Consider the following 72,089-nt stretch of genomic DNA (forward strand, 5'->3'; position numbering starts at 1 on the left):
GGGCCACATGGTACATTTCTGTTCACTGAGTTTGCAATTGATCCTCAGCATTCAGCTCAGATTCAAAAGCAACAGATATGACCCATGTGGCTCACCCTCAAGCCTCTGATTGGTCACTGCCTGGTAACCAGGGTAACCAGTCAGTGTAAACCAAGAGAGCTGAAAAGCAGGAAGTAGTGATCTGACTGACATGTTATACTTCAAATCACTCCAGCCTTTATACATTACATTTTTTGCTAACTTACTATATTACAAACATTTTTTATTTTGCACAGTCTATCTATTTACCCAGTTTTTATTTTTACACTGAACAATTCCTTTAAGTTGTTGAAGTAAAGTATAAACCTTTTGTGAGGGAAATAAGAAACCCTCACAATTTACAAACAGGATTCCAAATAAAAACAGTACTCATGTATACAGTACATATATCTAGCACCAAGTATATATTTCTCATTGTATTTCCTGAAACAATCAGTATTAGGATGTTTAAACCAAATATTTGTTTCATTAGTGACATAAATACAGAGATTCTGCTTGCTAGTGAGACACAGAAGGTTTCTTCTTACTTTACAAGCACAGAGAAGGGTACATTAATGTTACATAGAATTCATCTTGCTCCACATTACATGGTTAATAATGTAACAGGACAATAGTACAATGTCATTTTCTTTACTTGCGCTAAAGAGTAATCATTATTATTTATGCAGCACAAAGATGTTGCTTGTTCTCTGTGTACTTGGCAAGCATTATGGGCATATTTATAAAGTTGTGTAAAAATTGGCCTTAGAGTGCACCTAATAAAAGAAATTTAATGGCATGGCATGTCATGCAAAATCATGTGCAGTTATAAAGCTGGGCAATAGAGTTTGGCATATGTATAAAATTCTAGTTGGTTTAAGTTCATGTAAAAATGGCATTGGGTTCTGCTGCTTGTTTTCACAGGTTTCACCCAATTTCTATGCAAGAATTTTTTTGCTTGTCCCACTATTTGGATTGGGTCGGATCGGAGGCCATGTAAAATATTGTGGTAATTGTCAATATTTGCTTTTAAAGTGGAAGTTCACCTATTAATGAACTCTTTAGTATGTTATAGAGGGACGTATTCTATGCGACTGTTCAACTAGTCTTTTTTCAAAATGTCTTAATGTTATTAAACCATAAACCTCCCATTACTGCATCTTTTCAGACAGCAAGTGTAAATTCTTTCTGCTTCTTGATTCTCAGCAATCAAAAAAACGTTCAGTATTTAAGCTAATTCTTTCACTAAGGCCATTTCTTATGCATCTTCCATTATACATTGCAAAATGATACCTGGCTTCTAAAGTAGTTAAGATATAGCAACCAGACAGCAGTTGAAATTCTGAGTCTGTTAGATGCATCTGAATAACTACAAAAATAAACAATAAAAGGCTAATTGCAAATTGTCTTGTAATACTACTGTATAGGCTAAACTAAAAGCCACTACTGAGGTAAACTACTTCTTTAAAAACAATACACATCTTTATAAATAGCATGGTATGTTTTGTGATTGTGCTTTTCATACTTTTGATAAATCAATAATCCCAGAGATTAATTAAACACTTTTGCTCATTTGTTGTCCATAAAAAATTAAGATTTAATAATTTTGTAAGTGTTATGCTGATACTTCAGGAATACGGGGATATATGCATTTGCATATCTAAAAGGAAACTTCATGACCCACAGAGGTTTGGTGTAGGGCTTATGCATTATGCATTTTACAATAGAAGTCTAAAAGCTGTTAAAATCAACAGTGATACTTACTGCCACTTCTTTCTGTAGACTACTCATGTAGAATGTATGATACAAAGTTTATTGCATTGTGCTTGGCAAGGCAGCCATAGAGGTTACCTTAAATGCTACATCAATGCTGTTCGTACATACTGTAACAATGACTTGTTGACAGCACCAACAAGTGACTCCTGTTGTGCATATGTTTGATTCTACAGGTGATACCAATATCTTTGTAAGTAACCTGGAGGATACACAATGCAGCCTATGCCTAAATGCCCCTTTTAAATGAGCATCCTAATATGTTGGGCTCATGTTACATAATATACAGTATATAATAATGTTGCTAGAAACAATACACAGTACAAGATTTTTTATAACAAAAAGAAATATAATACCACAATTCCCTCTAACCTTTGGTAAAGCTCGGCTTGCACCCCATTTTGACAACTTTCAGTTGAATCTACTGATAATAATCATATTGTTGAGCATATTGATCATAGTAGCGGTTTCTGTAATTGTACTCATCCTCATACCGTGCATAATTATCTCCTCTTATTCTTCTATAATCAACTTCATTTTCATGATCATATGTATGCTCATAGCCATGCTCATACTCTACACTTATGCTTTCCGTTTCATATGCTGCAGTACTGCTAATGCCACCATTGCTTCCTTCTTCATTGCCTCCATTTTCATCATAGCTAACTCTAGGGGGTCCAGTTACCCCACCACCAGGTGATTCAGTTACCCCATCACCATTGATTTCATGGTCTCTAGTGAAAGGTGGAGTAATGCTTGCTTGTGTAGTCTCCAGTGAGGTACTGTTTGTGGTTGTATCTAATTCGTCATTCTCTGTCTCTGTTTCATTCTGGTTGGCTGAATTTTCTTCCACCTATTAAAGACAGAAAAAACGTTATTAATATAATCATATAAAAATAAGACTCTGGGTCTTTTTCAAGTGAAAAAATCAAATGGTGTTTATTCTAATGTTTAGGCTCCTAAGGACTCCTTGAGTATATAAAGATTATGCCCCTTTAACCTATCAAAAGCTTTCATACATTAGTAATTAGAAAGCTAAGGCTGTCTGTTTCAGTGATGTAACTACAATTATATGGGCCTCCCAGCAGAGACACTTTCAGGGTCCCTTAACTGTCCTTGCTGCACTAGTTGAGTAGAAAGACTCCTACCTAATGAGCTTGGATCCCTTCCACTTCTGAACAACAGTGTGGTGGGATATGGTCCCTTGAAGACCAGGGGAGGCAGGGGCCCCTAAGACCGGTCCCCATGCACCACAGGGCCTCTGGGGCCTTTATTATGCCACTGCTCTGTTTCAGCTATCGATTCACTGATGTAAGACTAATAATTGCACAGGAAAGGAGCACAGTGAGTGCAAACTACAATGCAATTAAAGGAGAAGGAAAGCTATGGAGGCATAGTATTACCAATAGATTAGCTGCAATAGTGCAAGCTAGAATACTTTATTTATTCTGTAGAATGTTTTACCATACGTAAGTAAAAAACTCTAGAAGCTCTCTGTTTGTTTAGGATAACAGCTGCAGTATTAGCTTGGTGTGACATTGCTTCCTGCCTGAGTCTCTCCCTGCTCACTTATAGCTATGGGCTCAGATTACAGCAGGGAGGGGAAGAGGAAGAATGGGAGGGGGAGAGGGAAAGAGGAGCAAACTGAGCATGCTCATGCCATGCCCTGGAGGTTTAAGCTCTTTTCCCGGGGCAAAGAGGTTTAAGATGAAAACAGGAAGACTGATACAGAAGCCGATATGTACACAATAGAAGGAAAGAAATGCAGTGTTTCTTTTGACAGAGGACTCGGACCTCACTACTTTGAGGGTTTACTCGTATATTTAGGTGGACCTTTCTGATAAGGCTTACTTAGTTTTAACCTTTCCTTCTCCTTTAAAACGAATTAGCATCAACCTTTGAACTGAATCAGTTTTAATCCAAAGAAATCTGCAGGTTAAACATGCATATAGTGAAATTGGTTCAATCTTTATGCATGGTACATAGAAAATGATGGGGAGCAACTAGGGAGAGCTCCTTGAAATGGCAAAATAAATGCCAACAGACATTATTCCAAGTTCTTGAAAAGTTTAAAAACAGAATCCAGTTAAATTACATTAAAAACATTTTTTGCAAAGCCTTAAACTTAGGGGCCGATTCACTAAGGGTCGAATTTCGAAGTAAAAAATACTTCGAAATTCGACCCTCGAATTGAAATCCTTCGACTTCGAATATCGAAGTCGAAGGATTTAGCGCTAAACGTTCGTTCGATCGATCAAAGGATTTTTCGTTCGATCGATCAAAGGATTTTTCGTTCGATCGAACGATGAAATCCTTCGAATCGAACGATTCGAAGGATTTTAAACCAACGATCGAAGGAAAATCCTTCGATCAAAAAAAGTTTAGCAAGCCTATGGGGACCTTCCCCATAGGCTAACATTGACTTCGGTAGGTTTTATCTGCCGAAGTAGGGGGTCAAAGTTTTTTTTAAAGGGAAAGTACTTCGACTATCGAATGGTCGAATAGTCGAACGATTTTTCGTTCGAATCGTTCGATTTCGTTCGAATTCGAACGAATTTAACCAATTCGATGGTCGAAGTACCCAAAAAATACTTCGAAATTCGAATTTTTTTCATTCGAATCCTTCACTCGAGCTTAGTGAATCGGCCCCTAAGTATCAGTTTCGTAATTCACAGAGGCCAATGCAATGTTCTGGCATATTTTTATATATATATACATCTGGATATATACATTGGACATATGTTATTTCCAGGAACCTTATATCTTCAGAAAAGTGTTTGCAAAAGGTTTTTAGCTAATTGCTAATGGCTAATTCTAAGCAACTTTTCAATTAACCTTTGTTTTTTATTTGTTATAATTGAATTATTTATCTTCTTCTTCTGACTCTTTCCAGCTTTCAAATGAGGGTAAAGTTAATTAAAGTTTGAATAACCCCTTTAAGGGCCAGATGTATCCAAATGTCAGTTTAAAGCTTAATAAACAATAACTTACCCACGTTCTATTCTTTCCTATGGGATTTTCCACAATGGGTGAAAGTTAAAACTCAGAAATTGATAAACACGGTTCTAAAAATCCCAAAGGAATGAATAGAACATGAGTGAGCTTTCATTTATTAAGCTCTAAACTCTCATTTTGATAATTCTGCCCCTAAGTCTCCTTTTCATTTTGTTTGATGGGATTTCTTGACTGTATTAGAATCTCACTGACTAAATCCATAAAAACGATGAGGACTATAAACAGCAGGAGAATATAAAGCACAGCTGTAGCTATGTTGCTCTGATTCAGAAATAAGACAATTCTTTTATTTGCTTCCTCCAAGGACCTGAAATACATTTACACCCTCACAAATGCTACATAGATTGTGAGTAGGCTATGAAGATAAGGTTATAGAACATTAATGCAAAATTACTTCTGGAGCTTCTTGTTCTTCTTCCTCTTCTTCATTTTCTGAATCAGCCTCTTCTGCTGCCCCCTTCCCCTCGGATAATTTTGCACCAGTTCCATCAGAATCTGCTTTTCCATTTATGCCTTGTTCATCTGAATCACTCTAGCAAATAGAAATCAAGTAGTAAAACAACACAATGTGACACCTTTGATATATTAGTATTCAGGAGGTACAGAAGAAAGGTAAAACAAAATCTAAGAGGCATATTTATACAGTTTGTAAAAACGATTTATGCCAAACAGAGCTGATATTTATTTTATGGCAGACTAATGCTATCAGTTATTTATTATTTGACACCGCCCCAGACCTGGTGTAACCCATGCAAACAAATGGGACAAATTCAGGCAACAAAGAAATTGTGGTGTAAAAAGTGGTGTCAAAAGATGTGTATAAATTGTAGCAAATAGCACAGTTTTTAATCCATTTTTTATGGTGCTTGAGAGTTTTGAAGCTTTAAATTTTTAATGTTCTAAGGTATTTTAGTGTTATTTAACCTCTGTTGGTCAGCAAAGGTGGCTTTTCATCAACTGAAAATGGTTCAGCACTGATTGCAAGTACATACAAATTTACCAGAAATATTAAAGAGGAGGGGGGACTCAAACATTTTTTCTTATGTTTATCAGAAAAAATGTCTAACTATGACATTTATTTTATATTCTAGTTACATCAAGCAACTAAAATCCCCAAATCTATGCAACTACAGGGAATGGATGATCCGCATATTACTACAGATGTGCCAGTATAATGACTGTAGAAATGCTCAATAGCACTCCAGAATGAAAAATTGAATGCAGAAATGGAAAGATTGAAAGCATTCCCTCACCTACACTTGCACAAGCAGAAAACCAACTGCTGCTCCCATGCTTCTCGTCTCTGTCTTTCTGCTTCCCTCTGCCTGGCTCATATAAAAAGTCCAAGATGGCTGTGCATTCCGCAGTGGAATGCACAACCATCTCAGATTTTTTTCTCCAGAAGCAGGAAGATAATAATAACTGAGGACAAGCTCTGTAATGGAGGACATTTAAACAGCAATGTGCTTTCGTCTCTTCATTCCACAGTGGAATGCATAGCCATCTTGGATTTTTTTCTCCAGAAGGAGAGTGCTGAGAAGATCCAAGGACAAGCAGGGCAATGTGGAATATTTAGAGAGCAGTCTGGGATATGGGGAGCTGAGCTGTGCAGAATTCCAGGGGGAGGCAAGTACCTTGCCCCTATTTGAGGACACACCTCATGCTTCTGAAATCTACAAAAATCTAAAACCCCCAAATGCCACAGAAATAGTATTTTCTTTCTCCAAAGATTTTTTTGTGACAAACTTTCACTAAGACAGAGGTGTGTCTCTTTTTTTGTAATACTAGATACATTCACTTTATGCATTGACCCTAAACAACCAGTAAGGGGTTTGTTTTCATTATTTAACTTGTATTTGCTTGATCAAGTCTAATTGCTGGCTGCTATATGTTACTGCGAATATTTTCATACTGACAATCAATTACTCTTAGGGGCAGATTTATCAGGGGTCGAAGTGAATTTGAGGGAATTTTCAAAGTAAAAAAATTCGAAATTCGAAGTAATTTTTTGGATACTTCGACCATCGAATAGGATACTACGACTTCGAATTTACTTCGAATTCGATTCGAAGTAAAAATAGTTTGAATATTTGACCATTCAATAATTGAAGTACTGTCTTTTTAAAAAAACTTTGACTTCAATACTTCGCCAAATTAAACCTGCCGAAATGCTATGTTAGCCTATGGTGACCATCTACAACCATTTTCTAAGTCTCTACACATCGAAGTCAAATCGTTCAATCGTACACTAAGATCGTTCGATTCGAACAATTAAATAGTTCTTCTTTTACTTCGATTGTTCGATGGTCAAATTCAGTGAAAAATACTTCGACTTCGATATTCGAAGTATTTTAATTCGTTGGTTGAATTTCGAAGTATTTTACACTTTGAAATATGACCCTTGATAAATCTGCCCCTTAGTATCTATTATTATGAATGCCCAAACTACATTCACACCAAAATACCGTCTGTTGTTAAATCACTCAAACATCACCTCAAACATAAAGCAAATACATACTAAAAATGGATATATATACAATTACAGAAACATACATTGCGGATCACAGCGCATTTAACAAGTAGTATTATTTAGCAATTATATCAGGCTGATTCACAGATTGAGACACCATAACATGGAAACTTTATTACAAAATTTCCGATTGCAAAAAATGAAACCAAGATTCTTTACCTCATCTGAGCTATCTTCATTTTCTTCTGAAGAGCTGCCACCCTAAATGAAAACAGATTTGGAATGAAGCACTCAAAACAAAATATTCTAGGGAAGTCATAAACATAGTGCATGTATTATGTGATTATATAGGAAGACAAAACTGGAATAGTTGTGGGATTATGTATATATATAGTTAGTCATAATAAAGGGATTGTTAACCTAGACTTATTATGGCTAACTTCAGGTCTCTATATAGGATTTTATTACAGATATTAAATAGGATTGGAAAAAAAATGCAGTAAACATGCCCAATATGCCCTTTGCCGTGGCATATGCAAAATGAAATACATATAACTCTTAATTCCCTTTAAAAATGTGGACCCTAGAAGTAACAATGCCTAGTACAGTATGTTCTCAAAATTGGTACTGTTAATTGGGAAAATCCATGTTTTAACTTTTGGAAGTGTGATTAATTCATCCCCTTCGAATATACTTCAGGTGTCATGGATGCTATTAGTACTATGTACACACAATGAAGGCAAATAATGAATCAAATGCAATACATTACAAACTCAAGTTTACTGTATTTTGTGGTCCCACCAATATATAATCCATAATACTTCATAATACAAAAATATATTCATTATACATTTTAATTTGGATATATGTTCCTACCTTAGCATAGTTGATGTATTGTCTATAACGTGGTTCCATGTATAAGGACCGGTAAAAGTGGGATCCGTGTGTATTCCTTGCTATCTGGAAAACAAATGTGCATTTTAAAATAGATTAATATAAATTAAAACTCTATGTCAAACTTTCTTATGTAAAGATCTGGCTAACTAATGTACCAGCAAAAAACCCTTTGTTTATTTTCTTCTGTTCTGTTTCACATAATCCTTGACTGACTACTGAATAAGCTGCTAAGAGTGAAATACCATTACCTCTACATTTACTTAGGGGCAGATTTATCAAAGGTCAAGGTGAATTTTTGAATGAAAAAAATTAGAATTTCTATTTTTGTGTAGTTTGACTAGGGAATAGTCCAAATTTGATTTGAATTTGAAAAAAATTTGAAAATTTGAATATCGAAATGTATCATGTATTGTCTCTTTAAAAATTCGACTTCGACCATTCGCCATCTAAAACCTGCCGAATTGCTGTTTTAGACTATGGGGGACCTCCTAGAACCTATTTGGAGTCAATTGGTGGACTTTGAAAAATCTAAGTTTTTTTGGGGAATCAAATTAGAAAACGGACCTATTCGACCAAAAAAACTTCACCTTAATTTCGGTTGGTCTTTTTGAATTCGAATTTAGAAGTTCTTTCAAGTCGAAATTCGACCCTTGATAAATATGCCCCTAAGTGTAAAAACCACAAAAAAACCTCTAATGTAAAAGTATGCCATTTAAAAGCCGTCAAGGTCACGTAGAAGGAAATGGGAGCTGACCTTTGCAAGTTGCAAAACATTTAGTTATTTTGTGGTTTTAGGGTGGTGGCAGATGAGGCTAATGGGGGAGATTAGTCGCACATCGACGAATCGCCTCTTCTACGGGCGACTAATCTACTCTAAATGCCTTCCCACCGGCTAGAATATAAATCGCCAGTGGGATGACAGTCGGAAAGATTCGTTTTCCATAGTTGCCTGACTTCCTCACAAGGAAACTTCGGATGACTTCGGAAAGCCGAAATGATCCGAGTGCCATCCTGCTGGCAATTTACATTCTAGCCAGCTGCAAGGCATTTAGGGGAGATTAGTCGCCCGAAGAAGAGGCGATTTGTTGCTGGGCGACTAATCTCCCCCAGTAGCCTCATCTGCCACCACCTTAAAAGGTTTTAGAAGTTTTTTCACTTGTGAATGCACATATTAAATAATAAATTAGGATTTCAAGGTCTTTGTATTATTTTTTGGATTCGTTATGTGTTTTTATTTGTTCATGCTTTTTATATTCGGATCTTCATTCTTCCTTTTTGAAAACGTGACTTTAGTCGTGGTTGAAAAAACCCAAATGACAAATTTGAATTTTAATAAAAAGGCTTCCCAGTGTCAAAAGCAAGTTTGAAAACTAGTACAGCATGGAGCCTTTCTCACTTGGAATTGAGTTTTCTCCCCTTTCATCGCAATATAGTGAAAATGTCCAGTGTTGTGTCAATTTTATTGCTGCTAGAAAAGTATATGATAATTTCACTATAAAGTCTGCAGTGGGAACAAATCCGTAGACTAAAATAGTGTGCATTTCTTCAGGCCAAAAACCGCAAGTACTGGCACTTTCAAGCAGTTTCACATTACAGTCAATAGAAGACTTGAGAAAAAAATGCTTTTTGTACCACCAGCCTAAAGACATATGGTAAGCAAGGGATGGTTATCTTACCACATTTGTCCCTCTCTCTCTCAAAATAGTCATTAAAATAAGTTCAAGTAAAGGGCTATCTTTAACTAAATAAAGCAGAAACCATAAACTGTTGAACTGTTTTTTTGCTTTGTAAAAAAAGGATTGAAACTTCAGATTGAGGCATTCATTTCTGAGGCAGAAAACCAAGTAGCAATTTACTAGCTGCCTGCTTTCTTCTTGATTTTCCAACTACAGAAGGTGTCTAAGGTTGTCCTCTGTAATTATGTGATTGTAACACTCCCCTGCCAAATTATATTTAGTTGGTGAACCCACACATGCATGATTACAGCATATTTTCCACACAGTTTAGGCTACATTTTTCCAAGTCACTTTACCTCCTGGCAGCCTGTGTCTTTTTCCCCCAGCGTTTCAAATAAATATGTTTAGTAAATGTAGCTTTGAATTCAGAATTCATAGTTGAATCACTTCCTTTAAAGTGCGTAGTAAAAATGTAATCCAAAATGGATTGTAATTTGTTTTACTACATTAGTCAGATGAAATAGAAATGTAATTTAAAAGGCTAATAATAACTTTGCCAGTATTTTATACTAATCCTTTGAATAACAAATTATCACATTGCTGTATATTATTTATTTGTAATCATGGAGAGGGGTTTTACATTGTCATTTTTGTAAAGATCTGTTTAGAAGTTTTGGAGATCAGGGCTGCTCCTGTCATGAAACAAAAAGGCAAAAAGCCACCTCTGGTAACTTTAAGAGCCTAATTTCCTTTTTTTACAATGAAAATTCGACTCTGCTGGTGCAGCGAGCGCAAAAGCAGCAACCCTTGAAACGCCGCTGGTGGAGATAGTGGAGAGGATATCCCACCAGAGATGCCATCTTTTGCTTACATAGCAGCCAGTATTTTAGGATGAAAAGAATGAAAATAACATGGATGGAGACAAGGAATTGCAAAGTTAATGGCAATATACTTGCAAGTAAATTTGTAGTCGACACCCAGGCCTTAGTTGGTGAAATATCAGTCGGTTGGAATCACATATCCGACATATTTTGTAACAATAATTTAAAATGGAGGAAGGATTGACATCAGTATATATAACTTGATCATCTATCTATCTATCTATCTATCTATCTATCTATCAAAAAAATACTACTTTGATTTGTTATTTTTTCTGTTGAAACTTTGACTGAAAGGCACAAAACTGTGTATATATTTCAGTATAAATATTGGTATGTACCAACCAGGAAGTTATTAAATTTAGTTTTTAACAGTTTTTTCAAAAACTATTGCTAAAATTAAATATTAAAGTTAATTTTTAGTGTGGTGTTCATAACAACTTTGCAATTGGTATTTTTTATAGATAGATTTTAACTTACTTTTCAGCCTCTTTCTAGCTTTCAGATGGGCAGACAAAAAACTATTGCTCTTGGTACCCCTACTTACTATTCACCTATTCTTATTCCAGTCTCTTATTCAAATCACTGCCTGATTGCTAGGGTAAATAAACCCTTAGCAACCAGATAGCTACTGAAATGCCAATCTGGAGAACTGCCAGACAAAAACCCATATAACTGAAAAACCAAAAAAATAAAAAGACCAAATACAAATAGTCCCAGAATCGTAATATTTCTATCATACTAAGTTAATAAAAGTAAATGTAAAGGTGAACAACCCCTTTAAAAAGGTCTTGGGACTACAAAGTATAATGATCTAGTCCTTTTTACAACATACCAGATATATGGTCAATGTTTTCCTTAGCTTAACAACATCATTGTAATTCATGCACTTATGAATTGTATATGAAGTACATATAACTATATACAATTACGTTAACGTGCCTTCTTAAACCATGGGCTATTTTTCATAGTCAGCACTGTATTAAAAAAAGATGAAAAAACAACAGTATTATAGTATCCACTAATTCAATGTTTATATATAGGAAGAATAGCATATGAACCAAGAGGTATTACATTCAAGGGACACAACCTAAATACTCACTCCTTTTCCTTCATCCTCTTTCCATTTCCTTTGGAATCGATTGATCTAAAAAAATAATGTAGAATTTAAAAAAAAAAAATACAGCAATGGATTCAATGTGAAAAACATTTTATAAAGAATGATATTGAGTTGGATGTATCTGAAATAGAAAAATCCTTACTGTACATCCTGACATCTCACTAACTTATTTTAAAATAAACCACATGACCAGAAATTGCCAAAAACTGTATATGACTAAAAGCTTCTAGACACTCCCTCCATTCTAAAGGATAAGGAAGGTGTTATTCACAGGGTCATATACCAAGAATATAATTGTGAACCTAGGACTGGAAAGCACAGCTGTATTCAATTGAGGCACCCTTAACATACATAGCATTGCTGACATAGGAAACTGCTTCATGCACAGTAGATTCAAATCAGAACTTTTATTTTGCTGTGCATTACCATGGTCCAGGAAAGCTAAACACGACTCTTGGCAGACAATAGCTGCCAGCTAGACCTTGTTTCTTGATTGTTACAAGTAAGGACATTATGATACAAAAAGAGGTAATGTAAGTTTATAATGTAAAGATTGGTATGGGTGAAATAGAACAGTGGTATTTTATGATGACCATACATGTGCTGATAATATTTTTTACATAGCTTTATGCTAAGATGGGTCATTCCATCTCATATTTATGTACAATGGATATACAGTAGGTTGGTTTGACTGGCCAGGTTTGTAAATTTCATCTGCTAATGTATCATGTCAACCAGTGCATGGTGCATTCCTTTGTTCTAATCACTTGAATATAGTTGTATTGGTATATATAGCTGCCAACCTTAAAGCAGACAACATGTTCCCTCTTTAGGCCAGTTCATTCATACACTGGATATTATTGTGTACACGATCCCTACTCATGTCTGGATACAAAGCGATTGAACCAAGCAGGGAGGAAATAAATTGGTTGGTTCCCACTTTTCTCAGTGAAGCATGTAAATGTGATGAAATGGGACATAGAGTGGAAAGAGCCTCAGGTATACTGTGTTAAGGTTTGCATAAGTTTCAGTTTCCTAACCTTAAGCCGTTTTCCAAAGTTCTCTAAATTGCAAGATTAATGTTTTTTTCACATTGATTGCCTTAAGAATGCTAGGAAAGACTGATATATATGGGAAAATTTCTCAAAAATGTTTTTCCAGTAAGTGATGATAAAATGTTAACAGAGGATGTTTCTGCAACCTCAGAAAATGGTGGTGCTCTCTGACCATTAGAGCATTCTACTTCTTACGCTCTGTTTGTCTTGACATGCCAGGAAGATTAAAAAGGGAGTAAATAAGAGAGATGGCCCTTGGTAAATTGCAGGACATTACTGACTGAGACAAAATTTTAACCTTGCCTCATGGTAGCAGCACCTCTGCTCTGATCGGGTTTTCCATTTAAATACATTCTTAATGACTTTTGTTGTTAATAAGTAAACATGTTCAGATTATGTACATTAAAAAAATACACACACACACACATATATATATATATATATATATATATATATATATATATATATATATATATATATATATATATATATATATATATATATATATATATATGTATATATATATATATATCACCAGATGTTTTGGTGAAGGGAAAATATTGACAAACAATAGGCTGTAAATATTTATTTGCGACTTCATGCGATATATACAAGATGTTGACAGGGTATATAAAACCTTTAATAAACCTGCCTTTTAGTGTGATAAGTACCTATTGCATGAGGTACTTTCAGCATGTCTGTCAACACAAATACAAAAAATATTATGCCAAAAGAGAGCTCTTTATAAAAAAAAAAAACAGCAATATTACTTACATAAAATGAACTGCTCAAACCCAACAAAAAGAGGAAAATTAACGCTGTCTTCATTCTTGTACTTTTCTGAAAGACATTTATAAGAATACTTATATAGTCAGCTTCTGTGCAATACATTACTTTGATTAAGTCCTCTGACGATAAACATATCTGCTCTCTGTGTGAGACATACAGGAAAGCATCATTAAATAGTAATCTATTAACTAATTCATCCACATGAAAATGTGATATGATGTGAGAAGATCAGTTAGTAAAGCTATTGGCCTCATTAATAACCCTAAATGCAGTTGTGGTCATGTAAAATTTGATGCAATCACTGCAAGAGACACCATTCATTCACTTGCATCCAAAGATGCTCCTTGCATCAGTCTCAATTCCTGTTTTGAATAATGCACAAGTGTACCTATTGATGCAGGAGAAACTTGGAACTGCTGCCATCCTCAAGCTAGCAGCAGGGCAGCCATCAGGGAGGGACAGGGGGGAGAGTTGTAGGGGGCCCAAGGGTAAGGGGGGGCCCGGCCATGCCACACTTACTTGATTAGCCAGGCTCCCATCTTTCTGAGAGCTGCTGACTTCGGGAAGGCATGGACATTTAAGGGGCTCTGGCCACCAATTTTCTTATAATGTGGGGGGGGGCCCTGGCCACCAATTTTGGCCATCAATTTTTTTTTCTCATGTGGGGTCCTAGCCACCAATATTTTTTAATGGGGGGGCCCTGGCCACAAATGTTTTTTTATGGGGGGCCCTGACCACCAATATCTTTTTATTTTTTATTAACATGTGAGAACCCTAGCCAACAATATTTTTTTTATTTTTTTACTGTGTGGTGGGGGGTGGACCTGTGGGGTGGGGAGGGCGGACCTGTAGGTGGGGCTTGCGGTGGGCGCAGCCCAGGGGGCCCAGGAAATTTTGTCGTGTGGGGCCCTGTGATTTCTGATGGTGGTCCTGGCTAGCAGTAATTCCAGGGTTCACTGACATGTGGCTAAAGAATCACACATAGATGTCATTTAGATGCCAATCCCCAGAAATGACCCAATTCTGACTCCAAAAATGTTTATCACACTTGCTTCAGATTTGTGTTAAAGGGGTTGTTCACCTATGAGTTAACTTTTAGTACTATATCGAGACTGATATTCTGAGATAATTTGCAATTGGTTTTCGTTTTTTATTATTTGTGGTTTTTTGAGTTATTTAGCGTTTAATTCAGCAGCTCTGCAGTTTCAGTAATCTGACTGCTAGATTCCAAATTACCCTACTAACCATGAATTGATTTAAATTAGAGACTGGAATATGAATATGAGAGGGATATGAATAAGAGAGGACCTGAATAGACAGATAAGTAATAAAAAGTAACAATAACAATACATTTTTAGCCTTCCAGAGCATTTTTTTTAGATGGGGTCAGTGACCCCCATTTGAAAGCTGAAAAGTATCAAAAGAAGAAGGCACATAATTCAAAAACTATAAAAAAAAGAAATAATGAAGACCAATTGAAAAGTTACTTAGAAGTGGCCATTCTATAACATAATAGTGTGCGTGTTTTAGTGCATCAAGCTTAATTTGGTCAGGTGCAGGTCCCTTCATGCCGGCAATTATACTAGAATTGTGGGAACAATCCAATACTTCTTGCATAGCATTACATTTAAAAAACTGGAAAATATTGAATGACTGTGTAGATAAACGATGGTTCTTCATTATGAAGAATGAAACATTTGGTTTACTTCAGTATAAGGGGCACATTTACTTTGACTATCGAATGGTCGAATAGTCGAACATTTTTTAGTTTGAATCATTCGATTCGAAAGTCGGAGTCATAGTCGAAGGTCAAAGTAGCCTATTCGATGGTCAAAATAACCAAAAAAACCCTCAGAAATTCAAAGTTTTTTTACTTTGAATCCTTCACTCGAGCTTAGTAAATGTGCCTAGCTTATAATAAGGCTATACTGTACATAGGTTAAAGCCAGGTTGTACCATTCATCCGTCCATTTTTCAATCTGCAGGCCAATGAGATTGATGTGAAGGTGAACTCTCATTTTCTTCCGTAGAGATCACTGGCATTATTGTTGAGTTGACATACAGCCCTGTAGTCATACATTTGTAACCAGGTAATGATGTTGGATCTCAAAAGTGGGGGTTGAACTCAAAAGTCTGAGACTAAGTGCAGAAAGTATAAGTAAAAAGAGCAACTTGGCAATCAAATCATACACACATTGAGCTCAAACACTCTGGCTACACACTCAGAGCAAGGAGGTACTTTTCATATTGTAAATATGATTAATGAGCATAAGGGGTCTGAAGTGAGACCAGCTGCTAGAAAACTAGTCAAGTGTCTCTTTACTATGAGCCTGTACTGCATTCTGGAGTGCAAGGACCTGCACCCACAAGTGGGACAGGATGCAAAGTGCAAAAAAACATGGTAATTCTGGGGGAGTCCTGAAAATGTGTTCATATTCTTGTGTATCGTAATAGTAATGTTAAAATAATCAATTTGTATCTTAGATGTAGGGCTCTTTAACACAACAAGAAAGCTATTCTATTAAACTAATAAACTAAAATGATTTGTTTTCCCTGTAGGTTTGTTATGAGACAGGAGCATGCTAAAAAGGGAATCAAATCTTTTTGGTTAAAATGAAATCCTCCTAGCATTTTTCTCTACCGCATAAGCCTTGTGTTACTGTCCCACCCATGTTTATTATCCGAGAGGACATCCATTTTAAAAATGATTTATTAAGAGATTCAGGTAGGTGCTAGGGGTAATCCATTTTTAAATAGCCACCTCCATGTAGCAAAAAATAATGTATAGTGATATATAATATAATGTATAAAAAATGGTGCAGCTAAGAGATTGTTTAAGATATAAGGTGTAATAATGTACAATTTTTTCCTAAAATGTGGGAAATCTCCTAAAGGTAAGGGATCTTTTATCTGGACACCCTTTATCCAGAAAGCTCAGAATTATGGAAGGGCTGTCTCCCATAGACTCCATTTAATCCTAATAATTCAAGTTTTTAAAAATGTTCTTTTTCTTTGTAATAATGAAAACAGTATAGGTATGGGAATATGCAGCAATTTGCAAGATTTTCTAATAATAGCAGTGTTGATTCTTCGATATTTAGTTAATGTTCTTTTTCTTTTTTAAAAAAAAAAAAAATTAGGATTGGCAATTTGCTAAATTTCCTGCCCAGTTTTAGCAAATGCTCTTTTAAAAATGTCCAGATGCATGGTTTAGATATAGCTAATATATGTATATATATATAACCTGAATATCTTTTGCAAATAAGTACAGAATGATTATAGCAAAAGTAAAGTATATGCAGTTTTCCCACCTACCTTTTCCTAGTGGTATTCTGAAGCAGAAATGAATAAGCACAGATTTATTTGGATTTGTTGGCTTGGGTAGTTGCAATATAAACTCCCTTTGTTAATTTCCAGCCAATCAGAATACTTGTGTGATGTCATTAAGCAGGTACTCACTGTAAGACCCAGTAATGTCAACAGTGAATATGGCCACATCGTTTACAAAAGGCATCCCTAGAATGTCAGTATGTTTGTTTCATTCAGTATAATTGAAGGTCTAAGGTTTCTGAAAAGGGTTTGGTGCCCAGTGCCAGCATTTAATGATGCTGCTGGACATAGCAAAGTCACTCCAAAACTATTTTAAGTTATAATTTTCAAACAAGCATTGCTTTTTCTCCTCTTTTCTATTTTATAGTGTTTAGAAATTTGGAATCTCAAGTTGTTTTTACAGCCAGTTCTACTTTTCACAGTTTACTTGTGTTCTCATAGGTATATTAAAGGGGTGATGTACACCTAGGGGCAGATTTACCTAGGGTCGAATATCGAGGGTTAATTAACCCTCGATATTCGACTGCCGAATTGAAATCCTTCGACTTCGAATATCGAAGTCGAAGGATTTAGTGATATACCTACGATCGAACGATCAAAGGATTTTAATCCATCGATCGAAGGATTTTCCTTCGATCAGAAAAATGTTAGGAAGCCTATGGGGACCTTCCCCATAGGCTAACATTGGCCTCGGTAGGTTTTAGGTGTCGAACTAGGGGGCCGAAGTTTTTTTTAAAGAGACAGTACTTTGACTATCAAATGGTTGAATAGTCAAACGATTTTTACTTCGAATCATTCGATTCGAAGTTGAAGTCGTAGTCAAAGGTCAAAGTAGCCTATTCAATAGTCGAAGTAGCCAAAAAAACATTTGAAATTCAAAGTTTTTTTTCCTCTATTTTCCTCTATTCCTTCACTCGAGCTAAGTAAATGGGCCCCCTATTGTATGTTTTGCATAAGTCAAACAGAACTTATCTTCCAATTATGTTTTATGGGTTATATGTACCATGACTAAATCAGAAATATTATTTAAAATAAAGAGCTCTGTATATTGAACCCACTCTATCCATTATTGCTGACATACTTATAGATTAAGAAACATTATTATGTAGGTTACTTTAACTGGCAGGGGGGATCTGATTAAAATACAGTATTTTTAACCATTACATTGCACTACAGAGTCATTTTATTATGGCCCATGTCTATCTAGTGTTGATTAGAGTTGTCTCAGTGGTACCTAATGGTATACCTAGGTCCATCTTTTGTACTCTTTCATTCTTCCAGGTGTGCACTGTGCACATTCTATGATGGTGCATGTGTGGTACAGAGATCTCATGATGCAAGCAAGAAGACCACACGGGGTGCTCAGCAAACAGTTTCTTGAGCTGTGTTTTTTTTGAACACGAGGAACGCCAGGCCAGGGTAGCAGGTAAGCAACTAGCATGGGGGCTGCCTGCTTATCTAACATCCTCAGTTATTGTAAGTCTCCTTCTCTAATTGAAAAGAAATTTAGAAGAATTCCTGGAGTTTAAGTGGATAAATGGTAAAGGATTTCCTTCCTTACACATGTTTCAGCCAAGGTTTCTTGTAGAGTCCTATATACAGTGCAATGACAAGCCTATAAGAGTTAAACTCCATACCTTTCTGGCTCACTTACAGTATATGTCTTTGTAAGTAATTTGGAAAACATTCTCACTGAATTGAATCTGGCCCATAGTTTGAGAAACTTTGTGTCTCTTTCTGGAGTTCAGTGCAGGAGATGAAAGAGAAATGAGGGACTTTTAAATAAGAATTCAGGACTGAGGGCTGAGCTGTCAAAACTGGGATTTTCCAAGAAAATTACAACAGTTTGGAGGTATGTAGGATTCATTAGTCACTCATATCTTTTTGTTGCAATGATGTGTATAACCTATATCTGTGTTTAAAAATATGTTCCATGTATAGACAAATCCTCATGCTGCATGCCTTATTAGTAAACAGCTCCCTCCCCCTGGAGTTTTGCATATAGTACCTTTCAGCTCACAGTCCCCTATCCTAGATTGCTGTTTAAATGTCCCACACTGTCCTGCTTGTCCTCAGTTCTTCTCAGCTCCCTGCTTATGGAGAAAAAAAATCCAAGATGGCTGTGTAGGGACCCATAGGGTTATTATGCCCCTATGGTTTTAATTCCCTACCCTTCCTCCTTTTCCCTAGTTGCTGGACAAAAGCATGTATCTAGTTTACTTTCACCTATCTTAGTTATTGGCCAAGAGGTGTAATGATCACTTCCTGTCACACTTTAATATAGTGTATGGAAAGGGGTGGATCTTCCTCTTTGGCTTCTGGTGTCCTAACCATCTGGACAAGTACCTCTAGAGTCTGAGACCGGGAGCAGGTATCCCGTGAACAAGGCCAGCTAGAGACAGGATAATCTTTGTTATAGACTCTCTAGGAGAGTAAGATAGAGAGGAAAGATAGAAAGAGCAACTTTGTGCTCCATCAAGGATCTGTAGCATGGAGTAGCTTCCCCAGGCTCCTAGATTGCCTTTAGTGAAGGGACCACAGTGGATAGCGTGTCTGGCTTAGACTTCTTCTCCCTAACCGCTCCACTGGGTGGGATCCGGACCACTTCAAGGTACATCATTATATAGTTGCTATATAGCGCCAACAGTGCTACGCAATATGTTGGCACTATATAAATACATGTCAATAATAATAATACATCTGCCTGGAGGTCTGCCTTACTACTTGACTACAAATCCTCATGAGAGTCAAATTCTTAGCTGTCTCATCCCACCTGTCCTAGTCTGCTGAATGTTATTTCTGCATATGCCTCATTGCTTGTAAGTAAACCCTGTGGATCATTTGTCTATGACAAATAAACTGTTACTCCTGGCGTCCATTCTTTTCTATTTTTATTGCACAGTAGCCTGTGGGAGATGTAGTTATACTACACCACACCTTTATTCTTCCACTTAGCAAAGGCCCTGCCTTAAGTGTTAGAGTCACATGTAACCGCTGGAAATTAACCCTGTTTGGCCTGCCTAGCCCAAGTTGGCGTTACAGTTGTGTGTTCCTGTTGGAATACAGGTTTGTATGTATTAGCAACAACCATATCAATGTAACATCTGTTATACTTTATTGTCAGTAGATGGCAGTGTTGTGAGGGATAGTCATGTGACATACAAGTTCCCTGTGTTTGCTATGTTCTTTTATAATAAAGTTGTTGTTGATAGCTGTGTAAGAAAGCCACACCACAGAGACTGTCTGTCTGGCTTTTATTTTGCTTAGCTTCCAGAGAGGTTTTTCTATCAGGTTATGGGCCCAGGATACGCCACAGAAAGCCCAGGTGATAGTTGTATCATCACACAAGGGGACTGCTTACTCGCAAAGGCTAAAATTACAGAGGAACTATATCAGCTGAATTGCAGTGAAATGGTTAATATTGCCAAAGAAGATAAACATTCCAACTGCATCCACACTTGGCACAGACGCCTCGGGCACAGAAGTCCTGATATAATAAAGAAAATAGTTGAGAACAACTATGCAAGTGGTATTCAGATCAATCCATGTGATCAGACAATGACCTGTACCAGCTGCATTAAAGGGAAAATGACAAGGAAATCTTTTCCAAAGCAGAGCAGCAGCAAAGCTCATAAACCTCTGGACTTAATTCATTCAGATCTTTGTGGTCCAATGAAAACTATAACTCCAGAAAAGAAAAGGTACTTTCTTACTTTCATTGATGATTACTCTAGATATACCACAGTGTTCCTACTTCACAGTAAAGATGAAGTTCCAGAGAAAATAGAGGAGTATCTTGCTCAAGTAAGTAATAAATTTGGCAGAATGCCCAGAGTACTAAGAACAGACAATGGCTCAGAATATACAAGTGGTGAAACACAAGCAAGTCTCAGAAAACATGGAATTATGTTCCAGACAACTGTTCCATATAACCCAGAGCAAAATGGAGTTGCAGAGCGGATGAACCGCACATTGTGTGAAAGTGGGAGGAGCATGCTATTTGATGCTGATATGCCAACAACATACTGGGGAGAAGCTATTATGACTGCATGTTATCTTCAGAATCGTTTGCCAGGAAAAGCAACAACAAAAACTCCATATGAACTGTGGAACAAAAAGAAACCAGATTTAAGACATATCAAAATTTTTGGAAGTAAAGCCTATGTACACATTCCAAAAGAAAAACATACAAAATGGGATGCTTGTGCAAAAGAAGGAATTCTCATGGGTTACAGTGAATCTCAGAAAGGATACAGAATTCTGCATCAAGACACAAACAAGGTTACAGTCAGCAGAAGCGTCATTATTGATGAAAGTTCTGTGCGTTTAAAGTTTGAACAACCAACAGTATCTGCCCAAACTGAGAAAGAATCTATATCAATCACTGAAGAAAACAAAAAAAGTGACACAGAAATAGAGATAACAGCAGAAAATTCAAAAACTGTAAATGAACCAGAGGAACCTTCAGTCAGAAGATCAACCAGAACCAATAAAGGTGTTCCAGCTGAACGTTTATCCTACATGGCTCGCAGGGCTGTCCAAACCGAACCTGTTTCATGGAAAGAAATGCAACAACTGCCTCAGCATGAGAAGCAAAAGTGGAATGAAGCGGCTGATGAAGAGATGACATCACTTCATGATCTCCAGACATGGACACTTTCAGAGCTACCTCAAGGTAAACATGCCATAGGATGTAAATGGGTTTTTAAAGCCAAATGCAACTCTGAAGGAAAGATCTGTCGTTACAAGGCAAGGTTGTTTGCTAAAGGTTACTCACAAAAGTTCGGTGAGGACTATGATGCTACTTTTGCTCCTGTTGCTAAACAAAGTACTTTTAGAACACTTTTGACGGTGGCTGCCATGCATAAGATGATTGTGAAACATCACGATATTAAGACAGCTTTTCTTAATGGTGATATAGAAGAAGAAATTTACATGTCTCAGCCAGAAGGATATGTTAAAAAGGGACAAGAGCATCTTGTATGCAAATTGCAAAAATCTCTTTACGGCCTTAAACAATCAGCCCGAGCATGGAACTTAAAGATAAACCAAGTTCTATTGAATGAGGGATTTACAAGAAGCAAAGCTGACCCATGTCTCTACTCTAAACAAATAGATGCTGAATGGATGTATCTGCTAGTTTATGTAGATGACTTGATTATTGTTCACAAAAGCAACAATAACATTGCAAAGTTAACAGGAGTACTCATTGAGCACTTTGAAACCAAAGATCTTGGAGAAGTGACATATTATCTCGGAATTGACATCCAGCGTGAGAAAGATGGAAGTTTCCTATTAAACCAGAGTGCAAAAATTTAATCAATTCTCCAGCGATTCAACATGACAGAAGCCAAAGGAGCAAGTACACCTATTGATACAGCCTACCCAAGGTTAGAAGGAGAAGATGATCTTCTCACATCCAATGAAGAGTACAGACAAGCAGTGGGGGCACTTCTCTACATTGCAACCACTACTCGTCCAGACATTGCAGTCGCCATGTCTCTTCTTTGCAGACGAGTTGATAAACCACGTCAAAGAGACTGGAATGCAATCAAAAGAGTTATGAGATACTTGAAACATACAAAGGACTTATGTTTGAAACTTTCAGCAAATGATGACTTGAACCTCACAGGATATGTGGACTCTGATTGGGCCGGTGATCACAGTACACGCAAATCCACAAGTGGTTACTTATTCAAATTGGGAAACAGTCCTATATCCTGGTCAAGCAAGAGACAGATGTCAGTGGCATTGTCTTCTACAGAAGCTGAATACATATCAGCAGCTTTTGCTTGTCAAGAAGTTGTATGGTTACAGCAATTAATCAAGGATCTTGGAAAACCAACATCAGAACCTACTGTGTTATTTGAGGACAATCAGGCATGCATTAAGCTTGCGACAAGTGAGAAGATGAATGCAAGAACCAAGCACATCGACGTCAGACATCATTACATTCATGACTTAGTTGATCAGAAAGTGATTGTATTGATATATTGTGAGTCTGAAAAAATGATTGCTGATGCCATGACAAAGCCACTCGCTAGAAATAGATTTGTGGATCTTAGATCAAATATGGGACTGACATAGATAGTAGTTGTTGAGTGGGGGTGTTGGAATACAGGTTTGTATGTATTTGCAACAACCATATCAATGTAACATCTGTTATACTTTATTGTCAGTAGATGGCAGTGTTGTGAGGGATAGTCATGTGACATACAAGTTCCCTGTGTTTGCTATGTTCTTTTATAATAAAGTTGTTGTTGATAGCTGTGTAAGAAAGCCACACCACAGAGACTGTCTGTCTGGCTTTTATTTTGCTTAGCTTCCAGATAGGTTTTTCTATTAGTTCCACATGCACCAGGTATAGAGAGACAGATAGAGAGAGAGAGAGAGAAGCAGAGTGGGAACTGCAAGAGAAAAGAACTTTGGCATTGGTATTCTGCTTGAGCAAGTGTAGGTGAGGAAATGCTTTCAATCTATCCACTTCTGCATTAATCTTACTGCAGTGTCTGGAGTTAATGTGGAGCTCATTGCCCATTTCTACAGTTACTGGTACATTTATGGTTAATATGCTTGTACAGCACCCTTGAGTGTAATTAAGATGCATGAATTATAGTGTGTGACCAGGATTATTTCTGTGTGTAGTATGCTTCTGACCCAGCAACTCTTGGCACCTTGTAGACTCCTCTTTGCATCAAAGGATCCAAATCTTTGCAGCAATAGCTGGTTTATTACCAGTAGAACAGTTCAATAAATGCAATGAGCAGTCACTCCTTTAAAGCACATTCAAATACAGTAGTGGCAGATCCCTCTCAGAGGTAAAGTAGGCAAAATATAAGTTACCACACTCCTGAGGAAACTCCTCCCTGGGAGTAGAGCCTACAACATGCATTTATTAGAGGTACCACATCAGTGCAAATACAGACATGTGTAAAGGCTAGGGTTGCCAACATTTCTGGAAATAATTACCAACCTTCCTAAATTTTTATCTTTTCTCCCTATTAATAACATTGGCATAAAGCATACATTTTATTGACCAGGGAGGCATTATTTTTGCATCCAGGACCAACGAGCTGGGCTTGAACCAGTACCCATTGGATAGTTGCTATTCTTTAGTCCGTTGCTCTACCAATGAACCATTCCACTGTGGAAACCATGCTAGCTTGGATTTTTACATGAGCCAGACAAAGAGGCATAAGCAACATAAGAGCAGTAGGAAAAGGAGGTTTTTGACAGAATGCACAGAATATCCAGCACTTGCATTTAGATATAATTGTAACTAATAAGATAAGCAGGTCTCTTGGGGGAACTGAGACTCGCAGCTTAAATGGTAATTTCACCGTCATTAGCAAAACTGTAATAACAGTTGAAACATAATCGTAAAACACCCAAAAATGTGTTCAGACTTTCCATAGCCTGCCAAATTATGCAAGATGGACATGGTATTTAGGGAGTGTGGTTACAAAATGGGCCTGGTCAAAAAAATCTCCTTGCACTATGCGTGCAAGATCTTTTTGTCCCTCTTTACATTTTCCAATTATTGGGAAGTATGGTATTTGGCTTGTGCAAGTGTTGGTGAGGGAATGCTTTCACTCTATTAAATTCTGCATTCATCTTACTGGAATGTCTATAGTTAATGGAGTGCTCATTGGCCATTTCTACAGTTATTATATTCGCAAGACTATTTTTAAAGGGTTTGTTCACCTTTGAGGTTAACTTTTAGTATCATGAAGACTGTAGAGAGTGAAAATGTTTTTTTAATTTTATTTAGCGTTTTATTCAGCTTTTGCCAGGGTCTACATTACTCTAGCAATGACTATAAATAAAAGAGGGCCTGAATAGAAAGATGAGTAATAAAGCAGCAATAGTAATAAATCTGCAGCCCTACAGAGCAGTTGTTTTTACATGGGGTGGAAAGAGTCAGAAGAAGGCAAATAAAAATCAAAAATTATAAAAAAAATAATAATTAAGCCATTATTCTATAATATGCAAAGAGTTCACTTATAGGTGAACCACCTCTTTAATATGCTGATTCCATTTCCTGTAGAAATGTTACTGGCTCTTCTATAGAGTAATTATACCTGAACACCAACAGTTTTACAGATAGCTTCCATTGATCAACTATTAATGAACACTAAGAATGCAAATGGAAACATGCACCTAAGGGAATAAATGAACTTTGACACACAGGTTGACTAATTAATAGTGTTAATTAACATGGCATAATCATTATTTCCAGTCTATGTAGTAAAACTCATATAGAGTGCACAAATCTCATGAGTTTAAAGCATGTGAATTAACAGAAAATCAGGTGTACAGTACTCTATACAGTTACTTTATGCTGATAACCTTTGAACTTAAGCCTACAACTTATGTTAAGGTAAGATGTTAATTTACTGTAAGTAAATCATATGTCCCATCTTGTTCTTCATAGAATTGGTCTGTTCAAACTCTGTGTGGTTTCTTCCAGATGGTGATCACTCATTTTGGCCAGGTTTTGCTGCACTTAGTTCATTAGAGTTCTTTCCCGGTTTAGCTAAGACTTCTTTTGACCCACTGTTGCTTCCAGATTGTCTTGACTCCCTCGACTCACTTGATACACTGATGCTGCTAGAAATGCCAGATCTGTTTAATGCACCATTGACACCATCTTGTTTTGGACCACTGGGAAGGTTTGATTCATTAGAGTCCGATGGATAACTAAATTCACTTGAATGAGCATTGCTGTGTGTGTTAGTTGTATAATAGTCATAAGGAATGTCTTCTAAATCATCTGAGTCAGTAAATTTACTTAAATCAAGGGGATTATTTACATTTCTAGTGTTCTGAGAGTTAGCAGTCTCATCTGAAGATCGGTATGTGTTGTTTTGAGTTGTTTGGTAGCTAATACTCCTTTTATTTAACATTATCTTTTTGCAAGCTTTGCCTAAGTGACCATCATCCATTTTGTCACAGGTTATATTTTTAAACCAACCACTTTCAAGTGTTTTAACCCGTTTTCTTTGTCTTATTTTTCTGAAGTTTTGAGACGGAGGTTTGCCACTAAACTTGTCCTCGTTGTGTGATGTGGTGTTGCTATATATATGAATGTTTGCTCTTGGGTTAGTCACTGGTTGTTTGCCTTTAGTTACAAAGAACTGTAGATAAAATCCCTCTGAGTTAGCTTGACTCATTTCTTCCCTATGAAATTGTTGATTTCGATTTGATCCAGTTCTTATTAGATGGGTATCATACGGATCCTGTAAATGTCTACACTCTTCTATCCTGTTACTTGTTTTGACACCTCTATTTTCAATCCTATCATCTTTTGTGATCTTAAAAATAAAAGGATAGTGTGAGTTAAAAAACATGCAAAAGAACATTTAGTCAAATAACAGTCCCTTGATGGGAATAAAAAAACTCTGTACTGATGATTTTTTTCTAAATGAAAAGTGTTTTTGAAAATAGGTGATTCAAATGTTCTTTAAAATATACATACAAATTACATAGTAGGAAAATAGGTACACATTCGACCCTCTTTAATCTCTTTTTTCTGCCACCGTCCTATTTGAATCTATTTGAATCTTATTTCCTCATAAGCCACAAAAATGTTATTATACCAATTAAAACCAGACATGTCATTGAAGTCTGAATTTATATAAAATGAGCAAGGCCAAAATAATTGAAAAAAAATCTAATTCCAAAGAAACTGCTATAGTTGAAAAAATGTATGTAGGTAAGAAATAAAAAGAAATGTATTTAAAGGAGTTTAAAAGAATTGAATAAAATAAACAAAAATAAATGAACACTTGCACTTACCTTTATGGCAAGAGAGGTACCCAATAAATATCCCAAAATTAATAGGGTTCTCATTTTAGAATGCACTTCTGCAAAACACAGAGCATTAAATTAGCATAATATTCATTCATATCATCTCAGGAATAACACGTTTTGTGCATGTTACTGTGTTTTTTTACACTGCTGCTGTTACGGAGCAAACTGCTGCTCCCAGAAACATCAAAATATGGTAAATGTTGATATCTTATGTGTAGCTGATTGTCTGTTCATATTGTTAAAGTTGTGCTGACTTGAGCAAAGAGCAAGAGGAGAATGGGATATCATTGATAGAATGATGACCCCATAACCAAAGTTCCAATGGATATTTAAATTAGTTTAGCTAATATAAACCAATGCTTTATTGCAAGTAGTGGCTCCTGTGCTTCTGGGACAAAGACAGTATACTCATGTGTCCTTCGTTGCTAGCTGAAATAATAAAAAACAGTAACTCTCAGGGAAAGATGTCACTATCTTCTAATGTAGAGGGAAAAGACCAACATGGGATATTGGAACAAAAATATACCCACTTGTATTATACAGTTAGCTCTGGTAAAGAAACACTGTAAGAATTATAAAGGGGCAAATTACCCTAGTAACCATGCATTGATTGAATAACAGACCAAAATCTAAAAAGCAGAGGGCCACATTAGAAAGATGAGTACAAGTAAGTACCAATAACAATATGTTTGTATAAATCATAGGAGGATTTATGTCCCAGGTGTATGTCTAATCATGCCGATTTCTTCCATTTAGTGTGGGAATGTAATGAAGTGCAAAAGTATTGGCAGAAGGTCATTAGATATATAACAGAGGTAAAGAAAATCCCTGTAAAGTTGGCTCCTGAAGTTTCTTTATTGGGAATAGTTGATAAGGTATAAATACTAATGAATGTTATTATTATGAATTGTTTTTTTGTTTATGTTTCTTTTCTTATGCTTATGTTGCCACTGAATAAAGTCAGAGAAGGCATAATGTATATAAAAATATTAATTAAGCAAAAGCACACATACCTGTCAGATGATACCAGTGATACAGTTATATTTTCCTTGTACCTTCTTTTTTATATATAGTTTACCCACAAAGCAAATGTAATGGCAATAGTTTATAGCAGCCAATGAATTTTCATTGTTTTAATCCTGTTGGATTACTAAACCATACTTGTTTATCTTTTAATCATTATGATTGGTATTTCCAGGTATGTAATTACTATTGTTTACAAAGTCTTTGCCTTCCTGTACTGCATTCAAAACACACACACACACACACACACACACACACACACACCTGGAGATGGTAAACTAAAATGATATTTGAGAAGAAAAGGAAGAGTAGAAAGGGACAGTTAAGATGGCCATAGACGCAAAGATCTGATCGTACGAATCAACGTACGACCGGACTTTCCCATCTCCCGACCCTTCACTAACCATTCAGATCAAAGTCTTACCATACTTACCATAAAGTAGTAAAAGAACAGATCAGCCAATGTACTACTATCGTACAGCAATCATACGATAGTTATGTCTGACAAAGCTGGTGACAGTCTCCCACTGAAAATCGTACGATCGGCAATACATACAGAGATATTATAGGCAGGTGACAGAAATTTTCTAACCTGTCCGTTCGACCAAACGACCGATCTCCACCGGATGAATAATGTCGAGACTCTCCACACATGGTCCGAAAATTGTACGAATCCACGATCGGATCGTTGTGTCTATGGCCAATTTAGAAAATAATTTAACTTTAGGGTCACACATTGTTGCTTCAGGAATCTGAAAATAAATTCCCTTACATTTACCTTCATCAGCACTCACATATATTACTTAAGGTGATAGTGTAACCCTATTCGTAGTCACCCCTTGAAAATTATGTTGGAGTCAAAGTACACTTATGCAAAAACTGTATGTAAAGAGGCTTCTGAGAGGCAGAGAGGGGATCAGTCAATACAACCACAGAGATTTTCTGGAGAGGAATTCTAAATCTCTATAGAGGTCCCACAAACAATAGCTCCATGTGTCTTTCTTATGAAAGTGGATAGTCTTCACTATGGATGCCCCAAATTCATTTTACCTACTGCTTATCTTTTGTGAGTGTTGATTCAATAAAGAAATAAATACAGGTATGGGATCCATTATCTGGAAGGCCATTATCTAGAACGGTGATCCCCAACCAGTAGCTCGTGAACAACATGTTGCTCTCCAACCCCTTGGATGTTGCTCCCAGTGGCCTCAAAGCAGGTGATTATTTTTGAACTCCAGGCTTGGAGGCAAGTTTTATTTGTATAAAAACCAGGTGCATTGCCACACAGAGCCTCAATGTTGGTTGACAACCCATATAGGGGTATATAGCCCCAACTCCTTTTACTTCTGAATGTTGCTCATGGGTTCTAAAGGTTGGGGATCCCTGATCTAGAAAGTTTTGAATTATGGAAAGGCTATATCCCACAGACCCCTGTTATCCAAATAATTCAAATTTTTTTAAAGATGATTTCAGTTTTTCTCTGTAACAATAAAACAGTACTTTGTACCTTATTGGAAGCAAAACCAGCTTATTGGGTTTATTTAGGAGCTGATGCTGAATAAGAATTAAACATACACATTTGTGTAAATCTATTTAATTATAAAATCTGAACATCATACAATACAGGTATGAGATACATTATCCAGAAACCCGCTATCCTATCTTCCATACTCCATTTTATCTAAATATTCCAAATTGTAAAATATTATTTCCTTTTTCTCTGTAATAATAAACCACTTCCTTGTACTTAATCCAAACTAAGATATAATTAATCCTTACTGAAATAAAACCAGCCTATTTGGTTATTTAGGGGCCGATTCACTAACTTCGAGTGAAGGATTCGAAGGTAAAAAACTTCGAATTTCGAAGTTTTTTTGGGCTACTTCGACCTTCGACTACGACTACGAAGTAGTAGTAAAAATCATTCGACTATTCGACCATTCGATAGTCAAAGTACTGTCTCTTTAAAAAAACTTCGACCCCCTAGTTCGCCATCTAAAAGCTACCGAAGTCAATGTTAGCCTATGGGGAAGGTCCCCATAGGCTTGCCTAACTTTTTTTGATCGAAGGATATTCCTTCGATCGTTGGATTAAAATCCTTCGAATCGTTCGTTTCGAAGGATTTTATCGTTCGATTGAAGGAATTATCCTTCGATCGTTCGATCGAACTATCTGCGCTAAATCCTTCGACTTCGATATTCGAAGTCGAAGGATTTTAATTCCTAGTCGAATATCGAGGGTTAATTAACCCTCGATATTCGACCCTAAGTGAATCGGCCCTTTAATGTTTATATGATTTTCTAGTAGACTTAAGGTATGAAGATCCAAATTACGGAAGGATCCCTTATTTGAAAAAATCGTAGGTCCCGAGAATTCTGGATAGCAGGTCCCATACCTTTAAAAGGACATTTTCTTTTGTATAGAGCATTCCTTACAGAAAATTAATATACCATATATAACTGAACTTATGGTATGACAGAGGTGTCTTTTTTGGATTGAACTATATTAACCTTATATGTCTAAACTGTTGAAGCAAGTAATCTTACTTAATTTTAGCTAAATCATTTATTTTATCTTCTGGGTTCCATGCTTAGTGTATAGCTAATAACTGTCTGTTCCTGGATTCCATTACAATACACACCTTAGTTTTAAGCCCTGACAAAGATTTTTTTTTTACTCATATGTTAATATCAATTCTAGAATTATGATTAAAAGCTAAGTTTTAATTCTTCTTAATGTACACTGTTACACTTTGTTCTTGCCATTTCTTTTTAGTAGCACCCATATTTGTCATTAGATTTCTTACAACAAAATACTTTTTTATACACGGCAAGTGCAGTTTTACATCTGTAGATAAATTGATAAAGTGTTATATATAGACAACAATAACATACTGGGGCCAATTCATTAACTTCGAGTGAAGGAATCGAAGGAAAAATACTTCGAATTTCTAAGTCTTTTTTTGGCTACTTCGACCATCGAATGGGCTACTTCGACTACGACTTCAACTTAGAATCGAAGAATTCAAACTAAAAATCGTTCGACTATTCGACCATTCGATAGTCGAAGTACTGTCTCTTTAAGAAAAAACTTCGACCCCCTAATTCGCCACCTAAAAGCTACCGAACCCAATGTTAGCCTATGGGGAAGGTCCCCATAGGCTTGGCTAAATTTTTTGGTCGAAGGATAATCCTTCGATCGTTGGATTAAAATCCTTCGATCGAACGATTATTCCTTCGATTGTTCGATCAAAGCATTTGCGCAAAATCCTTCGACTTTGATATTCGACCCTTGATGAATTTGCCCCACTATGATGACTTTGCTTAGAATGTATAGAATATTAATTCTATGTTTTGTTTAAAGATCATCAAAAGATTTACACTGGCTCACAAGTCATATAGGTATACCGCAAACCCTTACAAATTTTTGATGCGGAACTGCAATGTTTCGGGACTCTGCCCCTTTGTGAAGATGCCAGTGAGCGAGAGTCTTCTTGATACGAGATTGTGTTTAAAGAACAAATAATATATATATATACACACACACACACACAGAACAATTAATATACAATATTAAAATATAATATACAATATTAAATGTTTTTATTAATACATCATGAAAACACACAAAAAAATATTGTCATAGAAGTATTTTTTTTTTTTTTTAAAAAAGGTCCAGTGTTGGTGTAATAAATTGATGCTCATGGTAGATACTGTGCCGAGTGTCATAATTCATAGTAGGCAACAAATGTTTTGCTATGATCAACCAATCAGATGTTTTACAGGTTCCTATAGATAGTATAGAATGAACCTCTAGCAAATGGTGTGCCTTGTATTATGTTACCCTAAAAATCTACATCTTAAAAACAATGGTTGTAGTTTTCACATGCAAACTAAACCTATCTGTCCCAAATGAGGAAATCTTTAGGCATTATTATTACAAAGAGTAAATTGGCCTTTCATTTATTTGACCCCAAATGATACCAAAAATTACTCCATTATTGAAGTGAATAGAGGAATAAAAACTCTGACATAAAATATGGTCTATAGTGCTATAAAAAGGGCCATCATTTATACAAACATATTTCAAGTGAACACTTCTTTTATGCATTTGCATAAAATCATTTCAAAGCTTTATCATTGATAACTGCCCGTGTTGTGGCATTATAAACTTTTTGAATAGAAATGTTGTACCTCTCCAGGCCTCAGTGGCTAGTCCCTGCTAAAAAGGATAACCTCATCAGCGCAGTGTTAACAGCAATACTGTATATCTTCATTGTTTGGCTCAGTGTACAGTGCAATCTCTGTGGATTACTTGGATGAAGAGGACTTTAACTTCAAATTATAACTTTTAGTTATCAATCTTCATATTTTGTGTTCTCTCATTAATAAGCCTTTGTATTGTCTCTCAGAACTGGACATTCTCTCTGGCTTATGGCAGTAACCCTGGCTACTAAAAATAAGGGTGATTGTAAGGCTAGATTTTTTTAGGTTATTTTTTTCACTTATATTTCAAAGTCATTCTGTCATCAATAAGCCATTACTTAGTTTCTACAATCACAGAACCTAGAACCTATAAAAATGTCAGAATACTGCTACTGACTTTGTTCCAGGCTAATTTCCCCTATAACAAAGATATAGAACACAAAGAATACATGATGCTAACATTCCAGTTCATATGCAAAGTGGGCCCCTGGTTTTCTTGGGAGGCACATACTGTGTCTTTTTTATATAGGGAATATGCATTAATAAAACGCTAAATTCCCAGTTTAGTGTTTCAATATTCATTAATTTGAGGTATTACCCTGTTTCTTTTCATTCACTAAATAGCTTATATTTTTGTCATATGAATAAATAAATTAGCATAGATGAATTATGCCATATAGACAGTAGGCTACATGTTCAAATATGTATAGTGATAATGTATATATGTAATTTATATCATTATAGAGTCATATCAGTGATACATGCACATATATCAGTGATATCTCACACCACTATATACAGCATGATGTTTGTGATTGCTTAATAAACAAATGGTTCTAAGCTCTAGGGCAGTGATCCCCAACCAGTAGGTCGTGAGCGACATGTTGCTCTCCAACCCCTTGGATGTTGCTCCCGGTGGCCTCAAAGCAGAATCTTATTTTTGAATTCCAGGCTAAGAGGCAAGTTTAGTTGTATAAAAACCAGATGTACTGCCAAACAGAGCCTCAATGTAGGTTGACAATCCACACCGGGGCTACCAAATGGCCAATCACAGCACTTATTTGACACCCCAAGAACATTTTTCATGCATGTGTTGCTCCCCAACTCCTTTTACTTCTGAATGTTGCTCATGGGTTCAAAAGGTTGGGGATCCCTGCTCTAGGGCTTCATTTATATTCTAGTAACCATCTTGGCAGTCATTATCATTTCCTATGGCTTTACGTCGATTCATATCAAACATTAATCTTCTGCTATCAATTTCATTGCTTATTGATGCTCTCACGTCCTCTTCAGACTCACTGGAATCATTAGGTCTCTCTTCTCTTGATTCTGCACTTTCTCTAGAATTGCTTTCATCATCCTCTTCAGTTATGTTTTCTTTGGTGTCATAAACTGAATTGCTGGTAGAGTCTTCTCTAGAAACACTGAAATGTTCTTTTGACTTGCTGGAGGATTTACTGTCATGCACTGTGCCGTTTCCAAGCACAATGGATCTCATCTCTGTTGATTCACGGCTTTGAAGTTGTTCTAGTGTGTCATCAGTTTCCTCTGATTTGCTAGCACTCTGTTTTGAGTTAGTGTCAGGAATTTCCTCTGATTCTGTGCTCATATCTTCCCTTGATTGACTGTTATTATGTGTTTTAGCACCTGTTTTTAGCCTCTCACTCTCCTTTGAGTTACTCTGAGTTTGTTTAATCAGGCTAACTTCTTCTGATGAATGAGTAACCTCTTCCTCTGAGTGAATTGTATCCTCATTTGATTTAGTGGTGTCTTCTTCAGACTCTACTGAGTGTCTAATGTCCTCTTTGGACTCACTGATCTCTTTAGATTGTGACATATGCTCTTTTGACATGCTGATATGTTCTTCTGAGTGATTTAAATCCTCATTTGATAGACTCACATCTTTCTTTGGTTGCAGTGCATACTGTGTTAACTGGTTGATCCCTTTTGATGTGCTACTCTCCTTGGATTGAGTGTCTGACCCTTGGATCTCTTTTGATGTGCTACTATTCTCCTTGGATTGAGTGTCTGGCTCTTGGATCTCTTTTGATGTGCTCCTACTCTCCTTGGATTGAGTATCTGGCCCTTGGATCTCTCTAGATGTGCTACTACTCTCCTTAGATTGAGTTCTAAACTCTTTTGATATGCTTACATGTTCTTCTGAGGGATTCAAACCCTCATTTGATAGACTCACATCTTTCTTTGGTTGCAGTGCATACTGTGTTAACTGGTTGATCCCTTTTGATGTGCTGCTCTCCGTGGATTGAGTGTCTGACCCTTGGATCTCTTTTGATGTGCTCCTACTCTCCTTGGATTGAGTATCTGGCTCTTGGATCTCTTTTGATGTGCTCCTACTCTCCTTGGATTGAGTATCTGGCTCTTGGATCTCTTTTAATGTGCTCCTACTCTCCTTGGATTGAGTATCTGGCCCTTGGATCTCTTTAGATGTGCTACTACTCTCCTTAGATTGAGTTCTAAAATCTTTTGACATGCTTACATGTTCTTCTGAGGGATTCAAACCCTCATTTGATAGACTCACATCTTTCTTTGGTTGCAGTGCATACTGTGTTAACTGGTTGATCCCTTTTGATGTGCTACTCTCCGTGGATTGAGTGTCTGACCCTTGGATCTCTTTTGATGTGCTCCTACTCTCCTTGGATTGAGTGTCTGGCTCTTGGATCTCTTTTGATGTGCTCCTACTCTCCTTGGATTGAGTATCTGGCTCTTGGATCTCTTTAGATGTGCTCCTACTCTCCTTGGATTGAGTGTTTGGCTCATGGATCTTTTTAGATGTGCTACTACTCTCCTTAGATTGCGTTCTAAACTCTTTTGATATGCTTACATGTTCTTCTGAGGGATTCAAATCCTCATTTGATAGAGTCACATCTTTCTTTGGTTGCAGTGCATACTGTGTTAACTGGTTGATCTCTTTTGATGTGCTCCTACTCTCTTTGTATTGAGTGCCTGGCTCTTGGATCTCTTTAGATGTGCTACTACTTTCCTTAGATTGAGTTCCAAACTCTTTTGAGAGGCTTACATGTTCTTCTGAGTGACTTGCATCCTCGTGAGATTGAGAAGCATCTTCCTTTGATTGTACAACATCCTCCTTTGAATGACTGATCACCTCTTTTGACCTGCTGTTGGATTCCTTGGGTGGGGTAAAATATTGTTTAAATTTGATTTCATCTTTTGAGTGACTTGCATCCTTGGTTTGGGGAGTGATATCTTCATCTGAGTGAGTATCTTCAACGGAAATACTTACCTGTTTTTCAAATTTGGTATGAAATTTAAACATACTTCCTTGTAGTGTTGAATCTCTGTTTTCTAAGCTATGTGTATCATCAGAATTCAGATGGTCCTCTACAGATTTGCTACCAAGCTTTCCCATGTCTTTATTATTTGATATGTGCTTGACTTTGTTCTTGGCAAATCCTTTGGACTGCTTTTGATTTATGCCTTTTCTTGATTTTTTCTTCCTACTGATATTTGTCCTCTTTTCTTTTGATGTACTGACAGTTAAGTCTAGATTTATGCTAGAATCACTGGAGCTATGCAGCAATGGATTTGAATCATCATTTTGCATTGCTTCAATATCACATTCATAGCTGTGCTCTTGGCTAGTTTTAGTGTTTTCATTATCACCATTTTCTTTGCTGTTATCACCACAGTTGAAATTGTCTTTACTCTGTTTACTTTCCCCACTCTTGACAATTACATCATTGTCATAGTCATCATTGTGTTCATTTTGTTTTCCAACAATTGCATCACTGTTGTGGGCACTAGATATATTTGGAGCATCATAATCATTATCCTCATCATCCTCACTATCATCATTATCAGCACTCATAGCTAAATCAGTGGTATCTAGATGTGCATCATCTGAATGAGTGCTACTGCCATTCTCAGCTTGATCTTCACTTTCTGTCATATCTGCTCCGGCATGGGGTATACTGTCTGTTTCACTTTGCTCCCATACAGTCTGCGTAATGTCTTTACTGGTATCATCTGTTCCCAGAGTGAGCTGTTCTGTTATCTGTAACATTAAAATAATTATAATGGAAATTAAGCCTTTCTTGGATTATAAAGACACCCCAGATCTAGAATTGTTTTTTGTTTGTTTATAGACTAAGTTAAGTGTTTTATGTGCTGCATTTCAATTGTAGTCCTTATTACAGTATCCACTGCTTTCTGTACTTAAGATTAGTAAATAGTTTGCCTTTTCAACCAAAACAAATGTATTGCCAGGTCAAAGTACTTTACTTTATTACAGTTTTTTAACAGACCATGGTTAGGCAAATGCTATTCTGATTTCCCAGCAACAATTAAAGTCCCCCTAAAATGTAAATAACAGCTCCATACTCATAGTATAAAGGTATGGGACCTGTTATCCAGAATGCTTGTGACCTTCAGGTTTTTCTGTTATTTGAATCACCATACCTTAATTCTGCTAAAAAATAATTTAAACATTAATTAAACCCATTAGGAGTAGGGATGGGCGAATTTGACCCGTTTCGTTTCGCCAAATATTCGCCGCCAGCGAAATGTCGCCGACGGCCATTAAAGTCTAAGGACGTCAAAAAAATGTTGTTGCGCGGGGAATTTTTTTTTTGACGTGCGTCTTTATTTTTTGACGCAAAACACCATACAAGTCTATGGGCGTCATTTTTGTGGCGAAACAAGGCGAAAAAATGTGCCCATCCCTAATTAGGACTATTTTGTATCCATAGGCAAAATAATTAATAAGGATTAATTATATTTTAGTTGGGATTAAGAACAAGGCACTGTTTTATAATTACAGGGAAAAAGGAAATCATTTTTAAAAATCTGAATTATTTGATTAAAATGGAGTCTATGAGAGATTGCCTTTGTGTAATTTGGAGCTTGATTTCCTGATAATTGATCCCATACCTGTGCTGAAATTTTAGGATGGGTTAATACTATAGACATGCTCTCACTGCAATCATAACAAAAGAAGAATATCTTTACATGTGAAAAATCCTTCAGTGCTTAAACTAGTAGATCCAATGGTTGGACATGACCCCTGGTGTTTTAGAGGTCCTGGTGGGGGCACTGACTGATAAGCAGTATCATGTGGCCAAGTGACATCTAGGTGATACTCATTAGGTAATGTCAATCATAGCCATGCCCTTCCACCAACCTACGCTGCCAGGGTAATTACAAAGGCTTTTATACAGAGACTGACAGCTTACAGGTGGAAGGATGGGTAGGGTATGACAAAAGCCTAACTACGGTGCTTCTATAGAGCTTTTGTCTGAAACAAAGACATAAACAGGTTTCAAAATATGGTCAGATACGATCAGATTTTAGAGAATGTGACAGTTGAACTTATATTTGTCAACATAATTCATCTGACTATAAGTGAGGGTGGTGCTAGACAAAGAGATCCATAAAGATGAAGAATTTTAAGGTGTATATGAAAAGTAGAATTCACTAATTATCTATTATTCTTGAAAAGATAATAGATGTAATTCACTATCACAAGTGCAGTTGTGCTCCCGAAATGTACCCCCCCCCCTCCCAGTCAGTTGTACCATTCATTAAAGGAGTCGTCTAATTCTAAGAACATTTCAATTGATATTCATTTTTTATTCTTCAAATAGGGGCACTGACGCCATCTAAAAAAACAAATGCTCTGTAAGGCTACAAATGTATTGATATTGTTCTTTGTATTACTGATCATTATTATCATTAAAGGGGAAGGAAACCTCCTCAGCGCTAACCCCCCACCCCCCCACCCGTGTATTGCCCCCCCTCCCTCCTCCCCCCTGGCCTACCCCTCCCGCTGGGCAAATGCCCCTAACTTGTTACTTAGCCTTCTGCGCAGGTCCAGTCCAGGGAGTTCACAGGCGACATCTTCTTCCACGCGATCTTCTTCCTCCTTTGACCGGCGCATGCGCAGTAGGATCATTTCGCCAGTACGATCTACTGCGCATGCGCGTGACTTTTGGCGCATGCGCAGTAGATCCGTACCGGCGAAATGCTCCTACTGCGCATGCGCCAAAATGCCGGTCAAAGGAGGAAGAAGATCGCGTGGAAGAAGATGTCGCCTGTGAACTCCCTGGACTGGACCTGCGCAGAAGGGTAAGTAACAAGTTAGGGGCATTTGCCCAGCGGGAGGGGTAGGCCAGGGGGGAGGAGGGAGGGGGGGCAATACACGGGAGGGGGGGTGGGGGTTAGCGCCGAGGAGGTTTCCTTCCCCTTTAAGCCCTCCACTATTCATATGTCAGTCTCTTATTCAAATCAGTGCATGGCTGCTAGGATAATTTGAACCCTAGCAACCAGAAACTGGAGAGCTGCTAAATAACTTAAAAATCACAAATAATAATAAAAAAAAAATCATTTGCAAATTGTCTAAGAATATCACACTCTACATCATACTAAAAGTTAATTCAAAGGCGACTTTAAGATACCTGCATCAAAATGCACTCTTTTAACTTCCTTATAGTTGCACTCTGCACCATTATGTTCTTCCTGCCTCCCACTGAGAATACATTTACCTGTTCATCTTCCTCTGAGGCCTCGACTGAGTGGCCTACACCAGCAACTGCAGCTGAAACAGCAGTCAAATCATGGTCATCAGTGGCTACATCATCAGTCCCACTAATATCTTCTTCCTTATATTGGGAAGTTATGCCTTTCCTTGAATAATACTATTAAAAATAGGAAATTTCAGTTAGGTAGTAGGGCCTAACAATAAACCAATTAACAATTAAGATTTAAAAGGAAAGACAAATGTATATAGGCTACAAGAAGATCTGATATATAAATTACCTTCTGTTCAGTACTCTGGATGCTGGATTCTGATGATCTACTGTCTGTCTGCAAAATCACAGAAAAAAGAATCATACATTAAAATATAAAACATAATTGCTGCTATGAAGCTTTAACTGCATATTTTTCACCATCAGTATCTGCCATAACAGTGCATAATATATGCACCATATAACATGATAATTAGAGGGTATTACATTTTGAAGAAAAAAAAACATTTCATAATTTCTTTGTATTCTGAGCTTAATGGAACAGTAACACCAAAAAATTAAAGTGTTTTAAAGTAGTTAACATAAAGGGGCACATTTACTATTGGTCGAATAGCGAGGGTTAATTAACCCTCGATATTCGACCGTCAAAGTAAAATCCTTCAACTTCGAATATCGAAGTCGAAGGATTTACCGCAATTTCTGCAATTGACCGATCGAAGGAAAAATTGTTCGATCGAACGATTAAATCCTTCGAATCGAACGATTCGAAGGATTTTAATCCATCGATCGAACGATTTTCATTCGATCCCAATTTGTTAGGAAAGCCTATGGGGACCTTCCCCATATGCTAACATTGGTGTTCGGTAGGTTTTAGGTGGCGAAGTAGGTGGTCGAATTTTTTTTAAAGAGACAGTACTTAGATTATCGAATGGTCGAATGGTCGAATAGTCGAACAATTTTTAGTTTGAATCGTTCGATTCGTATTCAAAGTCATAGTCGAAGGTCAAAGTAGCCAATTTGATGGTCGAAGTAGCCAAAAAAATACTTCCAAATTCAAAGTATTTTTTATTCTAATCCTTCACTCGAGCTAAGTAAATAGTGCCCCTATAATATACTGTCAGCATGCACTGGTAAAAGCTGTGTGCTTCAGAATTACTACTATGGTTTATAGAAACAAGCAGACATTCAAGGAGAATAGGCACAGGATACATAGCACATAACAGATAACCTTTGTCCAATACAATGGTGTTATCTGCTATGTAACCTGTGCTTTTCCTCCTTTTTTACAGCTTGAATGGCTGCCCCCATGGCTACACAGCAGCTTGTTTATATAAACCATACTAGTCTTTATGAAGCAAATACACAGCCTTTACCAGTGCAGAGCAACAGTATTTCAATTACTCTGATACACTTTCAGTTGTTGGTGTTACTGTTCCTTTAAAGCATTTTGGATTGTTCGGTTGTTGCAGGAACACAAAAGGCTTTCATTTTCAAAAGCAGCAAAATCAGCATTGTCTGAGTTTACCTCAACAATTTCTGAGCTTTCGGATTGAGACTCATGAATCTGTTTAGAAAAAATACAATTTATAGTTAATAATTTGTAATCACATGTGAGACATCCACAAACATAAAGAACACTTAAGAATGTACAGGAGTGTTGCTTGTTATAGCCAATTGTATAATATAGTTAAAACACTAGAGCCATAAAGATGCCAAAATTATTTCTGCTCCAGTGCCCCAAAGTAACCAGGCAGGTTATATTAAAAAACTGATAGGTTGCTAAGGGTTACTAGACCATGCCATGTTATGGCATAGTCTCCAAGGCAAGCTAATGTGCATATACTGGAATGTGTATTGCTATGCAGCACAGGGGACATTAGAGGGAGCCCTCTATAGCAGTTCAGATAGTATCCTATGCATTAGGGATGATTCAGCTATGTGGAGCAGAGCTGGCAATTTATCATCTTATTTGTTATAGGGCAATAAGCTTTGTTCTTATTGGTTCAGTAATGTAACTGACAGTATTGCTTCACAGAATAGAAAGTTTATCTGTTTTGTGAAACTGCATTTTCATTTTGTTCCTTAAATGAATCCTGTGCTATAAAATCTTGCTTTCTGTCACAAACATCTATTTTGTCATTGAAACCTAACTTGACATGCACTAATTAGTTGCACTATTATATATTCTGTCCAAGTTTTTTTTACATAATTCATTCTGTAAGTAACTCTACACATAACTGGGTCTGTTACATGGATTTTACATTTGTGAGACAGATTGCTTGTTAAAATGTACAGAATGGAGTTGGTAATGTAACGTTATCCTTTTGTGCACAAACCAGATTTTGTTCTCATTCTTTAATAGAAATGGGTAGTTTGTATATTTTGTATCTGTGCATATGGTCCCCAATACTTATGTACCATGAGAGACATTCATTCTGCATACTTTTGTATACCGAAAGTATATGCGCTGCTAAAACCGAAAAGAGGAAACAGAACTCCCTGCAAGCCCTTCTTATCCCTTCCCCAGTCACTCCTCACTACTTAACGCAGCCTAGCCTTAAGTCCTGTTTACTAGCTCAGACAAATCTCCCCTCCTTTAACCCCTTAGTGTCCAGGGGTTCTTATAACCAATTGCACATACTCAGTAAAAAAAGTTCTACAGGTATTTAGCAAGAAATGGATTGTTTCAAATATAATTACCTAGGAACTTCTTGGAACATGTTTTAAATCTGTAAAATTGTTCTCAGTACAATTAATGCCCAACTGTGTTCAGATATCATTTTAGTAGAATACTGTATTGTTAATAGACTAACTATTCATTTTGTTTTATTCATCACAACCCTAAGAAAGTATTTTAGATGTATTTTTTAGGGATGCACTGAACCCCCGAATTCTTCACGAAAGATTCGGGCCAAATACTGAACTGAATCCAAATCCTAATTGTTTTGTGACAAAAACTCACGTGATTTCCCTCCCCACCTCTAATTTGCATATGCAAATTAGGATTCGGATTTGGTTCGGCTGGGCAGAAGGATTCGGCCGAATCCTGGATTTGGTGCATCCCCAGTATTTTTTAATTTATCAATTGATTTCTGTTCATGAATGAGTAGCAAGCTCAACTTACAGGAAAAGCCCAGACAAGACTTGAGAGGCAGATGCAAATAAATACAGTCTTCATGGTCACTTTTAGCATCTGTGATGGCAAAATATAACCACAGTTACCAATCATATTAGCAGCAAGTTTTAAAATTAGAATCAGCAAAAAACAAGAAAAACATTACAAGTGTTTTGAAAAATGTTCACACTGTTAGGCATCACCATTAAACAGATCACAGTATATTATTAGTCTCTTGTTTTGAACTCCTAGAGATCCTATGGATGGATACCAATTACATGCTCTTAGCTTGAGAAATGTAAGGAAATGTTAATAATAACAAAGTATTAGCCATAAAATAAACTAAAAAAGAGGGTGTAATTTAAAAGTAAATATAAGGGTGTGTAAAATGAAAGATGTCTGATATGAGCAGTTTAAAGCAAAATACAGTAGTGTTTCATGGACTACACTGAAACGTCTTCCGTATTCTTATGCACTTAAGTCACCACCAGTTTATAAATTCAGCCTCTACATCTGGCCATATTCTTCACACTAATCCATTATCCAAAAACTCGTTATCCAGAAAGCTCTGAATTATGGGAAAGCCATCCGCCATAGTCCATTTTAAGCAAAATGAATGCATGAATCCATTTTGGAGGTAAAACAACCCTATTTGGTTTATTTAATGTTGAAATTATTTTTAGCAGATTTAAGGTATGGTGATCCAAAATGCAGAAAGATCCTTTATCCGGAAAGCCCCAGGCCCCAAGCATTCCATATAATAGATCCTATACATGTTTATTTAGTTACTTTAGTGGAAGATCTAATTATCTATGCCTATGGGGGTCTCCTCGGCAACCATGGATACAGTTAGTTTCAGTTATGTTACCTCTTTACTTTTGCATAATCATTATTGCCAGGCACACTTGGTGGTATGGTAGAGCTCAAGTTAGCTGAGCTTACAATACTGAACTTACTATTACCAAGAGAGAGTCTATATTTTCGCTAAATCACATTGCAGTATACTGTAACTATATAAACCAACCAGTCTTACAGTATATAAACCATTCAGTTACAGAATAATAGTCCTTTGTTCTCAGTAATTCTATGAAAATGACAGGGTTTATATGAGAGAGAGCAGACTATGATCACCATTTTAAACCTAAAGTACATTTAAAAGTAGAACCTAGTTGTTATGATTTCAGTGAAATTGTCTTGTACTGTACTTTATTTTTTCGCTGCAGCTTGTTAACTTGTATTTACAATGCAATTTGTGGTTAAAATGGTATTCTCATCTAAAACGCTTTATGTTTTATCATATGTTAAATACAAAAATAACTCCCCTTCCTGAAAAAAAAATATATTTTTTAAAAAATATATTATTAGGGTTTCTGTAATGGCATAAAGCAATTGGAAGACAGTTTACAGAGCATTAAAGGGGTGCTTCATCTTTTTTTTTTTAAAAGGTAAGTTTTATTTAGTTTTAAACACAAAAAATACACACATAACAGACAGTCAAGCAGACCGGTTCATATAGATTATGCATAGGTACAGAAAATCGGCTGAACGTACAAGTCAACTACAAGCACCATAAAATAAACATTGCTATGAGACAATAATGGACTTCAGGGATAATCGAACACCCAAGGGACCTCATCGAGAATATAGGATGAGTGGAACCACCTCTAGTATGACCCAGACGGCCTGCACGACTACCGTTCAGTCAGGGAGGTTCGGATCTATATCAGCCCATGAGCCCCATATTTTGTCGAATTTCGTAGGCGAGCCCCTGGATTCATAGGTAAGTTTGTAAAGGGGTAGGGCATTATTAACCAGCTGCACCCACGCTCTAAGAGAAGGTGGTAGGTTACCCATCCAGTGCATTGCAACAGTTTTCTTTGCGTAGAAAAGGAGAATACGAAAGGCAATTCTGGGGTATTTGGCCGGGACCAGGTCTTCTAAGACCCCCAACAGACAAACGGATGGGGTGATAACCCTCGGGAAGTCAAGGTTATCAGCTAGAAAGTTAACCACTCGCGTCCAGAAGTGTAAAATCAGTCGACATTCCCATAGAAGATGGAAGAAGTCTGCGCCTGGTTGCTGACACCTCGGACAAATGTCAAGGGGGATTCGGCCCATTTGCTTGAGACGTACTGGGGTTATATACACATGGTGTAAAATTTTATATTGGACCAACTTATCCTTGAGAGAGATAAGGCCGGCGTACACATTATCTATCGCCTCCTCCCAGTCCTCCTGTGTAAGACCCGTAATTTTATCAGTCCACCATTCTTGAGTAATCAGAAAGGGTTTAGGTCCAGAGAGTAGAAGTCGGTGGTATAGCCGGGACACCAATTTGGAAGGGCTAGGGTCACGGAGGGTTTCCTCTATGGCCAGGGAGGACTGTTGGGGGGCAAGGGAACCAAATTGGGAGTAAAAAGCATGCCTAAGCTGAAGGTATTGAAACAACAAAAGTGGCGTCGGGTGGGTCTTACGCTGAAGAGCACAATATGTGGGAAACACCTGGGGATCAAGAAGATCTTGTAAGCATTTAATGTCTCTGTTAGGCCAAAATATGAAATCCGGGAGATATCTGAAGTGAGGTAGGTATGAGTTACCCCACAAAGGTAGGTTTGGGGACAGTTATGGGGGAGCATGGCCCAAAATTTTAAGGGCTACCTGCCAAGATTTGTGAGGGGTGGTCAAAGTAGTTGGCAGGGGACTGTAATCCCTAAGGGAACGGTATGGAAAATGTCAGAGACCTTCCCAGGAGGCTACTAGGAGAGCCTGTAGCTGCGAGTTTGGGTTGTACGGGTCCGGATAAAAGCACCAGTGCAGGTAGTAAAGTTGTGAAGCCAGATAATATAGATAGAAATTGGGGAGAGCCCGGCCCCCCTCCTCACACGGGGCACATAACCGGGTCCAAGCAATTCTGGGTGTTTTATTATTCCAAAGGAAGGGGATCATGATCTGGTTTAGACGCTTGAAGTAGTGTTTAGGGAGGTATATGGGTGCATTATGGAGCAAGTAAAGGATTTTGGGAAGATAAATCATTTTAATAAGATTGACTCGGCCCCATAGAGATAAAGGTAACTTCGTCCAACGGGTTAGTGTGGTGGTCAGATTGGTGAGAAGGGGGTCCAAGTTGAGGGAGACATACTTGGAAACATTTGCCTGGATTGTCACGCCAAGGTATTTGAACTGAGTGGCCCACTCTAGGGGGGTCTCGGCTGGCAAAGGTCGAAGTTGGTCAGGGTCAATGGGGAAGAGAACAGACTTGTCCCAATTCACCCGCAAGCCAGAGAAAGAGCCAAATCGGTTGACCAGGTCTAACAGGGCGGTAAGGGAGTCGTTAGGGTCGGCCAGGTAAATGAGAAGATCATCAGCAAATAGAGAGATTTTTTCTTGTATAGTGCCGAAGGTTAAGCCTTTTATCCGAGGGGACTGCCTGATCAGTATCGCCAGAGGTTCAATCGCAAGGGCGAATAAGGCCGGGGAAAGGGGGCAACCCTGTCTCGTACCTCTCGTTAATGCAAAAGGGGGCGATATGAGGCCATTAACTCTAACTCGCGCCGTGGGGTTCCTGTAAAGGAGCTTGATCCAAGTTAAACATCGGGGGGGGGGGGGGGGTTCATCTTTAAGTCATCTTTTAGTATATTATAGAATGGCCAATTCTAAGCAAACGTCAACCAGTCTTCATTATTTGTTTATATTTTTTTATTTGCCTCTTTCTTCTAATTCTTTACATCTTTCAAATAGGGGGGTTCCCTGACCCTATCTAAAAAAACAAATGCCTTGTAAGGATACAAATGTATCATTATTGCTGCTTTTCATTACTTATCTTTCTATTCAGGCCCTCTCCTACAAATATTCCAGTCTCTTAACCAAATCAGTGCATTGTTGCTAGTGTAATTTGGACCCTAGCAACTAGATTGCTGAAATTGCAAACTAGAGAGCTGCAGAATAAAAACCACAAATAAAAAAAATTAAAACCAATTGCAAATCTTCTTAGAATGTTACTCATAAAAGTATCCATGATACTGCTAACATAACCTTGGGATTTTTTAATAGGTACATGATGCCTTATACTCCCTAAAAAATAATGTCCACCTTATTCCATGGTGATGTTATAAAGTAAGCCTTTGCAGTCTGTTGGCATAAATTTAATTTGGAGGGAAGCATCCTGCCCACCGGTCTCCTGTTGGTTGGTTGCTGTGTGTGTTTCTCCAAATGTTCCTCTGTTAAAAATACACTTGTTAAAGGAAGAGAGGCTTCATTTAACCTCTATTTGCCAGGCAGACTTGGCAGGTGAATGTCAGCTTTATATTTTTAATAAATAAATATATAACCATATATTAGGAGCAATTACATTTTACATCCATGAGAGTGATGAGTCATGAATGACTTTCAGGAGGAGGGGTCGCCGACCCTTTAAACTGTTAGTTGATACATTTTGTATCTTTGTACTTGCTTAGCAGAAGCCTTGAGTTTCATTAAAGGCAGTTGTCAGAATTGATACAATAATTGCTAATACTGCTGCTGAAAAATGTATCAACTAAATGTTGCAAAACAGTTCAGAGTCTGCCCTGAATTACTGAGTTGCCAGATTGAAACAGCGGAGACAAAGACATTAATCTTTAAATTCAGATTTTAGAAAAATTTCGAAAATTTAAAATGGAAAGTAATTGAAAAAAGTCTTTTATTTCTGGTGAACAATCTGAAAACAACTGAACTAAAAAAGTGTTTGTATAAGGTGAAGAACCCCTTTAAATGAGAACTAAACCCTAACAAAAGAAGTAGACTAAGGTGCAAATTCACTAACCTGCGGAGTTGCGATAGCGCAGGCTTCGCCGCACTTCACCAGGTGAAGTTTCGCCATGGTGCCGCTAATTCACTAAAATCTGAAGTTGCGCTCAGGGAGGCAAGGTAGCAAAGTTGCGCTAGCGTTAATTCATCAAGGAAAGCGCAGTTACGCTAGCGATGCCTAATTTGCATATGGCAACAAGTTAAAGTACAATGGACGTATATGTAGCAGCAAATACATTACACTACACAAGCCTGCGAAAGCTTCATATAATAAAATAGAGTTGTTATATTGCCCTACACATGTGGCCACTGTATAGTTTAGGTACCATATGTTAGGAAATGTAGGGGGGAAGGAGGGTACCCCAAAAAAATGTACGATCTTTTTCAGCCTATCACCCTTAAAAAAGGAAAACACCCAGCGTTTTTTGGGACTTAAAAAAAAATTCAACTTTTTTTGAAGCAATCCCTATCTACTCTATTGCACTTCGCCTGGTCTGAGGTGGCGAAGGCAAGTCTGGCGCAAGAGGTAATGTTCATTAAAATGTGCAAGTTTGTGAATTACCGTAGTTACGTCCCTTCGCCTGGCGTAAGGGTGCGAAGTAGCGCTAGAGTAGGTACACTTCGCTATCGAATTTACGCCAGCACTCGTTAGTAAATCAACAAAGTAACGAAATTACGTCACGCTGGCGAATTTGCACCAACTTTAGTGAATTTGCCCCTAGAAATGTTGTACCAGCCCAGGACAACCACATCCCTTTAGCAGGAAAGAGCTGTGTCTCCAAAGATGCCCCAGTATCTCCCCATGTTATTTTATGCTGATGCATTGCACATGCTCTGTGCTGCTGTTTACTTAGCTTAGGGACCCACTCACAATATGCAGTACAGATAGAATATAAATGTCACAGTACAAGGCTGATTAGTAATTAATACAGATAATGACTACAGGGCAGCACATAAATCAGTACAACTAGCACCAGAATTTAATAATCAGCCCTGTAGCATCAGCTTATATTACAGGTCAACCTAATTTTTTGCTTGATAATTTGCAACGACTCCTAAGCTTAGCTTCTCAACAGCTTCTTTCTCCACTCATTGCTGCTGTTGAGAAGCTGAAACTTTAGGCTGGTGTAATACATTCAGTATGTAAAACATGGCATTTTTAACCATATTAATTTTTAGGGTTTTGTTCTCCTTTAAACTAGTCCTGTTTATTTAGATGGATGCTTTACTACAGTAGATTTATAGTACTGCAACTATTTTAACATTTGGGGTTCTTCTCTCTAAGGGGCACATTAACTAAAGAGTGAATTGTGTTTTCTGACGACTTTAGCTGCATTTCAGCAGGCACATTTTTGCTCAGGCGAAAGATCGTAAATCTGCTGATTTAATTTGTGTGAAAGTTTCAATGTGTTACCCTTTTCACCAAAATCTATTTTGCCAGGTTCTGACTTGCAAATTTATACAATGAAGCTACATTCTCAACATAATTTTGCCTGTGACACATATCCTGTATTCCAAAAAAGTCATAAGCAAAATTCAAAACACTGGTGTTTTTACATATTTAAGTGGGATTATGTTTCTAAATTGTAACTGTTCAAAACATCTTATTTACACTTTTTTTTAACATTTGAAGCTCATGTCACATTTGTTTTAAGGTGGGCTAATTGCCTAGGACAATAGAGGATCTCTGTCTTCATTTTGCTTCCTTGGACATTTTTAATAAAAAGTGGCCACTTCCAGCAATTTCACCAACATCACTAAGGGTAAGGCCAGATTCGGAGATTCGGGGAGGTTATGTCGCCTGGCGACTAATCGCCAAGTCTTATGCGCGACTATCTCCCCGAACTCCTCGTCTGGCCTTACCCTAATAAGTACATACATATAGACCCACTGAATTTAAATGATGTAAGTGTAAAGAAGAAAGTAAATGATGGTAGGATGGGGTTGCAATTTTGAATGCACTTTGTATATGATGCAAAATTAACTTTATATGAGCAGCAAAATATATTGTCTCCTTACAGACTGACATCTGGAATAAGACTGATTTTTGGAGAGAGAGAGTTAGTGTGCCAAGGGGCCTGTGAGGGACGACTGTGTCTGGAAAGTGACGTCAGTGAAAAAGGCTGATTGTAAATTAATCTTTAATCCCGAACTGTGAGTAACATGGTGTTAACCTTCTGCTGACTCTGGAGAGGTTCTCGGGTAGTCAGGAAGACTACAGTCTCATCTGTGAGATACTTTTACATATATTTGTGTTGCCTTATTATTATTTTTCAGCATTTTTTATTTTCCCATCACTCACATAAGAAACATGTTTGCCTACCATGTCAAAAGCTAATCTCCCACAATCAGGGGCAATTCTGTCCTTACCACTGCCCTGCGTCAGCCTACCCAAGGCTGCAAGTCTTCTTTAAAAACGTAATTATTGGCTCTTTAATTTACCAGCAGTGGTTTTTGCTGCCCAAAACTTTGTTAACTTACTTGGGGCAAGTATCTTAACTTGCATCATGGCAATGCCATACATACTTTCATATTGAGTGCCACTTTTTTGTATTTCTATAAATTCATTGGCATGTGCATCCAGGCATTTGACCATATTGTGAGTGCAGTTATTATAACATATATAGATAGTGGGAAGATTCGCTTTTGAAATGGTAGGAAAGCAGGTTTCTTAGGCCTGGTGCACATGCTGTAAACACTGGCAACATATAAACCATGGACTAGTGTTTAGTACACTGAGGTCAGGAGCAACATTGGCAATACAATTGCCCCTCCATTGACTTTAATGCTAATCAAATGGACCCTGCAGGTGCAAATGTTGGTCAGGCAATTTTAATTGAAATCATTGGAACAGCAATTCCCAGTATTTTGCTGCCCACTGAGCACTTTTTTAGGAAGTGCTTAGAGTTATGGTTGTTAGACATTTCTAAGTTACTTTATCATGAATTTATAATCAGGCTGCAGAGCAATACTGCAGTAATTATACAGTTTCCAGAAAAGTGTTTACATCATACATAAAATGAAATAAACATTACCTGTAAATATGGAGTATGTTCCAGTAAAGCTTGATGCAGGTAACCTTCATCTGGACAATACTAGACATGGAGTAATATATTTTCTTGTCATCATAATTTAAAGTTTTACTTGTAAAGTTGGAATATAAACAGTATAACAGATAGCCTTTGTCCAATCATCTGCTAAACAGCAGCCATGACATCACAAGGTGCCTCAGTTATTATAATACACCCACATTTCCTCCAGACTAAGGGGTGAATTTCCGCTATAAAGTGCTTGTGGTTTAGAAATGACTATACCAGCTTTCATTTAATTAGATACCCAGCCTGGGCTTTATTTTAAGACTGTGGACTTTCAGTACACTAGATTTCTCTGAGCCATTTCCCTCCATGCAGGTCAATTTAGTGATAAACTATAGAAAGGTCAGTATTTTATTCCAGAAAAACTCCACCTACTGTATATATAACATTACACATATGGAATCTATTAAAGCTAAGAACCTTATTTTTTTAATGCTTCCATTTTTTGTGCAATAATAAACCCCAGTACCGTTTACTAGATGGTTAATACGCTGCATATATCCATGTTGGTGCAAAATAACCATATTGGGTTTATTTAACTGTCGATTGTTTTGTTAACCTCCAAAGTATAGTATCCACTGTTTCATAAAAACTTTTCCAAGCATTCCACAAATATCACATACCTGAATTTATATATGTTACCTTGTGTGCATGAGAAAAGTTGGAAGTAGACAAACATTTTGTTATCTATGCCCTGCAAGCCTGGATTAAGATAGGTGTGAAACTTGAACTGGCACTAGAATCCATTTAAAAGTTAAAAGTTTTACACTGGCCTACTTTTGTGAGTTTTAATAATGACATTACATTAGGGCTCATTTACGTCTGCAAACACAGTACACAACTTGCACTTTTACCTGCAGTAAGTTGTGCCTAAAACCACTTTCATTAAAGATACTTTATAATGCACTTTTTGCACTTCCATAGTTACCCTCTGCACTGCTCAGTCTTTCCTGTCTTTCGTACTGCATCGGGTGCTGCTGTGCCTATTGATGCAGGGGAACCATGATGCTACCGCCATCTCCTGACCAGGCCGTAGCTCAGGGGTTCCAACAGCTCCCTATGTCAATAGACAAGGCACATTTGTACAAATATAATTGGGTTCAGATGTCAGTCGCACACCAAACACCAGAACGGGTGTGAGCGAACACTAGAAATAATGCCAGACGGAGTTCAAAATTTTTTATTGCAACTGCGGACACATAATGGTAGAAGCACAATTGTGTCAGGGGGTTATATGACTTTGTTTGTTGCATCTGTGTAAGTGACCTGAACTTAGTCTACATTAACATGTTCTAGTCACTTTGGAACTTCCTCCTGAGTTAACCAGCCATCGCATTATTAAAATTAGTGCCTTACACTTCTTCCCTTGGCCTTGAAAAATGACCCCTTATGTCTCACCTTCATAATAGCACTGATGTCGCAGAAGGTATTGACATCAACTCCCATGCTTACAATTGCATTCCATATTTATTTCTCCTCACTTTTTCACATTTTAGTCTACTTAAAGGAGACATTTTGTGTAAAAAATAAGAATGTACCAGTGCATTATACTCATTTAGATAGAGAAGAATTGTGCTTAAAAAAAGTAGTGTTTCATGCTGATTTATAGAATATTTTTGCAAAAACCCTAATAAACACCCCCTTCTATTCCCCTTCCGGCTCCCTGAATTCCCAGGCTGTGCAGAGGAGCCGGCGGCACTCGGCTCACTGCACTGTAGGACATGAACCAATCAGCAACTAGCAGGACCTTATAGGAAACTGAAGCCTGTTTTTGCTGGTGTGACTGCAGGGCTGTGATTGGATGTCCCCTTCCTACTGTGCTTCTGGCAGGGGCTGTTAGGACATGCCCACCCCTCATTTGAAACAGGGACCAGTGAACATCTATAGGGAGCTCTACTAAAGGGGCTATTTTTAAAGATAATATAAATTGAAAAACCATGAAAAAAATAAAAACCATACATTACTCATAATTGCCTACAAAATTAGTTGTTTTTTTTTATCCTATATGTCTCCTTTAATGAATCTGCAAATTGAGCTAATAGTTGAGATAATGCTAAACTAATTCCTAGAATCGCATATAGTCTTCTTGTACTGACGATGTTACATAATATGTTACAAAACAAACTGATACAAGCAGGACTGGAACTAGGGACACATGCCTAGGGTGTTGAGGGGATGCCAGGCAAGTACCTCTTTTCTCCCTACCCCTAGTTTGCAGCTCCTGTACAAACTTATCCCCACTTGCTCGCCAGCATGTCACTCATGGCCCACCATACCTGCACAACCACGAGAGCAGGGGATAGGGTAGGCGCTAGATAGAAGCCCTTTGCCTGTAAGAGCAATTTGATGGTGGGAAATTGTCCAGTAAAATCTTTTTATTTGATTATATATGCTGGAGTGTATTGACCTCCTTTCTGTTACTTATTTCAGAACACAGACTGGGCATAATGTGAGTTATAATGAAGTATGTTATACCCACCCATTTAGGTATGCAGAACATAAATCCTAGGAAGTAATTCACTTATCCTTTATGATGAGGCTGATAGAGGATTGATAAACTACAGTATATGTGCTAGGTGGAGATCTGATGTAAGAAATTAACTCACAGCATCCACAAGTGCCCTTTCACCACTGGTTTAAGTATATAAAAACAGCTGGGGCCCTCCTGTTGTAGATAATGGTTGAGCAACATAAAGTTCTCAGCTGCTACTGGATTACTACTGCCATAATTGCTTAAATGATGTTGATGTGTGGTTTTGCCAGTACAATTGATGAAACCAACCTATTTACACAGCATATGCAGCACTTGGAACACATGTAGCTGTTCCAAATGCTCTGCCGCTCCTCTTTTTGCTGGAAAAAACCTTTCCTAGTCCACTGCCCCCAACTCTTATCCAGAGTGCTTGACGTTGGACATGAAACTTTCTGGATAAGGGATCATTCTGTAATTTGGATCACCAAACCAAATGTTGGTATGCATCATTTAAACATTAAATAAACCTAATAGCATTTCTTTACCACAAATTTGGATTGATGCAGATTAGTTAGGGTTTTATAATGATTTTATTAGGACAAGGCACTGTTTTATTATTACAGAGAAATAATTATGAAAAATTAGAATATGACTATTGTGAAGGACCTAATTGGCCCTTTACAATTCAAAATGTTAATTCTAAATTGTAATTCTAAATTGTAATTCTAAATTCTAATTCTAAATTCTAATTCTAAATTGTCTGGAAAATTGATCTCCTTAATAAGGAATTCCATATTTGTACTAGAAGTTATATAGGGTTGTTGTGAAATAAAGTTGTTGTCTGTATAAATGGAGCAAAGTTTATTAACGTATTTGGAACAACAGAGAAACATTTACTTTAAAGTTTATGCCTGAAAATTGGATCAGTTATCCTGAAACCCATTATCCAGAAAGCTCTGAAGGAAAGGCCACCAGACTCCATTGTAATAAAATAAATAATTTTTTTTTTAAATTAGTGCTTTTTTTGTATAATCATACAAGAATGCTTCTGTTGAAATGACGTTCAGTCACGAAACGCGTTAAGTTAGTTCCTCTGCCTGCTCCCACTGATGTATTTTAACATGGATGTATAAAGATTCAACTGCTTTTAATCAAGTTTGGTTTCCCCGCAATGGTCCGGTGATGTTACCCTCGCTATCTAGTTGCAGGACAGAACTGATTGCTTTTAAATAAAATTGCAAGCGTGTGGCCCTGAATTTTCAAAATACCGTTGTACCCTGTAGGGTGGAAGGATGTCCTTATTTGGTGCATTAGCTGTTTGTATCTTCACCACGGTTGTTATTTCTGCGTGATCCCTAACTACAGCAACCACAGGACGAATCATATAATTATCATTGGTTTTAGTGCAGACAGAACTTTGTGTATGGCTATTACATATATGATGCAAGAAATAGTTAAGATGATAGTGCAGGATTTTAGAAGCTCCAGATGACTAGTTGTGTGCTTAGTGATATATAGTTAGATTGTATTTAAGGTTGTATGATGGAGGGGCAGCATGTATGTGCCGGCGGTTAATTGCAGATGTCATGGTATCCATTTCTAGTGCGAAAACCGAACTGAAATGTTTACTTCTCATGAGACCAACTGCAAAATGTATAAAAATAAAAATGCTCAACGGAAAATGTTTGTTATAAATATATTTAAATACAGAGACTGGGCACACACAGCCCATCAGTCCATGTTCAATCTGACTGTCTGTGTTATGGTCCTGGTCTTGGCATCAATGGGAAGTCTGTTTTATTATCCCTCAACTGGGCCATTAGCTGTGAACTAGAAAAATGTAGAACAGGTACTCGAATGACTAAGCGGCCAATTCATTAATTTCGAGTGAAGGATTCGAAGTAAAAATACTTCGAATTTCGAGGTGTTTTTTTGGCTACTTCGACCTTCGACTACGACTTTGAATCTAAGGATTCAAACTAAAAATCGTGCGACTATTCGACCATTCGATAGTCGAAGTACTGTCTCTTTAAGAAAAAATTTTGACTCCCTAGTTCGCCACCTAAAAGCTACCGAACCCAATGTTAGCCTATGGGGAAGGTCCCCATAGGCTTGGCTAAGTTTTTTTTGGTCGAAGGATAATCCTTCGATCGTTGGATTAAAATCCTTCGAATCGTTCGATTCGATGGATTTAAACGTTCGATCGAACGATTATTCCTTCGATCGAACTTTTTGCGCAAAATCCTTCGACTTCGATATTCGAAGTCGAAGGATTTTCATTCCCAGTCGAATATCGAGGGTTAATTAACCCTCTATATTCGACCCTTGATGAATTTGCCCCTAAGTATTGTGAACACGAAACGCATAAGGCTGTAATAATGACATAATAAAGACAGATTTTACTTTATTACTTTGCCTGGTGGAAGACTGCTCATTCGAGTGCCTGCTCTACATTTTTCCGGTTTTGAATTGCTCCCTTTGCTGAAGGCTCAGGGTGGTGCACCTAGGCCTCTCCCTTCCTTTGGTGAGTTATTTTGATACTAAGGACTACCTGTATGTGTATTATCCATTAGCTCTGACCTGACTGAATGTTTACATTAGAGTGGTCAGGCACGGCCACATTAAGATAGAGAAGAAGACTTTCATGCAAAGAAACTGAGGAAATGATCTCCACTGTTTGTGAACCATTCAGGCAGTACAGTAGGCATAGATCTCTTCCAACCATCTTCCCTCTGGTGCATGGACAGGAATATTTGTGCATTAGTCAATTGCCTAGGACAGGGTACCCCCTTCTCCCAGCTGTGGTGGTGGGCAGAAAGATTTTTTTTAAAAAAAAAAAAAGTTGCAGTTCTATATAGGCACCCAAGGTCTGCACCTCTAGGCGCATGTGTTTGGGTGCATATATAGAAAATATGACCCTGGTACAACAATATTTATGGAGTGGATATGTCCACATTTGAATCCTGAAAATAAGTTGCTGCAATTCTACTGAACCATGAACTAATAAGTAATAGACAAAATGTAAATAAGTACACAAAAGATGCATATATGTACCTAAATTTGGAATGAATGTTACCAATGTGTGTGTAGCTTGCCCTCATTTATAGGACCTTCCATATCAGTTATTGCTGGACTACAATTCCCAGCATTGTCTTTCATATCAAGAGACAAAGCATGTTGTAAATTGTAAGTGCATAAGTGAAAAGTGCCTGTTCTGATATCTAAATTAGAAAAGCCCACATTGCCTTGTCATAGCCCCATATACGATGTCACCATACAGTTCCCTTACATCACTGACCCATCCCTAAAATGTCAAAAGGTGGCAACCCTACATGTATGTGTCTAACCTACATGTTGCAAAACACGATCAGTTTATTGAATGTAACACAATTAGATCACCTTAAAATGAACTGTTAGTATGTTGTAAACAGTTGCTCTTCATTTAATATTGTTTTTTAACTGCTAACTTTCATTCCTCTACATATTTATATATATATATATATATATATATATATATATATATATATATATATATATATATATATATATATATATACATATCAGATAAGCCATGCTGTGGCTATATATATATATATATATATATATATATATATATATATATATATATATAAATATATATATATATATATATTGTTATGCACCTTAACAGAATTAAAATTTTACTTAATATACAGGTATACAAACAGACGCACATGCAGCATCCGTTGTCTCAAAGCCCTTTATTTTGAAAGCTCTGAATTGAGAGAAGGCCATCTCCTATAACAGGCTGAATTTTAATAAAAAATTCCCATTTTTAGAAATGATTTCCTTTTTCTCCTTGAATTTATTTAATGCTTACATGATTTTAGTAGACTTAAATGTATGGTGATCCAAATTACAGAATGATCCCATATAACCCCAAGACCCAAGCATTCTAGATAACAGGTTCCATTCCTGTGCATATGCAAATGTTAATACCTATACAAAAGATTTTGCAAAATATAACAGCAGTGTAATATAATCAGGCACAGATACTGGATCCATCATCCTGAAAACTGTTATCCAGAAACCCGTTATCCAGCTCTGAATTAAGGGGATATAAGTAATCCTTAATTAAGGCAAAACTAGCCTTTTGGGTTTATTTTGTTTTTTAATTATTTTTTAGCAGACATAGAGATCCAAATTACTGAAAGACCCCTTATCCAGAAAACTTCAGGTCCCGAGCATTCTGTATAACAGATCCAATATCTGTACCTGTCTTTATTACAGATACAACATGCATGTGGCATTTAATTTCATGTAAGAGTTAAAATTGCTGCCTACTCTGCTATTCTAAATAAACATATTTATAATATACAGCTGGATGAATTACTTTATGTGTGTGTAACACGGGAGAAGGCCAAACCAAAACCCAAAAATACAGAGGCAGAGTCTGTCTACCACAGATATAAATATAGGCTGGAAGGCCACCCTCAGTCTAGAATTTATATATAGCCCCATCCCATGTAGTCAGGTACTCTGCGATTATATTCTAGTTTTATCGCTGTGTATTTTCTGGTAGTGTGACTGTAGAGGGTAATGTGGAGCCCTAAAAATAACCACTCAATGATTCCAAAGACAAACAAACATGCACATCCATACGGATTCGAAAAAACACTTCCTATCGCTGATAGTTTTATAGTGTGGATAATATTGCAAGGGCAATAGGGGTAGTTTTCGACTGTAAATGCAATGAGCAAAGTGCAATGTCAGTTGCAATTGTGATGTTTTCCCCCCATAATGGTAGTGTAATTGTCATTGTACCTGAGAGTGACTTGTGCACCCTATTGTTTTAGCACAGCTGTGCTAGGGCAATTGATACAGGTCATTTTGGGAACCCTGGAGCTACCTGGTTTGGAGGTAGTTGTAGCTCCAGGGTTCCCCTGTGTTAGCAAGCACAACTGTGAAAAACTTGGAACAGAAAGCAAGAAGAAGGCAATGGATGCAATACAGAAGTGCAAGGAGTACCTGGTGATGCAAGCAGTTTTAATGAATAGTATTTTTCAGCAACTGACTGCAGCCAAGTGTAAATGCAGTAAGTAAATTACATTAACAGTGATTACAAACATTCTAATGTGTGAAGAAGAGACATGCCTTGAGCTGTCCTGACTGTATTGGCCAGAGGCGGTGCTGAACACCATCAGATATGTGTTCACTTTAGTAGCTAAAACATCACAGAACTCGAACAGTTCCCTTTTGCTTATTTTGGCAGTAGGGATGTTACTCTCCCGCCCATTATTCAGTTAAAGGCATTGGAGACAAGCACTACAAGCATATTATATACAGCAAGATGCAGTGGGACATTAGGATTAGAATGCACGCAGGGTAAACGTATTGCCATTTCACTTCTAATGCTCCAGAACATTTGGTAGGATAGATTCTGTGTCATTTTATATATTCTATATCTAGTAGAAGTAAAACTGGACTTGCTGAATAATCATTGAAGCTTCTTCAGTTCAACTGACTGGTACGGGAAATTGTCGGCATAGAAACTCTTCCAATAATCCAATCACAATGGAGCAGTGTAACTATCATATATATATATATATATATATATATATATATATATATATATATATATATATATATATATATATATATATATATATATATATATATTATACAAAAATGGACAGCACTCACGAGTAGTATGCAAAAAGGTTATATTATAGTGAAAAAAGCATATACAAGGAAACAAACAAACTGCTTGAGTTCTGCATGGCTGGGTAGGGCGGGGGCTCCTTCTGCTGTTCATAAGTATTATTTTTTCCCTGACCATCAGTTAGGGACCGTCTGACAAGACCTATCCACAGGAGTAAATGAAGGGACAATTTCACTACAGTCAGGTTTCTTATAAATATGGTACACATATTATAATTATAATTAAAGTATATTGGAGATAGGTTTCTTTTTCATTAAAGAAAGTAAAAATTGGATTTTATTTTTTTGCCTTTACATGCCCTTTAAATTGGGTCCAGTTCCTGGGAAATAGGGATGGATGGGAAGCCATATTAGTATAAAAAAAATGTACAGTTTTGGGGAGATTCCTGACTTCTAGAGATCCGAAACCCACATCCCTACTAAACAGAATGTTTAAAGTACTATATCAGAAATGAATATACTTTAGGTTTCAAGGAAAATAAGGCCCCTTATAGTTAGGTGACTCCTATAGCTTTATAAAATGTTTCACTTTGGATCTTTCAAATATATCACTACTCCCTAAACAATACATTTACCCAGAAAACCTCATATTTTTAAAACCTACTGAAGAAATTTAAATAGGTAAATACTGTATATATATCTTTCTGCTCCAATCGACCTTATTGCAATCCTATGGAAAAGGTAGCCTTTTTTCCCTTGGGGAACTCATTTCATTTATTAATACATATGCCTTTTAATACACAGCTGGTGCAGGGACTACTTTAATTGCCCTTTTAGCTGAATTGTCCCCAAGGCCTTCCCCTCCGGCCCTTCCCAGCCCCATCCCTTTCCAGCACCATCTTTTTCCATTTCCCTCTGCCCTGCACCATCTCCTTCCCCCCACCCTTTCCCAGCACCATACCCTTCCTCTTACTCCTGACCTGCATCATCCCCTTCTTCTTCCCCCTTCCTGTGAGTGCATGGGTGCGAATGGGGTTTCTTCAGTTTTAGCCCCTATATGCCACATTCTTAGGTAAGCTTATACATATTGGTCATCAAACTGTTCAGTGAACCACAGGCTTTCATATTTAGGGTCTTTTATCTTGGTACCTAATTGTATGTGGGAGATAATTTAGGAAAGGTTTGCAGCTAGAAAGATATACATACCCAATTTAGATTCAGAGGAATGTCTACTTTCTGAAAATATATGGTTTTCTGTGGTGAACGTATTTTTTTTTCTTGTTGCCCCTCAAAAAATGCTGTAAATGTGTTGATTTTGCAGTATTTGGAGTTACAGAACTGGTAGCCCGATTGGGCTGTGTGCCGAAATAAAGTCATGATTGAAGGTGGACGATAGTCTCCATGGATTTTCTCTGGTGAACACAAAGTTGGAGAGTTTTATGTGTATGAGGTGATTGTCGAAGCTGCTGTTGCTGGAGAGGCGAAGCACCACCAAGCTACAGAAGTAGTAGTGAGCTCAACTACATATGATTTCTCCTTATTTTATACTATGAAAAAACATGAATCAGTGCAATTGATTGAATGAGTTATTGCCGAAAAAACAAACTTGAATTGTTCGAATTGATTGAGTTTTCGAGGGAAAACCACTGACAAAACCCCAAACATCATGAAGGCTATTAACATCTTCAAATGGTTTAAGGGACCTCTGCCAATGACTTCTACATGACCTCGACAGGTTTTAGTATTTTGGGATTCTAGCTATTCCCAGGTTTAGGGCATAATAAATCTTTTATAACCCTAAAAATTTGAGTTTTTCCAGGAAAACACAAATTGACCTTTGAAAAATCTGCCCCTAAATGCTACCTATATATGTTGGTCGTTTTAGCTTTCTCAATCTAACTGCCCCATCTCAACCTGTCAGATTTTCTAACACTAACAGGGGACTGCAACACAAATATGGCAGCTCATTTGTAAAGAAACAAGTGGAATCAGATAAGTAATGCAAAAGCATTAGGAAAATACTTCTATGGAATAATTATTAAATGCTTCCAATGGTAGTGTTATAATGTTTTCAGCACCAATAACGATATTTGCAATTGATTCGGCCAGTACAAGTGTGAGCATATATTGGAGTAACATTCTTTGGAATTACTGCCTGCTCAAGGCAGGTGCAAAATACAGCCATGTGCCAAAGTGTGCTCCAACTTTGCTTTCCACACTATGCTACAAATTAGTTGGAACTTTTATGCTGGCACCATGTGCAGGAAAGACAAAGGCAATTAGCATTATTACTGACACACTTCCATACCTCCAAACTGTCCCATTTTTCGCGGGACAGTCACGATTTTGACAGCTCAAACTGAGTTTGTTACTGAAATGTCCCGACTTTATCTGTGATCTCCTGCACTGATCAGCAAGAAAAAGATACACGTTTCTAACTTAATTGGCTTTTGTCAGAGAGCCCAGAATACGTGGTAGGTGTACTTCTAGACACTTTTGTAACAATTTAAGATAGGCAAAGAAGCAACTGTAACAATTTAAGATAAGCAGGTCTCTTGGCGAAACTGTGACTTGCAGCTTAAAGGGCCATTCACCTTCATTAGCAAAACTGTAATAACACAGAAAAAACACAGAAATGTGTTCAAACTTTCATAACCTGCCAAATCTGTGCAGCAATTCTTTTTGCCTCTCTTTCTATTTCCAGAAATGTTGGGAAGTATGCACTTTTGTACCCATTTTTGCACTTAGTGCTGTACAATGCAATCTGAACTCTTTAGAATATATTTATACGCACACAATAATAATAACTACTGTATATTTGGGGCTTATATAATAGATGAAACGTTGGTCTGTTAACCAATCCCATGTTGGCTTGCAAACAGAAGGCCAACAAATGCAACTCACTGTTTGTTGGCACAGATTATTTAGAAGAATAAAAAAATAACACTTTATACCTGATATTACATGAATTCCTATTGCTGATCATGAGCATGCCAAACAGCAATGTTATGTGTAGGGAGATATTTATTAATGTATATAATAAATATTATATTTCCTGTAATGTGAGATTCTGTATATTCAAGGCTGCACATGTAGAAACACACCTCTGTAACATACAAACTATCTTAACATGGTAAAAGGGAGAAGCAGTCATGGTATTGAAAAGGAAATAGTGCAAAACCTATATATCCCACGCGAAATCACACTATATATGTTCTTTTCAGACAGCTTCTTAACATTATGTTATAGGGCATTGAGAAATTATCTTTGATTGAGTCCTTGGAAGAACTGTGCTCGATTGAAAATGATTTAGACAGAATATATGAGACCAGTGGATGAGGCAGCTTGTACTTTGTGCAGTACATTATTAGAGGACACTGCTCAAAGAACGATTGTACAGGTAGGGGATCTGTTATCCAGAATGCTTGGGACCTGTGGTTTTCCGGATAACAGATCTTTCCTTAATTTGGATCTTCGTATTTTAAGTCTACTAGAGAATAATGTAAATATTAACTAAACCCTGGCTGGTTTTGCTTCCGATAAGGATTAATTACATCTTGGGATCAAGTACAAGCTACTGTTTAATTTTTACAGAGAAAAAGAAAATCATTTTTAAAAATTTGGATTATTTGGATAAAATGGTGTCTATGGGAGATGGCGTTTGCGTAATTCGGACCTTTCTGGATAATGGGTTTCCGGAAAACGGATCCCTTACCAGTATAAATGTATTTGTAGGAGAAATGGCAGAGATTTTACAAAAATGTACTCACAAACAACTTTTTCTTCTCTTGACTGTCCCTCAGAAATTACAACATTGCAAAGATGCCAGGCTATAAATTATTTGGAATGTTGATATATTTTAATTATAGATTTTTTTTTCCATAGACTTTTCATTAAAAGTTAGTCAAATGAAAAAATAAAAAGGAATAAAAAAGAAAGTAGAACAAGCAATAAAAAAAAGGGGGAGCATGTACTCCATTATCCACTGTTCACTGCTTTAATTTTAAATCTGCATTTGGTAGAGTCTGTCGCTGGATTGGATTGTAGGTGACACTCAGGGGCAGATTCATTAAGGGTCGAATTTCGAAGTTAAAAATACTTCGAAATTCGACCCTCGAATTGAAATCCTTCGACTTCGAATATCGAAGTCGAAGGATTTAGCGCTAATCCTGCGATCGATCGATCGAAGGATTTTTCGTTCGATCGAACGATTAAATCCTTCGAATCGAACGATTCGAAGGATTTTAATCCAACGATCGAAGGAAAATCCTTCGATCAAAAAATCACAGGCAAGCCTATGGGGACCTTCCCCATAGGCTAACATTGACTTCGGTAGGTTTTACCTGCCGAAGTAAAGGGTCGAAGTTTTTTTTAAAGGGGAAGTACTTCGACTATCGAATGGTCGAATAGTCGAACGTTTTTTCGTTCGATTTCGTTCGAATTCGAACGAATTTAACCAATTTGATGGTCGAAGTACCAAAAAAATACTTCAAAATTCGAATTTTTTTCATTGGAATCCTTCACTCGAGCTTCATGAATCGGCCCCTCAGTGTGAGTGCTATATCCTCTCCACTCGCTTGATTTCTCTGCATTGTAGTTTTCTTACGCGTCACCATATGAATAAGATGATTGTCTTTTCTGCTGTTACTTAAACGGATCATCATGATGACTTTCTTGGCCCATTCTTGGGGGGCTGATTATTTTTCTGCCTATGTCAATAACCACCAACAACAAGGCTTATCTGAATCGCAGCATTTCATTTTCCATAGCTGAGTGCTGGGTTAAACTCAGAGATTTTAGGCCATTCTTATTTGGCTGCATTGTCTATAAAAACAGTTCATAGCAGCGTCAAGAGAAAAGGTTCCATAATTCCAAAAACATTCTATAGGCCAGATCTGCTTCTCTTATTTGCAGGTTCCTGGATCTTTATTAAGTTTCCTGCACATTTGCGCTTGTGTGCCTTGGAGCATGGAGCGGCATTCCTGCTTCTTTTTATCAATTCTTGACAGGGCCCATCACATTTCCACCAGTGGCACTTAAGAGCCTCATATTCTTCTTGGAAAGGGTGGCGAATCTATAAAATAATACAAAGAAAAACCTAATTAATTCCAATATAAAAAGGTTTTTTGTATTTTTCCTGTAATTCTTTTGTGCCAAATATATTTAAGCATGTAATAGCCTAGTGTATTACCCCTATATCAGGTCCCAGGCAGGAGGTTACCTATGCTGATGGTGGGCCCCAGCATTGATGTAATACCTGCCCTGTCCCAGCCCCTCCAGTGATGTGTTTGCTTTGCACCACCCATCTGTGACATCACCAAAGTAGGCAGGTGGACCCACACATCACTAGTGTGCAGCACTATTGCAGATTTCTCAGTGTATTAAAACAGGCCATCGCATTTTTAAATTTTTAGAGTATTCTCTCATTTTAACCAGAAATAAAGATAATAGTTAATAAAACACATGACTATATAAAAATCCTGCATAGCCCAGTCTGAAATTTCAGATCTACAGTCTTACGGTATATTGTTAATACAATGTATAAAAGCACTTACCGGAATATTTGCACCACTTTCTCTGTTGATACGTTCCATTTCATTCTGAAAGGCTCTTCCATGATTTATGTCAGGTATACCAATGATAAACAGGTAGTAGTGTATCATTTCATGTAGGAGTATCTGTATAATACAAAATGAGGCAGGTTTTGTTTTCTTATATAGAACAAAGTACAAATAAAGGAGTTGCGTGCAAATTCCTAGTGAACTAAGAAACGAAATGCTTCAAATAATTCTTATTTCAACTTAGACATCCCTTGGTATCAGGCAGGCAAAGAGAGTAGTGGGTACAAAAGAGCATGCAAAGATGCCGCCATACCTTTAGGATATTCAGTAATTGTTATTGGATCAATATTATACCCTATAGCTGCTGATCCACCATAGTTTACCATCAAAAGTGTTTGGGCCAAATTGCTCTTGCTACAGTGATGGGGTGAGTTTGCCAATTTTACAAGTAACTACAAAAGTTTACAAACAAGAAAAAAAAAACAATTGACTTACTTGCACTGTATCTTTCCTTGGCAGTAAATCCAGAAGAGGTTTGTTTAAGCGAATTTCATTTTTTCCAGTTATTTCATAATGTTTAAAATACCCAACTTTCCTGGAATAGAATATAACATTTAATAGATTATTTGTATGTTTTCTGCTCCACATTTGCGCTAGTGTGGTCTTTTTAACTACCCTTTTGTCTTTTCACAAATACAGTTAAGTAAATTCAGTACAGCTGTAATTGCATGAAGCAAATTCAGCATTTTACACTTACACTATCATGAAAAAAAACCCCAGCAACTGCAAAAAATGCCAGCATTGTAAGCACAGTTTTTAAATTTTCTGGACCAAATGAGCAATTATTGGTTGTCTCTCCTACTTTTTAAATCTTGGGACTGATTTATAAAATTTTAAATTGAAATTCAACAGAATAAGTTTGGCTTTGAGCAGAGAAATACTATTCTACTCTATGATAGCGATTAGGGCTGCTTAATATTAGTGCAGTGCTCCCTTTCCCTGATTTGTATCACTCATGCAAAATAAAAAGTTCAATATAAAATCCTCGGTAAAGGTTTACCAACCAGTTACTATCTTATTTTAGTTTTATATTATGTGTTGTCTTTACATTTACTTAGAAGAAATGAAATCAGTACTTTAGCTGTTGCACGAACAAATATCTCAGCATACTTTACCGGCTTAACTGACTTTAAAAGGTTTGATTTGAGGCTGTTTAAAAGTTCTCAACAATATTAAAGGCTGTGAGTCTAAAACTGCTAAACAAAAATAATATTAATCTTAAAAGTATTAGCTTCTCATTATATAACAACTTACTTAGATACCCTGTTGGTCCATTTAAGGTCAATTGGCAGCAAGTATCCATAAAAGAATTTGATGTTAAACTCCTCAAACAGGGCCTGGATATCAGGTTTGGGGTCGGCGACTTCCCAGTATGGATCAACAACATGTTTAGGATCTTTTGGTTTACTATTTGATCGAGAAAACAATGTATTCATTTTCTTTCAAATAATAATATATATAGATGTAGTAGCTTATTAAGATAGATGTTGTCTCTTGCTCTAGAAGAACAACAGTAATGGATTTTATGAGGTCATTGATGCAGCAGCCTGCTTCATTGTGATGTCATAAAGACATCAGTTCTTACTACAGCACGCTGTCTCTTAAAGGGGAAGTTTACCGGAAAATAAACTTTTGGTGTCTGTTTAAGGAAAGAAATCCAATCAGTTGTGTTTTTTCTGTTTTGCAGTTCTACCTGTCTATTGACATCAATTAAAAATGCAGGTATCTTTTACTACTGCCCTTTAAAGGGGCTGTTTCATTAACTTTTAGTAACTTTTAGAGATTCTGAGACAATTTGATACAGGTTTTAATATGTTTAATTATTTGTAGCTTTTGAGTTAGCTTTTTATTCAGCAGCTCTCCAGTTTGCAATTCTAGCATTCTGGTTGATAGGGTCCAAATTACCCTAGCAACCATGCATTGGTTTGAATAAGAGAGTGGAACATGATCAGAAGAGTGCCTAAACAGAAAGATGAGTAATAAAAGGTAGCAATAACAATAAATATTTAACCTATAAGTTGCAGTGGAGATTTATTTATTTTATATCTACGTCCAATAAGCAGTTTTTTCTGCATTTTTATCACTTCCTTTAATTGCCTTCTTGCCGACCCTGCCTCTCTGTTTTAAAAGAGACATAAAAGGCCAGATTCAACTCAGTGAGAAGATTCAATTCAGTAAGAAAAAGGTTTATCACGTGAAAACTCATGCATTCAATTTGAGATGCAATTCAATTCAGAAAAACTTATCTCACAGTTTTTTCATTTGAAAACTCAATTGAAGTCTATGGGAAAAAACTGGAACTCAATTTGGAGAAAAGTTTTTTTTCCTCCTTGAATTGAATCTCGTCCGTGAGTTTTCACGTGATAAACCATGAGAACTTTTATTCACTGAATTGAATCTGAGAGTGCTTTAACCCTCTTCCTGCCAAGCATGTAGGTACATTCTTGCAGGAATATATATATATATATATATATATATATATATATATATATATATATATATATATATATATATATATATATATATATATATATATATATATATATTAGGGATGCACCGAATTTGGGATTCGACCGAATCCCCGAATCCTTTGTGAAAGGTTCGGCCAAATACCAAACCGAATCCGAACCATAATTTGCATATGTAATTTAGGGGTAGGAAAGGAAAAAGGGGAAAAAATCTTCTTTTGTGACAAAAAGTCATGTGATTTCCCTTCCCGCCCATAATTTACATATGCAAATTAGGATTCAGATTCGGTTCGGCCAGGTACAAGGATTAGGCCGAATCCGAATCCTGCTGAAAAAGGCAGAATCCTGGCGAATCCCAATATATATATATATATATATATATATATATATATATATATATATATATATATATATATATATATATATATATTATTCGTCAAGCTGGAGCAATCATGTAACAAAAAACAACTGCCAGGGTGCAGGTTAGTGATATTATGTAAATCAATCTACAAAAAAAAAACGCATTCACAGGACTTGTAAGGTGCAAAACAAAAAGAAAAGTGTATTACAACGTTTCGGCTTTGATACTGCCTTCCTGAGGAAACGTTGTAATAAACTTTTCTTTTTGTTTTGCACCTTACAAGTCCTGTGAGTGCGTTTTTTCTGTAGATTGACATATTTGGAACATAAAATTGGAAGTGTTTATAAATTAGTGTAAATGTAAGCCATCAAATAAGTATGCGCAAGGTAGATTTTAGGGTCTTTACATGCAATTTACTTCAATAAACTTATGTACACTGGATTACCTTCTCTCTCACACAGGCTTTTTTATGCTTTTACAAATCAATGCTATGCACAATGATGGAGAGCTCAACCCAATCCAAAAAGTAACACTTGTTGAAAGTGCAGGGTGCTTAAACAGAAGACCCTTCCCTTGCACCAGGGTCAGTAGAGCAATTGCAAGAAAAATCCGGATGCACGCCTTTTGGTTTGAATTGTGTCAAAAGTGGTTTATTAAGCCCATATATAACAAAAAAAGGGCAATGTTTCAGACCTCTCTGGGTCCTTTATCATTGCCATTTCACTGCTAATTCTCCAGAACATTTGGTAGGATAGATTCTGTGTCATTTTATATATTCTATATCTAGTAGAAGTAAATCTAGAGCAACTGGACTTGCTGAATAATCATTGAAGACGAGCAGCTTCTTCAGTTCAACTGGTACAGGAAATTGTCGGCATAGAAACTCTTCCAAAAAAACAATCACAATGGAGCAGTGTAACTATCCTATTTGTATATATATATATATGTGTAACTATCCTATTTTGTATATATATATATATGTATATATATAGGGTGATCAGGAATAACACAATAAGGGACACTGCGGAAATACAGCTGTCTGAACTGGCTGAGCAGTTTGCGGAGCGAGGATACCCCAGGAAACTGATAAATGAACAACTACAAAGAGCCAAATTAATGACACAGGACAAGTTGCTAAGCCCAGATAACACCAAAAAGAAGGACATGACGGATCTAATTTTCACCACAGAATGGACGGACACCAGTGTGGATATTAAAAAATCAGTAACCAATAGATGGGAAATCATTCAGGTGGATAAAAACTTACCTTTTGCCGACAAAAAACCTCTTGTAGCCTATAGAAAAGGGCAGAACCTAGGGGATATTCTAGTGGTTAAAAATTTAACAAGTCCACAGAAGAAGAGCCAAACGTGGTTAGATAGACCATTAAAGAAAGGGTGCTTTAAATGTGCGGGATGTTTAACTTGCAGCGGAATGTCGCAAGGCACTTTTTTTTACACACCCTAGCCTGGGCACTAAATACAGGATTGAACACAGGGTCACATGTACCAGTGATCATGTAGTATACATGGCTTGGTGTCCCTGTGGGCTGCATTACGTGGGGAAAGCGACCACCACATACAGGGAGCGTATGAATAACCATAGGAGTGCCATAAGGAGCGCACTATCCACGGGGAAGACTGACCAGCCGGTAGCGAGACATTGGCTTATACAAAGGCATACGTTACCGCAATTTAGGCACATGATTATTGACCACATACCAGCACCAAGAAGAGGAGGCAACAGAGGTTTGATTTTGTTACAACGAGAATCTGAATGGATCTACAAACTTAACACCCTGGCCCCCAAAGGCTTAAATGAAACCTTACCCATGTCACCCTTTTACTAATGATGTTCTCCCCCCTGTACAAGTGATGACTCTATTTTCTCGGTGGTAGCACTGGAACGCACCAGTGAATACTTTTGCTTTGACAAGAAACATTACTTTGAGTCCCTGGACATTTTTGAAACATGAGAGCGGGAGTAGATAATATGATTACAGTATAACAAATTGCAGTTGATAATATGTATCCTATAACTGATGTTACAAGAAGGTTATTATGGAATTGATATTTGTTTTGATCTGGGATTTATGTTTTTAGGTCGTGATTATACCCCAGGGAGAAAGGTGAGAGGCCGAGAAGGAACGAGGGTCCCCTGGCGATTAAACATACCAGTGTGCAGACCGACTTATGAAGGTATGCGATTGGAGGTATGTACTAAGAGAGCACCTATGAGCTCCGGTAACACGCTCTACCAAAATACTCCTATGATCACTCCAGCAGACCAGAAATGACAGAACCAGGAGTAACCCTGGGTGAGTGTTGCACTATATCCCTGACGACAGAAGGGGGGCCACAGACCATATGGTTAGTGTACACCCTGATGCCAGGGAAAGAGTGATGTGACCATACAATGTGGATAGAGAGTCATAATCTGGGCAAGAATGCGCATCGTCGCCTGCAAGGAGTGAATGGAGTCTATGGTTTCCCCGCAGTTGAAAGCGTTAGTACGCACCATGGCAACGTGGGCGGGACTAAGGCCGGATACTGCGCGAGAGCAGGGAGCTGTTGCCTCTAGGAACCGGAAAGTAAAATGAGCGGACGGGCGAATCAGCACACTACACAGGTATGATCTGCCGAGAGGGGGGACTGTGAGGGAGAGAGCGGCCCACACCTTAGATCGCCTGGGGGTAAGTGTTTTTAATTACGTTCTCTGATGCGAGACAGGGGACGCAGCTACACACAACAACGGCTGTTTTTAAAGATGCACGCTGGGGTGAATATGCACTTAGGTAATCTCATGCACTCATGGATACACAGATTAGATCATTACAGACACGGAGATGCAACGTTTATTATTTGTTTGTATTGTTGTCATGGTTTGAACACACCCACTAATGATGACGTCATTTGGCGCCATTTCTGCACTTAAAAAGCGCTTCACATTTGTAGAGTTTTCCACTTTCCTGAAGACGGCTCACGAGTGAGAGCCGAAACGTTGAAATAAAGGCATTTTGATTTTTGACAACTCACAAGTCCTTGGAGTGCGGTTTGTTGAGAGGGTTTGATATATATATATATATATATTAGAGTTGTAACACCCTATTCACACTTAGCTTTTTGATTCTTCTTTCCATTGCATTTTGTCTTTCTCTCCTCTTCCATCAAAATCCCTCTGTATTGTTCAACTTTTTACATATTTGCTTTCTCTCTTCCCCTTTCTCTCATTAAAGGGGCTGTCCACTTTTAGTATGATGTAGAGAGTGATATTTTGAGATTATTTGCATGTGTGTGAGTAAAATCCCTAAATCAACTTGAGTTTTAACGAAACAAAAGGTTAAATAATGCAAAGGGGTGTTTTTCATCCTCAGCAGTGGGGTTGCCGGGTCTGCTTCATCTATATGGGGGCCCTCAGGTGATGCATGATACATGTAAAACCATGGGTCACCAGTTCTTTGTTGTACATTAAATGGTTCAGCAGGAATAACCATGCAATAAAAAAATTCCCTATTTAACCTCATTTGTTAAAGAAATGACATAGACAAAGAAACAAACATTTGAAGTGCTTAATCACTGCCTAAAATGTCCCTCTGCTCATTGTGGTGACAGATTCTGCAGTCAATGTGGGGCAATCTCTGTGGTCTAGTTACCAACCGGAACAGCCAACCAGGGAGCATCATTAACAGTAACTATCCCAAATTTCCAAAAAATGTTTGGAGACATTTTCCGGACATCAAAATGTTGTTTTTGTCACTAAAGGAACACTGTGCCAAATGAGCTCTGGGATAAATTAGTACAAACACTGTAGCATATATTTGCCTAAATCAATGTGGATGGGGAAATTCGCTCAAGCTAAACTCAAGGTTATCAGATGATCTATTAATTTAGGGGGCTGATCAGTGATCAACAGCCAGGGTCGGACTGATGCATTGGGGGTCCACAGGGATTGCAAAGCGAAGGGCCCTCCTGGCAATCACCGGGGGCCCCCTCCCGACCTCCAAACTCCCCCCCCTGAAAGACGATCTGTGCGCTTGCGCAAACACACATAAAGACGCGCATGCGCACACACGCAGAAGGTGTGTCGCACGCATGCGCAAACATGCAGAGGAAACCAGATCCATCCAGATGCCACCGGGCCAGCTGATGGGGAGCAGGTCTGTGCCGGTGGGGGCCCATGAGGCCCAGGGCCCTCCGGGTTTTCTCCGGGTATCACGCTGGCCCAGCCCGACCCTGTCAACAGCTAGGACAGCAGTGCAGTGAACAAAGTCCCAATATACTGTATATTATAGGCACATTTTGTGTTTGAGGGGTATACAGTTTTAAAGCAGCTGGGGAAACACATACCCACATAACCCGTTTACACAACCTTCGCCCATGGCAAAGCACTCCTCTTTTCTTCCCAAACAATAAAACAGACATATGGCCAAGAGAGGTGACCGCCAACCCTGCTTCCCTACTCTGCCGGTTTTCATGAGGTACAGGGGCAGTGTCTGACTGGGGTGCCCAGGGCCCACCAGGAAACCTCATTTCAAGGGCCCGCACAATAAGGGTAAGGTCACACTGAGCATTTTGGGGAGATTTAGTTGCCACGTGTGATTAGTGCCGGCAATTTTTCATTTTAGCAAGCGCAGAGTGAGGAAAGGCATTCGGGGAGATTGGTCGCCACAAAGTCGCCAGGCAACTAAATCTCCCCGAAACGCTCAGTGCGACCTTACCCTAAAAGGTAACCCCCATTCCACCCAGCAGCCCATAAGCAGAACAATAGGAAGGTAACCAGATAACCCCCTGACACAAGATAACAGCTCCCTGGTAGATATGACAATAGTAAAAATCCAACCATAGCTTATATGAAAGCAGCTCCATCAAGAAGTGCTGGCTCTTTCTGAAAGCTCAGGATCAGGCTCAAATCAGGCTGAAATGGCTGTCTACAAATTACAACAAAAAACTTATATACTGTAGTAGAGTGAATTATTTGTAATGTAAACAGTGTAATTTAGAAATAAAAACTATTCCATAAAAATCATCCCTTTAACTTTTAGGATGATATAGAGAGTGATAATCTGCAGTTGGTCTTTTTTATTTTTAATTATTTAGCTCCTTGTTCAACTCACCAGTTTGCAATTTCAGCATCTATCTGGTTGCTATGGTCTTAATTATCCTAGCAACCAGGCAATGGTTTGCATCAGAAAGCAAATAATTTGAAAACTATAAGAAATAAAAAATGAAAACCATTTGAAAAGCTGCTAAGAATTAGCCATTCTTTAACAAAATAAAAGTTAAACAATATAGTACCTCTTAAGTGGTACAAACTTTTTATCTGCTTATCCCCACTCTGGTAACAGTGACACATTGGACATTTAGACATTTTTTTTTTAAATAACATCTTTATTTTTGTTTTATATAGAAAAACTTCTCTTTAGAAAAAATGAAGCATTTATCAGTCTTAATGGGGAAGGAAACCTAGTCGGCACAAACCCCCCACCCCCCCTCCCGTTTGTTGCCCACCCTCCCTCCTCCCCCCTGGCCTACCCGTCCCGCTGGGCAAATGCCCCTAACTTGTTACTTACCCTTCTGCGCAGGTCCAGTCCAGGGAGTTCACAGACGACATCTTCTTCCAGCTGTGAACGGCGTTTTGGCGCATGCGCAGTAGGATCATGTCGCCAGTACGGATCTACTACGCATGTGCCAAAAGTCACGCGCATGTGCAGTAGATCGTACCGGCGAAATGATCCTACTGCGCATGCGCCGTTCAAAGCAGGAAGAAGATCGCGTGGAAGAAGATGTCGTCGGTGAACTCCCTGGACTGGACCTGCGCAGAAGGGTAAGAAACAAGTTAGGGGCATTTGCCCAGCGGGACGGGTAGGCCAGGGGGGAGGAAGGAGGGTGGGCAACAAACGGGAGGGGGGGTGGGGGTTTGCGCCGACTAGGTTTCCTTCCCCTTTAAGAGTTAGCCCAGGTTTTTTT

The 72,089-nt window shown here is 37.6% G+C and overlaps 4 protein-coding genes and 1 long non-coding RNA gene across 7 annotated transcripts; 2 read left to right on the forward strand and 3 right to left on the reverse strand.

Moving 5' to 3' along the window:
* Positions 1-415: 415 nt before the first annotated feature.
* On the reverse strand, positions 416-17,096 carry ibsp.L (integrin-binding sialoprotein L homeolog). Of its 3 annotated transcripts, XM_018250379.2 has the most exons (7): positions 17,007-17,096; positions 13,677-13,742; positions 11,830-11,874; positions 8,153-8,236; positions 7,496-7,537; positions 5,201-5,338; positions 416-2,644 (listed from the first exon to the last, which is right to left on the reverse strand). In XM_018250379.2, the coding sequence occupies exons 2-7, from the start codon at positions 13,728-13,730 to the stop codon at positions 2,213-2,215; spliced, it is 795 nt and encodes a 264-aa protein (XP_018105868.1). In that variant the 5' UTR covers positions 13,731-13,742; positions 17,007-17,096; the 3' UTR covers positions 416-2,212.
* On the forward strand, positions 12,736-18,441 carry LOC121403127. Its single transcript, XR_005967076.1, has 3 exons — positions 12,736-12,846; positions 16,251-16,416; positions 18,303-18,441. It is a non-coding gene; the product is annotated as an uncharacterized LOC121403127 (long non-coding RNA).
* Positions 18,442-22,346: 3,905 nt separating this feature from the next.
* LOC121403128 (secreted RxLR effector protein 161-like) lies at positions 22,347-23,216 on the forward strand. Its single transcript, XM_041590897.1, has one exon. The coding sequence runs from the start codon at positions 22,362-22,364 to the stop codon at positions 23,106-23,108; it is 747 nt and encodes a 248-aa protein (XP_041446831.1). The 5' UTR covers positions 22,347-22,361; the 3' UTR covers positions 23,109-23,216.
* A 1,718-nt stretch (positions 23,217-24,934) lies between these two features.
* On the reverse strand, positions 24,935-27,348 carry dspp.L (dentin sialophosphoprotein L homeolog). Its single transcript, XM_018268796.2, has 2 exons — positions 26,820-27,348; positions 24,935-26,335 (listed from the first exon to the last, which is right to left on the reverse strand). The coding sequence occupies exons 1-2, from the start codon at positions 26,871-26,873 to the stop codon at positions 25,499-25,501; spliced, it is 891 nt and encodes a 296-aa protein (XP_018124285.1). The 5' UTR covers positions 26,874-27,348; the 3' UTR covers positions 24,935-25,498.
* Positions 27,349-33,149: 5,801 nt separating this feature from the next.
* Positions 33,150-49,604, reverse strand: LOC108696526 (kinesin-related protein 4). The gene is made up of 6 exons (XM_041590907.1): positions 49,501-49,604; positions 41,690-41,758; positions 40,091-40,129; positions 38,855-38,902; positions 38,581-38,733; positions 33,150-36,095 (listed from the first exon to the last, which is right to left on the reverse strand). The coding sequence occupies exons 2-6, from the start codon at positions 41,756-41,758 to the stop codon at positions 33,240-33,242; spliced, it is 3,165 nt and encodes a 1,054-aa protein (XP_041446841.1). The 5' UTR covers positions 49,501-49,604; the 3' UTR covers positions 33,150-33,239.
* Between the last annotated feature and the right edge of the window lie 22,485 nt (positions 49,605-72,089).

The sequence above is a fragment of the Xenopus laevis genome, chromosome 1L (assembly GCF_017654675.1).
Source record: "Xenopus laevis strain J_2021 chromosome 1L, Xenopus_laevis_v10.1, whole genome shotgun sequence".
Taxonomy (NCBI): Eukaryota; Metazoa; Chordata; class Amphibia; order Anura; family Pipidae; genus Xenopus; species Xenopus laevis.

What these genes read in the sequence shown, in the direction of transcription:
- dspp.L (XM_018268796.2), bottom strand. Translation starts at nt 26,873, where the DNA reads ATGAGAACCCTATTAATTTTGGGATATTTATTGGGTACCTCTCTTGCC. An exon ending in GTACCTCTCTTGCCATAAAG is followed by an intron (nt 26,336 to 26,819) that starts GTAAGTGCAAGT and finishes TTTATTTTTAAG; the next exon opens with ATCACAAAAGATGATAGGAT.
- LOC121403128 (XM_041590897.1), top strand. Translation starts at nt 22,362, where the DNA reads ATGACAGAAGCCAAAGGAGCAAGTACACCTATTGATACAGCCTACCCA.
- LOC108696526 (XM_041590907.1), bottom strand. Translation starts at nt 41,758, where the DNA reads ATGCTAAAAGTGACCATGAAGACTGTATTTATTTGCATCTGCCTCTCA. An exon ending in AAAGCTCAGAAATTGTTGAG is followed by an intron (nt 38,903 to 40,090) that starts GTAAACTCAGAC and finishes GTGATTTTGCAG; the next exon opens with ACAGACAGTAGATCATCAGA. An exon ending in TCCAGAGTACTGAACAGAAG is followed by an intron (nt 38,734 to 38,854) that starts GTAATTTATATA and finishes TATTTTTAATAG; the next exon opens with TATTATTCAAGGAAAGGCAT.
- ibsp.L (XM_018250379.2), bottom strand. Translation starts at nt 13,730, where the DNA reads ATGAAGACAGCGTTAATTTTCCTCTTTTTGTTGGGTTTGAGCAGTTCA. An exon ending in AAGAGGATGAAGGAAAAGGA is followed by an intron (nt 8,237 to 11,829) that starts GTGAGTATTTAG and finishes TTTGTTTTCCAG; the next exon opens with ATAGCAAGGAATACACACGG. An exon ending in AATACATCAACTATGCTAAG is followed by an intron (nt 7,538 to 8,152) that starts GTAGGAACATAT and finishes GTTTTCATTTAG; the next exon opens with GGTGGCAGCTCTTCAGAAGA.